We start from the raw sequence: 70,083 nt of genomic DNA, 5'->3' as shown, positions 1-70,083 counted from the left end.
GATTTTGCAATATGTGGTTAAAGTTTGATCAGGGTGTCACTTACCATCAAAGTTCAATACATTTTACAGTCCGTGATCTTTATCCGATTCCTTTCTCAAGCCACACAGGCTTATGATTGGCCACAATGTCAGTGAGGAGGCTTAATGATTACATCATAAAAAGAATTATTGAAGTACTTGGTGAGCCATATACTTATGAAATCAATGTGACTTGTTTTCACCGATGAAGACCCATCATCAGGCGCTTACCTACCACACCAGGACAGGGTGGACCTGGGAGTAGTACTGAGAACTGAAGGGGGTACACATTCCACATTCCCCCAAAACTCCAGAACTGGAGCCTTCCCAGCAGTTGTACTATATAGTCATACCCGGGACACTATGTACAGTCATGACTACACAATCCAACTGCGAAGTACAGAGGAACATTCCAATTTAGCTTAACTGTACGTCATGGCCATTCGTTTAACAGAGCGTCACCATGGCCAATTAACCTAGCATGTTTTTGGAATGTGGGAGGAAACCGGAGTACCCGGAGAAAACCCATGCATGCACAGGGAGAACATGCAAACTCCACACAGAGATGGCCGAGGGTGGAATTGAACCCCAAAAAGTTACCACTTCCACACATAATAGGAGGAGAACTCATTCATTCATTTTCTACCGCTTTTCCTCACGAGGGTCGCGGGGGTGCTGGAGCCTATCCCAGCTGTCTTCAGGCGAGAGGCGAGGTACACCCTGGACTGGTGGCCAGCCAATCACAGGGCACATATAGACAAACAACCATTCACACTCACATTCATACCTATGGACAATTTGGAGTCGCTAATTAACCTAGCATGTTTTTTTGGAATGGGGGAAAACCGGAGTACCCGGAGAAAACCCACGCATGCACGGGGAGAACATGCAAACTCCACACAGAGATGGCCGAGGGTGGAATTGAACCCTGGTCCCCTCCCCTGAGGTCTGCGCGCTAACCACTCATCCACCGTGCCGCCCTTTATCTAAATCAATTAATTTTTTTTTACATTGCATTCATGTATAAAATCAAGTGGTGTTAACAGATACTCTGAATTACTTTTTACACTACACTCACCAACACAACTTACAGTACTTCTGATGAATTACTAGTACTACTACGACAGTACCTGTCATTAACGAGTAGTAGTTGGGGTAGGATAAACTGGGGAAATCCGGCGTCATGTAGTCCACTTTCACGCCCCTGGAAACCAGCTCTTTAAATCCAGGTAGTGAGTCCAGGTGGTCCATGTAGTCATAACGGAAGCCGTCAATGAGAAAGACGAGTAAGGGATGGGGGGCCAGACTCTGCCGCCCCGCTGCGAGTATTAGCAGGGACACCAAGGCTAAAGTGGAGGATGCCATGTCTGCTCCCACGCGGAAGCACAGTGGAATTGTGAGGATAAAAACAGCTGACTGCGGGAATGCCTTCCTCATTGTAGGGGGCGGGTGGACCGATTCAATGGTCCACTGTGTCGATACCAAGGGTAGCAGTGGTATCGAATCAATACCAGTATGACCTGATTGATATTTTTTGTTTTTCCTCATCGTGTTTTGTTTTTGTTGTTGTTATATTTATAAATAAAGTCCTAAATTAGTGGAAATTAAGTCGAAAAAAGGGTGTGATATTATGACAATATCAAGTAGTAAATTTGGGCTGCACAGTGGAAGAGTGGTTAGCGCACAGGCTACCCGAGTTCAATTCTTTATATTGCACTTCATAATATAAAAATGGTAAGATTACAAGAATAAAGTCATTAATTTATGAAAATAAAGGCAAAATATTACAATAATAAAGTCCTAAATTTATGACATTAAAGTCCTACATTTACAATAAAAAATACCCAATACTGTACTATGACAATAAAGTAGTAAATTCACAAGAAAAAATGGTAAGATTATTACAAGAATAAAGTCATACATTTATGAAAATAAAGGCATAATAATACAAAAATGAAGTCCTAAATTTATGACATTAAAGTCCTACATTTACAGTAAAAATACCCAATACTGTACTATGACAATAAAGTAGTAAATTCACAAGAAAAAATGGTAAGATTAAAAGAATAAAGTCATTAATTTATGAAAATAAAGGCAAAATATTACAAGAATAAAGTCTTACATTTATGAGATTAAAGTCCTACATTTACAATAAAAAATACCTAATACTGTACTATGACAATAAAGTAGTAAATTCACTAGAAAAATGGTAAGATTACAAGAATAAAGTCATTAATTTATGAAAATAAAGGCAAAATATTACAAGAATAAAGTCTTACATTTATGAGATTAAAGTTTTACATTTACAATAAAAAATACCTAATACTGTACTATGACAATAAAGTAGTAAATTCACAAGAAAAAGTGGTAAGATTACAAGAATAAAGTCATAAATTTATGAAAATAAAGGCAAAATATTACGAGAATTAAGTCATAAATTTATGACATTAAAGTCCTACATTTACAATAAAAAATACCCAATACTGTACTATGACAATAAAGTAGTAAATTCACAAGAAACAATTGTAAGATTGCAAGAATAAAGTCATTAATTTATGAAAATAAAGGCAAAATATTACAAGAATAAAGTCCTAAATTTATGACATTAAAGTCCTACATTTAAGATAAAAAATACCTAATACTGTACTATGACAATAAAGTAGTAAATTCACAAGAAAAAATGGTAAGATTACAAGAATAAAGTCATTAATTTATGAAAATAAAGGCAAAATATTGCAATAATAAAGTCCTAAATTTATGAGAATAAAGTCCTACATTTACAATAAAAAATACCTAATACTGTACTAGGACAATAAAATAGTAAATTCACAAGAAAAAATGGTAAGATTACAAGAATAAAGTCATAAATTTGTGACAATAAAGGCATAATATTACAAGAATGAAGTCCTAAATTTATGACATTAAAGTCCTACATTTACAATAAAAAATACCTAATACTGTACTATGACAATAAAGTAGTAAAGTCACAAGAAAAAGTGGTAAGATTACAAGAATAAAGTCATAAATTAATGAAAATAAAGGCAAAATATTACAAGAATAAAGTCCTAAATTTATGAGATTAAAGTCCTACATTTACAATAAAAAATACCCAATACTGTACTATGACAATAAAGTAGTAAATTCACAAGAAAAAATGGTAAGATTACAAGAATAAAGTCATTAATTTATGAAAATAAAGGCAAAATATTACAAGACTAAAGTCTTACATTTATGAGATTAAAGTCCTACATTTACAATAAAAAATACCTAATACTGTACTATGACAATAAAGTAGTAAATTCACAAGAAAAAATGGTAAGATTACAATAATAAAGTCATAAATTTATGAAAATAAAGGCAAAATATTACAAGAATAAAGTCTTACATTTATGAGATTAAAGTCCTACATTTACAATAGAAAATACCTAATACTGTACTATGACAATAAAGTAGTAAAGTCACAAGAAAAAATGGTAAGATTACAAGAATAAAGTCATTAATTTATGAAAATAAAGGCAAAATATAGCAATAATAAAGTCCTAAATTTATGAGAATAAAGTCCTACATTTACAATAAAAAATACCTAATACTGTACTAGGACAATAAAATAGTAAATTCACAAGAAAAAATGGTAAGATTACAAGAATAAAGTCATAAATTTGTGACAATAAAGGCATAATATTACGAGAATGAAGTCCTAAATTTATGACATTAAAGTCCTACATTTACAATAAAAAATACCTAATACTGTACTATGACAATAAAGTAGTAAATTCACAAGAAAAAATGGTAAGATTACAAGAATAAAGTCATAAATTAATGAAAATAAAGGCAAAATATTACAAGAATAAAGTCCTAAATTTATGAGATTAGTCCTACATTTACAATAAAAAATACCTAATACTGTACTATGACAATAAAGTAGTAAATTCACAAAAAAAATAGTACGATTACAAGAATTTAATCATAAATTCATGAAAATAAAGGCATAATATTACGATAATAAAACTGTAAAAATATTTTAAAAATACATGACTGACACACACCAGCATAACCAAACATGATTTTATTATCTTAAAAAGTAACACAATCCCCATTAGGGTATCACATACACTACAACAATGGTAACACCAGTACTAACACCAAAAGGGACTTTCAGATATTATAGACATTTTTTTTTCAAAAATCCCTCTTTTTATTGTTGCAATTATTTGACTAGGCATGGCAGATAAACATCATTTACAGTTATGACATATTGTCACCGTTTCAAGCTATGTCATACTTTTCACAACCCAATGCCGATGTTAAGGGAAGACATTTCTTGGACTGTCAGTGTAGAAAAGGTGATGGAAGGTCACATGACTGTGGGTGGCTGACTTGCAGGGGGAGCAAGGTAGATGAAGGGGGGGGGGATCATTAGGGCAGTGCAAATATTAGACATGAGGCCCTCCACTGGACCGTATCTGAAGCGTAGACCCCCTTGGAGTCATGAACTCAGTGGTTAATCCAACAGTGGTGGTATCTTACAGACTAATTGAGAACAAAAGGGTGAGCACCATAAACGGCAGTCGGAGGACCCCTTTGACCACGACTGTGTTCAAACCGATAACGTAAGCTGATACACATCCTGTTTGGAGAGGTAGACTTGGGACTCCAGCCCAATTGTACAGTAATGACATAGGAAGGACTCAATGTCTCGTATTTAGGGCTCGTCTGAACAATGGACATGTCTGATACATTCCAAAGAAGTTTACATACACTCATGGGTGCTGGAAATAGGCCAAAGTGCCCGAAAAACAGGCGTGGCAAGCTGGTGGAATCATATTGAAACATATTTTGAGGCTGTACTGTGCATGAAAAAGTAGGATTATTGAATATTTTCATAGTTATGGCATAGAAAACCTACTTAAAACCTTCTAAATACTTTTTTTACATTATTAGAACTGGCGGCACGGTGGTCTAGTGGTTAGCGCGCAGACCTCGGGCATCTCTGTGCATGAGTGGGTTTTCTCCGGGTACTCCAGTTTCCTCCCACATTCCAAAAAAAACATGCTAGGTTAATTAGCGACTCCAAATTGTCCATAGGTATGAATGTGAGTGTGAATGGTTGTTTGTCTATATGTGCCCTGTGATTGGCTGGCCTGTACCCCGCCTCTCGCCTGAAGACAGCTGGGATAGGCTCCAGCACCCCCCTGCGACAATCGTGAGGAAAAGCGGTAGAAAATGAATGAATGAGTTCTCCTATTATGTGTGGAAGTGGTAACTTTTTGGCTTCTTATTCGTCTTTCCCCACCCTCGGCCATCTCTGTGTGGAGTTTGCATGTTCTCCCCGTGCATGAGTGGGTTTTCTCCAGGTACTCCGGTTTCCTCCCACATTCCAAAAAAAACATGCTAGGTTAATTAGCGACTCCAAATTGTCCATAGGTATGAATGTGAGTGTGAATGGTTGTTTGTCTATATGTGCCCTGTGATTGGCTGGCCACCAGTCCAGGGTGTACCCCGCCTCTTGCCCGAAGACAGCTGGGATAGGCTCCAGCACGCCCCTGCGACAATCGTGAGGAAAAGCGGTAGAAAATGAATGAATGAGTTCTCCTATTATGTGTGGAAGTGGTAACTTTTTGGCTTCTTACTTGTCTTTCCCCACCCTCGGCCATCTCTGTGTGGAGTTTGCATGTTCTCCCCGTGCATGAGTGGGTTTTCTCCGGGTACTCCGGTTTCCTCCCACATTCCAAAAAAAACATGCTAGGTTAATTAGCGACTCCAAATTGTCCATAGGTATGAATGTGAGTGTGAATGGTTGTTTGTCTATATGTGCCCTGTGATTGGCTGGCGACCAGTCCAGGGTGTACCCCGCCTCTTGCCCGAAGACAGCTGGGATAGGCTCCAGCACCCCCGCGACAATTGTGAGGAAAAGCGATAGAAAATGAATGAATGAGTTCTCCTATTATGTGTGGAAGTGGTAACTTTTTGGCTTCTTATTTGTCTTTCCCCACCCTCGGCCATCTCTGTGTGGAGTTTGCATGTTCTCCCCGTGCATGCGTGGGTTTTCTCCGGGTACTCCGGTTTCCTCTCACATTCAAAAAAAAACATGCTAGGTTAATTAGCGACTCCAAATTGTCCATAGGTATGAATGTGAGTGTGAATGGTTGTTTGTCTATATGTGCCCTATGATTGGCTGGCCACCAGTCCAGGGTGTACCCCGCCTCTCGCCTGAAGACAGCTGGGATAGGCTCCAGCACCCCCTGCGACCCTCATGAGGAAAAGCGGTAGAAAATTAATCTTCGAATGTCTTTGGAATGCCTTATAGTTATAGTATTATGAATTTAGGGGTTAAGAAATATGCTTACATATGCATATTTTTGGACTAATAATAGGCTGTATTCAACCACAAAAACAGCAATGATTGTGAAAACCATGATCGAGATAGAGCGTGAAGTGGCGAGAGGTTACTGTAATCCATGTTGGATTGTGCACACCGTATAAACATAAATCATAAATCATTACAGGCCCAAAATGGATCTGAAATTCATTCCCATGATGAGTGTATGTCAACTTCTGAGCAGAACTGTATATATATATATATATATATACATACAGTAAACCTCGGATATATCGGAAATTCGCTCACAACGGACAGATAAAAAAGAACCGATTTTTCTGTAATGCATTTCCAATAAAAATTCATTGCATATATCGGATTTTTTATAACGGATTTCGCCTATTTCGGACAAAATCTCCAGTCCCGTTCCAATGCATTTCCATTAAATTTCCCTCGCATATATCGGATGGCCGCATCGTGGCGCTCCGATTCGCTAAATCGTGACAGGCCGCTATACGACGTCATTTGCAGCGTTGCCTGCGCGATTTATATTCACGTTTATTATCCAGATTTAGGACAAATATAAAAGTGAGTGACGTCAATAATACTAGCACAGCAGTGAATGAGATCTTAACCTCACTATTGGAAATAACGTAGGCCTGACGGGCGTAACAGGGCCTAGCTTAATTAACAATTTGTTATGCTCAGAGTCCAATAAAGTTCAATTCTCATTACCTTACGTCTCTTTTCATTGCCCAGTCCAGGTACATTGGAAACATAGTCAAGGAAGTGCCTTTTTATAACGGATAAAATCCGATATATGCGTAAAACAGACGTTTTCCGGTATACGCATATAACGGATTTCGCTTATATCGGACAAAACCAGTGGGAACAATTGAATCCGATATATCCGAGGTTTACTGTATATATAAAATGGAAATTCATCACAGAATTTCACACTTTCATGTGAGCTGCAAAGGCATAATCAACACACCAGGCCTGAAAAAGACGCTAACGCCAAACATGAGTCAGCAGCATTCAGTGGATGATAACAAACGGGCTCAGATTGGGTATCAAGTAAACAGGTCAAATGAACCGAAAAGCTGCTCATAGAAATAATAATAAAAAAAAAAGAGTCACGGTTAAATTAAGAATCGTCCATATGACGGTAGAACCCGCACATGCAGTGGGTTGACCTTATTCGTACTTGATTTGTAAATACTACTGTACTGTATAATAGCATTAAAGTAATGGCCTTGAGGTGTACTTATACCACCAAGCAGTACTGTTCCGTTTAACAGCAGGGGTGTCCAAACATTTTCCAGCACACTGAAAAAATGAAAGCACGCAAGGGTCATATTTCAAGTCAAGAAACTGCACCTCCACTTTGTGATATATGGTATACACTCAAAAAATAAATGTTTAGCCTAAAAAAAAAAAAAAAATCAACGCAAAAAATTTCCATTAGTCTTTCTTAAGTTATGACAACTTAATTTGAAATTGCTTTGAACCAACAAACAATATTGCATTGCACAAATTAGCTTTTCCTCTTCACTCAAAGCTTATTTTAAGTAATGCTTACTGAATAATTATTTTTAAATAAAAAAAAATAATAAAGTTTTAAGTTCGTAACTCAAAAAAATATGTTAAGTCAACTGACTTAATCATTTTATTCAAAGTAGTTTAATTTGTTGTCTACTTAATTATAATAATGCACACAGCTTTTTAAGTAGCAGTAACTTTATATATATATATATATAAACTTTGCTAAATAAAATAAATAAAATTGGAGTGTATGTAATAGCCAACATTATTATTTGAACATAACTTAAAAAATAAAGTTAGAAACTTAGAAAGTTTATCTAAATCAATTAATTACATTTTTTTACATTGTATTTATGTATTAAATCAAGAATTACTTTTTAGAGTGTAGGTGAAAAAGCGTATTAGTAGTGTCAACTTTGGTCTTTGCTGTTTTTCCCCCCCATTTCTTCATTTTCCATATAGTTTAATCTCTTAATATTTTGACTTTATTTGCATAATATAATATTTTTTTTCCCCTCACAATATTACCGGCTTTGAAAAAATACCATATTCTGTCTTTAAAGACGTATTTATACATATTTTTAAACAGAAGTGCATTTGATAAGAGCTCATGGAGGAGTAGAGCATGCAGAAGGTTACGCATTTTAACTCATGTACACAGTTTAGTTCTAAATGTGAAAACTGTAAATAGTTTATGGTGTTATATTTGTAAACAAACCACTTTTTTGTGTTATGTTGTAGTATAGTATAGTTAAGATATTTGAGCTGTCACAAAAGCACATTAGAATTAGAATGTGACTTTATTTTCTTAAAATTATAGTTGTTTTTTTCTTTGAATTTTACAAATATTTTAACTTTTTTTTTGTAATTTTTAAAAATTTTCTGAATATTCTCTTACTATGACTGTATTTCGATACTGGAACTTCCCCTAAACTAATGGCTCCAAAAATTACAACTTGTTGTTTCTCATATCACAACTTTTAAAATATATATTTTTTTCTGTCAATATTTAAACTTTATTCTGAAAAACTTCATTAATTCATTTTCGCGGGGGCGCTGGAGCCTATCCCAGCTGTCTTCAGGCCAGGTACACCCTGGACTGGTGGCCAGCCAATCACAGGGCACATATAGACAAACAACCATTCACACTCACATTCATACCTATGGACAATTTGGAGTCGCTAATTAACCTAGCATGTTTTTTTTGGAATATGGGAGGAAACCGGAATACCCGGAGAAAACCCACGCATGCACCGGGAGAACATGCAAACTCCACACAGAGATGCCCGAGGGTGGAATTGAACCCTGGTCTCCAAGCTGTGAGGTCAGCGCGCTAACCACTAGACCACTTTCCTTCTTAATATTTTAACTTTTTTCTTGTAAAATTATTGCTGATTTTTTTTTTAACAATTCTATTTTTAGAAGGCGCTCCTTGTTAAGATATGCCTTTATTCGTCCCTCAGTGGGGAAATTTGTATAAAGCAACAAAACAGCCTCAGGCCACAAATGCTCCACCCCACCTCCCCGGGCCACACTTTGGACACCCCTGCTTGATATTGATAGCATACCAGTGACACGGTGTTGTAGTCCTCAAAGAAAATCAACATGGCTGACAGAAAAGCGATGTTGAATGTCACTTACTCGACAATACTGAGCAGAACTGTACCGTTTGGTGGACGCCTTAGTAGCTTACGTATTTGGGAACATCTGAGTACCCCGATACAGATTAGCCGTAGATTATTTTTCATAGAAACTACATTGTTGTGTTGTATCCCAGAAGAGCTTTCTATAGAATTTTCCAGTGTACGGATATATTCCCAAATGAGTCAGGGATTCTTCCATGCGCTTTTTGCACTTAGAAGCAGCAATGCTAGAACCCATGGTGAACAAACGGTAAGGGAGTCCAGCACTTGGATGTGTGTTGTGTTGTGTACTGTGTGAATGTGTTGTGTATGTGCAGACATTCACAGGCCAGAAGCTCACGTCAAGTGTGATCATGGATGGGCGTGTTTTTGCTGTTGTGGAGGTAGTTGAAAAAAGGAGCGTTGAGGACGACTTGGGATGTTTTTTTGACACGGAATTCTTAGGAGACACTATAAGGGCTGGACGCCATTATAAAACCATATGAATATTGCCCAAGTCAGTGTTTTTCAACCTTTTTTTGAGCCACGGCACGTTTTTTTACATTGGAAAAATCTTGTGGCACACCACTAACCAAAAATGTTACAAAATGTCACCACGACCTCACACGTGCATCAATAAGTCTATGGGAGGAACAAGGTAGGTGTTGCCACACGGACCAATATTACATTGCTCTGCCAGTCTTTACACCACAGACACTCCACAGTAGCCACGTTTTTACATCACCACTTTTTCTCTTTCCGAATGACCTTTCGGGAAACAATGGTATCCATAGAAAGGAATATTCCAATCTCTTGTCTACATGCGGCGTGAAAATCCAACAGAATAGTCAATAAGGCATGCCCAGTAAAACGTAAACATCAACATCACGTGATACCGACTTCCCCGAGTTTTTCTTTCACTTGTTGGAATAACTCCGTATTGTCAGTTTTTTGTCTGTCCAGTCTTGAAATTTAGTTTGAATCAAAAACAAACTTTGCTCAGTCCAGTGCCGATTGCTGGCCTCCATTTTTAAAAGTGAAGAACGTCTGGATCTGCGTGTTACGTCATATCTGAGCATGCGCTGAAAGAACGCACCCGGGATAAATTTAAACAGGAAAAGATCAAATTCAATCTTGCTAATATTTTATAATTAAACTCGGGACATGTTTTATATAGATATATATTTTCTTTTTTTAATAAAACTGGACTTGTGAATAAAGTATAGAAGGGTTTAGATTATTTTCCACAGATGGCGCTAATGCACACGAAAGCTGCTTGCCAACCACCAATAAACAACAGAAGAAGAAAAACACCACAAAGAAGAAATTTCCATTTGAGCGGGTACAAGATACCTGAATCGGATTGGTTAAAGGAATATTCCATCCCTGTTCAATTCTTTCCGTTTGAGCAAATAAACCAAATGCAATTGGAATATTTGGGTCCATGTATACTATTGACATAATGGCTATTGACATAATATTTGCAAATGATTAATAAATAAAAAGTGATATTGGATAATTCCTCATGGCACACCTGACTGTTTCTCAAGGTACACTAGTGTGCCGCGGCCACAGTGGTTGAAAATCACTGACCTAAGTCAACATTAGTCAAGTGGATTTTTGGGTTTCTTTATGGACGATGGCCCTGGTTCTAGGCCGTGCCGCTCACATTTTTTTTTTAAGTCAGTCGGCCACGATTGAGTGAAAGTGTAGCGGAAAGTGTGTGAGAGAGCATGTGTGTAGTATCAGTAAGAGTAGCGGAGCTTCTGACCTTTCATTCGGTGTGGAGACACACCGCTGGAGAAAGATGCACGCATACGGAGCAGCTGCAATGAAGAGTGACAATGAAATGAATGAAAAATGACCTGAGATTACAGATTACTATTACACAACCATGTCCTTACACAAATCACACTCTGATGCATTCACACACACACACACACACACACACACACACACACACACACAGAGTAGAACCCACGCAAGTGAAAGAACACAATAGCAGTGTGTAAAGTAGAGGCTATGAAATGACATGGTCAATCAGCCCGGTGGCTTAGTGTTAATGTGTGTGTTTATCAGCAGTCTCATGGTGGTCTTAATCCCTATGTTTGTTTGTGTGTGTGTGTGTGTGTTAACAGCTGTAGTTCCACAGTGGTCTTGTGGCAAGCTCCACTGATTCAGTCAACGTTGACAGTCTGCAGGTATAACAGTCCTTGGGGGTGTGACTTCCACTCGCCCTTCGTTATGCCCCCCCCCCCCTAGACGCTGGTGATTGATGCAAGGCAGGCGTTGGGCTTTTGGAGTTTCTCTGGTTGGCTCCCAGCTGGTTCAGGGATAGTGCGGAATGAGAAAGGGGGAACGTTGCTGTTTGTAATGCCGAGGTGGCCGGGACTGAGAGCCAAATTCTGCCGACGATTACTCTCCACTATGGAGGAGGTGTTTGATGCTAGGCTCTCCCTCGTTCTGTAAAATAAAAAACACTGTAAGAAATGTATACAACATATACAGTACAACACGGTTGTATTATAATAATGCTTCCTCTGGTCTTCTTTGGCCTTTTGTGTTTTGGCGGAAATATGGATCTGGTGACGTCACAATACAGTAAAGTCTCGTTATATCGATATCGGTTAAAACGAATTACTACTTATTACGATACTATTTTCATTTCCCGGCAAATTTCCAGTCTTTTATGATATAATTAGCTCCGTTAGTACGATACACGGTTATTATGATAATCCGGTTACTACGATGCCCTTTTCATCTCCCGCCAGCCAATTTGGTCTGCTTATATCGATACAAAAGCAGCTTAAATCAATCTTTGCTTAAGGATTTCAATACCAAAAAAGAACACGGCGAACGGCTGCTTCCAGTCAACTTTATTTTTCACACTTCCACAACCAGAGTGCAGCACACACAGCGGAAAACACCCATCCCTCGCGCCTACCCCTCCGGGTGGCAACACCTTCCATATCGATAGTTCCGGGGTGAATTATGTCCCGGTAACCGGTAATCACTACAGCGTAAGTTTATTTTTATTTTCTGTAGTACAAAATTTATTGTAGTACAAAAGCATGCTAGATACGCAATCCATGAACTCAAGGAGAAAATTACATGCCATATCAAAGATCCGCCCACTTTTAATGCAGTTCGGCGCAGGATCGGATATATGGATAGTCCGGTTATATCGGTATTTTTTTCCGACTCCCGAGAATATCGATATAACGAGACTTTACTGTATGTACATGATGAGTACATTTACTCCCATCACAAACTTTGGGTCTGCATTGCTACAACGCCTGGGTCTTCTTCCTATTTCCATCCATCCATCCATTTTCCTCCGCTTATCCGGGTCTGGGTCGCGGGGGCAGCAGTCTTAGTAGGGAAGCCCAGAGTTCCCGGTCCCCGGCCACCTCCTCCAGCTCCACCGGGACCGACACCAAGGCGTTCCCAGGCCAGCTGTGAGACATAGTCCCTCTAGCGTGTCCTAGGTCTGCCCCCGGGGCCTTTTCCCAGCTGGGCATGCCCGGAACACCTCACCAGAGAGGCGTCCGGGAGGCATCCAGACTAGATGCCCGAGCCATGTGAAGGAGAAGCGGGTCTACTCTGAGCCCCGCAAGGATGGCTGAGCTCCTCACCCTATCTCTTAGGGTGAGACCAGCTACCCTACGGAGGAATCTCATTTCATCCGCCTGAAATTCTAGTTGAAAAGTAAAACTCCTAGCTAGTAAATCCTATGCTAGTAAAGCCACTGCTATTTTTGATCTACAGGTAGTTTGTCAAATCCAAACAGCAGTCAAAAATCCTTTGTTTGAGTGCTTCTTACTTCTGCAAACTACAGTTAAATGTACATTTAAAACAATACACAATAAGTTATTGTTAAAAAATAACATGCATACATCCCTGATTTCTATCATGAATTCGATTGTTCCGATTGGTCATTTGCATCCTAGAGGAAAATGTGTTATGGGAACATGAACACACTGGAGGTACACCAGCAACCCGCAACTGATTCTGATTATTCTAGGCTAGCCATAGAAAGTAACTGGTAAACATTTAAAAACTTCTGATCCCAGTTGACATTCTGATGGAAAACCCAACACCAACTTGATGATTTTCAGATTCTTGAATAAAATCATATTAAAGGCGTGTAGATATTTCACCTTGGTGAGTTGAATCCGCTGTCAACAGTAACTGAGCTGGAGTCCATACTGTCCAGTCTGGCAGAGTGGGCAGACTGCTGATTCTGACTGGGTTCCGGAAGGTTCTCTTTAGCACCAGGGAAGGTGAGGGTTCTTTCAAACCTTCTCTGTAGATCCCTTTCCTTCTCTCTCTCCAATAGCCACTGCATCGTACCTGCTCCGCCGCCTCCCCTTCCAACAACCCCTCCTCCGGTTTTACCATCCTCGCCCCTGCTTTTCGTGCCTCCCTCCTCAAGTTCATCATCATCTGAAACATTGTAATAGTCAAAGGAGACCTCTGCGGTACTGGTTGTGGGTTCACTCCCCGGTATGGAAGCAGAAGGTGTCGCAACCAGAGGTTTGGGAGCGTCATAGGCCTCCTGGGAATCAAGTGCATCGCAGGATGAAGACAGATTGGAGGAGGTGAGGACAGGGGTTTTCCTCAGGGAGCTATATCCCGGCAAAGGAAGGCCAGGAGGGGGTTTGAAAAGAGTGTCTTTACTAAAGATCTCCTTACATTTTTCCTGACCGCTGTGGGGAGGTCGTCCGTTGGAAACAGGGGGATCTGGCATTGAGAGAGGTATTGGAGGCAGGCTGCCTCCTTTAGGTCCCGCTTTTGACAAGTCCTCCTTATTTTCCGGAGGATGCGGTGTCTGTCTTTCTGTTTGCCAGTCACCGCTGCCCAGTTTCAACCCTTCCTGGCTACTTCTGCCAAGAGTTCCCAGTGGACTCGGGGCTATGAGTACAGCCTCAGAAGAACCGGAGCACTGGAAGTAGCCATCAGCAGGGACAGAGTTGTGCTGTGGTTTAGGAGAATATGCTGGCAGACTGTCCCGACTCTTACATTTCTCTAAACTCCTGCTACCATCCAATCCGAGTGATTCCCCCGGCATCTTCGCCAAGGGGGGAGTGGTGTGAGGGTAGTGGCAGGAGCTCTTGTTGGCTCGTAAGGTTCCGTCGTCGGTATAATAACGACTTCGATCATCGTAGTAACTGGGTGGTCCAATCAAGCCGGCTCCGAGTGGCCCTTTTGAATTTTCCATAGATCTGGAACGTTCCTTGGCTTTATCGCTGCGTTCATTCCGGGATTTCCTCTCCTGCGTGTGAGAGTGTGAGCGGTGGACTTTGGAGTGGTGCGCTGATGGGCCGTGGCTCGGCTCCGGGAAAGGCATTTCTGTCCGTCGTTTGGCCAGCTCTCCAGACACATCCCATTCCGGCGTGACAGGTAAATGGGAGGAGTCAAGGATGTTGGGGTTGCTGTGTGCCAGATGAAGGCGTGTCCGTTGTCGTTCCATGGCAAGGGCATGTTCCCTCGGCGACCGAGCCAGTGACGATGAGTAGGCTCTATAGTCCTTGTCAGTCAGTTCCAAATGGGAACTCTCGCTGTGCTCACCACGAGACACCCTCGTCTTGCTGTGTGAGCGGCTAAGTTTGGTCTGAGATGGCTTCCGATGTCTGCCTCCGCTTCTTCTGCTTCTTGAACTGTGATTGGCTGACGAGGCTTTGCTCCTCTGAGCGCGCTCTTCTTCAAGACGCTTCATGACCGCTGTGTGCCGAGCAAGGTTCTCGACTGTGAGATCGGGGTTGATTCTGCGGATGATCTCCATCTCTATGTGACGTGGGAGCTGGCTGGGCGACTCCTCGTCGCGGAGAGGCCACTCCTCGGGCGGGAACTGTGCAGAGAAGGTGGCCAACTGCTTGGCCTTGTCTTTCTTAAAGCTGAGACGGAACAGCTTCAAACCGAACTTACGACTCGCTGTACCGCTTCCTGGTTGCTTCTCTTGCTCACCGGTCCCGCCTCCACCCCCTCCTCCTCCTCCACGATGCTTTGTGAGCGTGTCCGTCTTGAAAGGGAACCCGAGGGTGTTGCGGCTTTTTTCTGCGGTGCCTCCCGCTAGCTGAGGAGGCGACTGTGGAGAATGTGGAGACGAGTATGCTTCCCGGGGGTCTTTGGAGGATCTGTGTTGCAGAGTGTTGTGATGACTGGGGGGGTCGTCTCCACGATAGGTGTTGCTGTGAAAGGAATCCACGACTCCGCCGCCCCCGCTGTGGTTCTGGTTGGATTTTGGATGCGTTCTATCTCGAACGCCGCCAGAGGTGGACGGCGTGACGGTGCCGGAGAGCGGCGAGGTGCACTGCGTCTGCTGATTCTGCTGCTGATTCTGATGGCGGTCTGCGGATCGCTCATCTAAGTGGTACCACTTGGAACTGGTTCGTATTAGGCTCGGAGTGATGAAGTAAGTTTGAGGAGTTACAAGAAAATATCCGTCAGTTGTCGGGTAGATTTTGCGCTCGCGGACCAACATGTTGAGCGTGTGGTGCAGGACCTCCTCCGTCGGGGTGGGCACACCTGAGAAAAGTTAGAAACATGAACCAGTTAGCTATTTCACACAGTAGCGTAATCATTTGAATCTGGCTGCTCTGCACTTCAACATTTTTGCCGTTCTTCTGAAATATTGCAGATCAAACCAGATCCGTGTAGGACCTGACTCATAATTGTATCTTTTAGAAAACAGAACAGTTGAATCCATCATGAACCATCATGAATCATCAACGTTATTTCATTTTTTAATTTGGGGACTATTTGCTTAGCGAGTGATGACAATGTTAGCTGCCGTTTCACTGATGCTGCACCATTAGCCTAGAACAGTGATTTTCAACCACTGTGCCACGGCACACTAGTGTACCTTGAAAAACCGTCAGGTGTGCCGTGAGGAATTATCCAATATCACTTTTTATAATTAACATTTATTAATCATCATTTATGTCAATATCCATTATGTCAATAGTATACATTGACCCAAATATTCCAATTGCATTTGGTTTATTTGCTCAAACGGAAAGAATTGAACAGGGATGGAATATTCCTTTAACCAATCCGATTCAGGTATCTTGTACCCGCTCAAACGGAAATTTGTCAGGGTGCGTTCTTCTTCGTGGTGTTTTTCTTCTTCTGTTGTTTATTGGCGGTTGGCAAGCAGCTTTCGTGTGCATTACCGCCATCTGTGGAACAGAATCTAAACCCTTCTATACTTTATTCACAAGTGCAGTTTTATTAAAAAAGAAATCTATATAAAACATGTCCCGAGTTTAATATTATATTATATTAAAATATTAGATGGGCGGCACGGCGGTCGAGTGGTTAGCGCGCAGACCTCACAGCTAGGAGACCAGGGTTCAATTCCACCCTCGGCCATCTCTGTGTGGAGTTTGCATGTTCTTCCCGTGCATGCGTGGGTTTTCTCCGGGTACTCCGGTTTCCTCCCACATTCCAAAAACATGCTAGGTTAATTGGTGACTCCAAATTGTCCATAGGTATGAATGTGAGTGTGAATGGTTGTTTGTCTATATGTGCCCTGTGATTGGCTGGCGACCAGTCTGGGGGTCTGGTCGTACCTCGGTACCAGGGTGTACCTCACCTATAGCAATGATGTTATAAAAAAAAGTTATAATGTTATGAGAATAAAGTCAAATTATTTAGGTTATAAAACCGTAATTAAGAGAAACAATTTACAGGAACAAAATAAATAAATAAATAAATAAATAAATAAATGTAAAAAAAAACGCAGCAGAAAAAAAAACACTGTAATTTTAGTAAATAATAATTAGTAACAAAGTCAAATTATGTCATCAAGTCACAATTGTGAGGAAGAAAATGGAAGAAAGAAAAAAAACTGTAAAAAAGTCAGGATTTTACTATACATAAAAAAATATTCCTAATATATAAAATATAATAAATATATAAAATATATAAGTAATCTAATAAAAAATAAAAATATATAACATTAAGAATTAAAAAATAAATATATAACATTCCCCTACTGAGGATAAAAATGAATGGATGGAAAGTCCTAATATGATGAAAAATTTAATTTTAGTAGTACAGAGTTGCAATATAAAATTAGAAAATTAGGGGAAGTTATAATATTATGGAATAATGTAATAATATTACGAGAAGAAAGTGTAAATAGTTGTAATTGGCGACTCCAAATTGTCCATAGGTATGAATGTGAGTGTGAATGGTTGTTTGTCTATATATGCCCTGTGATTGGCTGGCGACCAGTCCAGTGTGTACAGCTGGGATAGGCTCCAGCACCCTCCGCGACCCTCGTGAGGAAAATGAATGAATATTTCACACTGTTATTTATAGGCTGTGTTACAGTAAACATGTTACAGGTCAGGCAGGTCTCTGTCGCCCTCTTGCGCTGTCCCTCTCTCTGTCGGTCTGGGAGTATTACTCTCACTTACATCACAGCAGCCTCTCAGCCCAGGCAGCATGATGCAACACGATGCAGACAGACAAGCTGCTGCTGCTGTAGTGTGTATGCATGCATAACACACACACACACACTTCTCTTAATTACTTACATTTTGCCTTTGGACTGTTGGAAGCACAATTCCACACACTACATTCTAGCACAAATAAACACAAGACACTTGCAGCTTTGTCATGATTTTTGGGCATTTTCGCTAGTTTACACAGAACACAGGCAACGACATTTCGTTGGCAATTTCACTGCTGTGTTATTGTGCCATGACAATAAAGAAAGTCTATGTCTATGTCTAACCCTGCCATTCTCGCTTCAAATTATCTGCGTTCACTTGTGACAAAACTCATGAATAAGCACTAATGTATGCCTCACAAACTTATTATAACACATTTAATGTATACAATTACAGGCATTCACCAATAACATGGGAATTTTTAATGCAGTGGCAGTGTCTGAGAAAGCTAAAACTAACTATGGCACGTTCAAAGACTGCTGAAGTACGTAAGAAATCTCAACACATGATGAAAAAACATCATCAGTGAAGCATAAAGACGCTATACGTTTTACCTGTATTATCATGTATTAATAAATTATTACCAACTTATGGTGAACGAGGCCCATTTTCAGAGAATTTTTTTTTTCTCAAAAATCCACAAAATGTATGGAGTTGTGAATGCTGAATCGTGAATATATACGGGGATACACTGTACTGTATATGTCAGTGTTTTTTCAACCTTTTTTGAGCCACGGCACGTTTTTTTACATTGGAAAAATCTTGTGGCACACCACTAACCAAAAATGTTACAAAATGTCACCACGACCTCACACGTGCATCAATAAGTCTATGGGAGGAACAAGGTAGGTGTTGCCACACGGACCAATATTACATTGCTCTGCCAGTCTTTACACCACAGACACTCCACAGTAGCCACGTTTTTACATGACCACTTTTTCTCTTTCCGAATGACCTTTCGGGAAACAATGGTATCCATAGAAAGGAATATTCCAATCTCTTGTCTACATGCGTCGTGAAAATCAACCAGAATAGTCAATGGGTCATGTGCGGTAAAACGTAAACACCAACATCACGTGATACCGGCTTCCCCGAGTTTTTCTTTCACTTGTTGGAATAACTCTGTATTGCCAGTTTTTCGTCTGTCCAGTCTTGAAATTTAGTTTGAATCAAAAACAAACTTTGCTCAGTCCAGTGCCGATTGCTGGCTTCTATTTTTAAAACCAAAGAACGTCTGGATCTGCGTGTTACGTCATATCTGAGCATGCGCTGAAAGAACGCACCCGGGATAAATTTAAACAGGAAAAGATCACATTCAATCTTGCTGACACAGTAAAGTCTCGTTATATCGATATCGGTTATAACGAATTACTACTTATTACGATACTATTTTCATTTCCCGGCAAATTTCTAGTCTTTTATGATATAATTAGTTCCGTTAGTACGATACCCGGTTATTATGATAATCCGGTTACTACGATGCCCTTTTCATCTCCCGCCAGCCAATTTGGTCTGCTTATATCGATACAAAAGCAGCTTAAATCAATCTTTGCTTAAGGATTTCAATACTAGGAAATGTTTGGAATTGACAAGTATCAACAGTATAAATGATATGACGACCTGAAATAATCAGGATCAAATTATCAGAATTGCTAAAATGACCAATCATTGTGCTGATGCTGATATCAACTCAAGCCCAATAGCAGCAGCTTTGCACACAGCTTTGTGTGTGTGTGTGTGTGTGTGTGTGGTTTAGGGTTTCTGTGTTGCCTTTCATTACATCATACAAACGCCGCTGCTTTGGTGACATGATGCAAGTTCACTAAAGAGGGAAACCCAGAGCTGATTACCAGACTAACACACAGCAACAGACTAAAGCTGTGTAAGTGTGTGCTCTTGTGTGTGTGTGTATGCCTGACTGTGACGATGCTTTGAGAAATACAACCTCCAAAATTGACACCAATAAATGAAATGTAAACATTTTACAATCATTTGGGACTATAAGGCCTAATCACGCCGTGCTAAATGCAGTCTTCTCCTGTCAGTATGAAAACTTTTGACTTTCATGATGAATGGATTTTTTTACATCATGTAGTACTTCACAAAATACACAAACAGGCAGCTGATTTATGATGTTAGTAATGTCAGCTTTTGAAACGAACTTGGGTGTTACCTGGAAAACATGTCTGCAGATGTTCAGTTAGGGCCTCCTGAGTTACAGGCTTATGAGTGGAGTTCATAGCAGAGATAGCCAATAGCAGTACTTCTCCCAGGGGGATGAACTGCGATTGGCTGATAGGGGACATACTGATGGGCGACACATCACCTGTGAAAAGAGACAAGCATGTCACAATCATTAACGGATTGGCTATAACATAACCAGTGAATAGCAATAACAGGCCGTATTCAACTACAAAACAACATGATTTATTAATCAATATATTTTGAAACAAGACAAGAGTGAAATCATGAAATTTAAAGCACTAAGTGGAATGGGATTACTGTATATGCTAGGGACGCCCCGATCCAATCTTCAGGATCAGGTTCGCCTGCTGATACACTGTATTTTGAAGATTAGATATTTATAGGTTATCACATGGTTTGTCTGGTATCAGGCCAGGTATCATGCCCCCAAGTGTCAGTATCATGATACTGATACTGGCACACGGGGGCATAATACTTATTCTTATTATCACATACTACAGTATTAATTGTACCCTGTACCCTAGAAACCGCCCATGAATGATACGGGAAAAGGCCGAAATGATACTGTGTCAAAGCCCAGGGCAGTGATACTGATAAAATATAGAGTTTAACCATGTCCAGTATCAGCCCCCGTAGCTGTCCACTCAGAGCGCGGTGCTCTGGTATCGTGCCCGTGAAACAACCAATCAGAGAATCACACTGTGATAAAATATTATTGTTGAAATATTTTTGCAATTATTGTGTTTACACTGTTTAGATATAATACATGTAATAAACTGAACATTTTCTGGAAACAAAATGGTCTTTTGATTAAATAGTACGTGATAATAAGCTCATTATTAAACAGTATGTGATAATAAGATCATCACATGGTTTGTCTGGTATCAGGCCCGGTATCATGGGGGCTGATACTGGACATGGTTACACTCTATATTTTATCAGTATCACTGCACTGGGCTTTGACACAGTATCATTTCGGCCTTTTCCCGTATCATTCATGGGCGGTTTCTAGGGTACAGGGCCAATTAATACTGTAGTATGTGATAATATCAGCCACAAGATTGGGTTGATCCGGTTGCCATATAAAGTTTGTAACTCTGCATAACACTCCAATACGGCAGGTGCGATAATAAGCCTCAAAGCTGGTTGCCACTCCTGACACAAAAAGAAGAAAACACAACACCCCCCATTCAGACATGACCGGTGAAGTTAGTTTCACTTTGGATATTCGGCTCCGTAGCTACACATGTAGTTGCCCACACTGTGGCCGGACTGCTGTGTCATTGTGCGGGGAGCTCACGCTACGTGGCGGCCACATGGTAGTCACTCTCCAGCCAGATATCACTTATTGTCATGTCATGGTTTCACCTTAGCCACCCCATTGAAAAATGCTGGTTGTTTATGCTAGGGGGCTGCCAATAAATTACTATTGTGCTGAAGAGAGTTTGTAAAAAAATGTCATATATTCTAAAAGGACCAGGGTTTGATTCCACCCTCGGCCATCTCTGTGTGGAGTTTGCATGTTCTCCCTGTGCATGCGTGGGTTTTCTCCGGTTTCCTCCCACATTCCAAAAACATGCTAGGTTAATTAGCGACCCCAAATTGTCCATAGGTATGAATGCGAGTGTGAATGGTTGTTTGTCTATATGTGCCCTGTGATTGGCTGGCCACCAGTCCAGGATGTACCCTGCCTCTCGTCCCAAGACAGCTGGGATAGGCTCCAGCACCCCCTCGTGAGGAAAGAGTGGTTAGCATGCAGGCCACACAGCTAGGAGACCTGAGTTCGATTCCACCCTCAGCCATCTATGTGTGGAGTTTGCATGTTCTCCCCATGTCTCCAGGGACTCCGGGTTCCTCCCACATTCCAAAAACATGGCGACTCCAAATTGTCCATAGGCATGAATGTGAGTGTGAAAGGTTGTTTGTCTATAAGTTGCCCTGTGATTGGCTGGCGAACCAGTCCAGGTTGTACCCCACCTACGACCCTAGTGACGACCCGAGACAGCTGGGATAGGCTCCAGCACCCCTTCGTGAGGAAAAAGTGGTAGAAAATGAATGAATAAATGAATCTTCAGCTGTGGACGAGTGGTTAGCATGCAGGCCACACAGCTAGGAGACCCGAGTTCAATCCCACCCTCGGCCATCTCTGTGTGGAGTTTGCATGTTCTCCGGGTACTCTGGTTTCCTCCCACATTCCAAAAACATGCTAGGTTAATTGGCGACTCCAAATTGTCCATAGGTATGAGTGTGAATGGTTGTTTGTCTATATGTGCCTTGTGATTGGCTGGCCACCAGTCCAGGGTGTACCCCGCCTCTCGCCCGAAGACTGCTGGGATAGGACACCCCCGCGACCCTCGTGAGGAAAAAGCGGTAGAAAATGAATGAATGAATATTCAGTTTCCCAAAATCATGTTTTTTAACAAAAGCTTATTATATAAAAAAAGGCAATACCATAACAAAAATAGGATTGGATGAAGCCAAAAATGTGGATCGAGGCATCGCTAATATATGCTTTTTTATGCTTTAATAAAGTACTGCTTGTTTTGCTGTGACTCTTTCCATTGCTGCATTTCATCGTTACATCTATTTCACTCATTTCTGCTAATTGCCAAAAAAAAAAAGAAAAAAAAACCCAGACAGACAGTTTCATTGCAGATAGTAAGCAGTGGACATACAACACATAAATGCTACAGGAAACATCAACACAGTAACCAAAATAGTTGTTTTAAATGAGTATTTTCCTTGCTTTGTACCAGTATTCCACTCTCTCATTTAAAAAAAAACACAGATGCAGATACGGAAGAGCCATTTTGGTGGAGCAGCTGTTAGCTTGCAGACCCTGCCTTCTCCATTTTTACTAGTGTCCAAAAAAAGCTACGGGGGGGGGGGGCACTCGTGGACAAAATACTAACTGAACGTAAAACACAAGGCTATATAGGTGAGGAGGGGGAAAGCAGAGTGAAAAATGAGGGTAGATTAGTGAGGAAAAAGTGGAGCGAATAAAGAATGAGTAAGCCAGGAAGCCATTGATCGTCCATGTCTCTCTCACTGCAGTGGTAGTAAACAATCAAGCCGGCCTCCTTTGTCCACAGCACTAAACCACACCCCCCTCCTTTTGTCATGAGCTCCCTACCCTCTCTTACCATTCATTTATTTCATTACATAGCTCGTAATTTCTCCTGTTGTGGCTACAATACGTATTCCGCATATCTCCGACTGTATGTTCGCATCTCGTATGTTTCCGCCTCCGTCTTGCTAGCTCTGCACAAGCCGCGATGCTGCTATGCTAACATGCTAACTAATAATGTCAGAGTGAAACACACGAAGCAGATTCATACCTTGGTTAATCGTCTTCCTCTCTTTACGCCAAAAATAGAATTCCCTTTAAAAAAGAGGAGGGGGGTCTGATGATAGCACAGCTCTTTTTCTCACACACACACGCTTGCTAATGCTACTCACTGTCTCTCTGTCTCCCTCTCTCTTTCTCTCTCACACACACACACACACACACACGCTCCGAGCAAACACACACACAGACTTTTTACGTCCTCCACTCTTCTCACACGCACACACTCGCTGGTCCCCTCCCCTCTTTTCCCACACACACAAATGCGCATTCACTGAAGGACTACCCACAATCCTTTGCGCCAAACAAAGAAAAGGGGGTGTGACCAATCACATACTGCCTCACTCTGCATCTGCGCCTTACCCGCTCCCCCCCCTCCCCTTCTTTCACTGTGTAATGCTCACTGGCATACAAGCTTGTAGGCGGACTGCTGAGAAGGTTGTCATGACAACGCATCCCAAGATGCTCTTTCGTGCCATCACTCGTGTGTTCGTACACACACACACACACACACAGTCATACAAGCAGTCGGTCTTTTCTCTTTTTTAGAAGCATGTGGTGTGTGACGGTGTGTAAATGTGCACAAGCTCTGGGGAAGCCGGTGTTGCAGAACTGCAGCTGGATTCTGGTGTGACCCAGTTTGAACACTAAGAGTGTAGAATGTAGGACACACACAAATACACATAATATATAACGGTGCTTTCAAATGCTCCCTGGTAAAAAAAAAATTGTCCATTTATCAATATGATTTGATTGGAGGCGGCGGCACGGTGGTGAAGTGGTTAGCGCGCAGACCTCACAGCTAGAAGACCAGGGTTCAATTCCACCCTCGGCCATCTCTGTGTGGAGTTTGCATGTTCTCCCCGTGCATGAGTGGGTTTTCTCCGGGTATTCCGGTTTCCTCCCACATTCCAAAAACATGCTAGGTTAATTAGCGACTCCAAATTGTCCATAGGTATGAATGTGAGTGTGAATGGTTGTTTGTCTATATGTGCCCTGTGATTGGCTGGCAACCAGTCCACGGTGTACGGTTGCCCGAAGACAGCTGGGATAGGCTCCAGCACGACCCTCGTGAGGATAAGCGGTAGAAAATGAATGAATGAATGAGTTCTCCTATTTTGTGTGGAAGTGGTAACTTTTTGGCTTCTTATTTTGTCTTTCCCCACCCTCGGCCATCTTTGTGTGGAGTTTGCATGTTGTGAATGGTTGTTTGTCTATATGTGCCCTGTGATTGGCTGGCAACCAGTCCAGGGTGTACCACCAGGGTTCAATTCCACCCACATTTTCTCCGGGTACTCCGGTTTCCTCCCACATTCCAAAAACATGCTAGGTTAATTAGTGACTCCAAATTGTCCATAGGTATGAATGTGAGTGTGAATGGTGGTTTGTCTATATGTGCCCTGTGATTGGCTGGCAACCAGTCCAGGGTGGACCCCGCCTCTCGCCCGAAGACAGCTGGGATAGGCTCCAGCACCCCCGCGACCCTCGTGAGGAAAAAGCGGTAGAAAATGAATGAATGAATGAATTTAATTGGAGGCATTCACAGGGGTTATGCAGGTATTCAGCGGTACCTCGGGTTTCACTGAAGATTTCTGCCAAAAATATCTGGTTTTGAACACTGTCTCAGCTGTCGCAAAGCCAAACATTGCTCCGAGCAAATAAGTCAGTTTGCACATGTAGCAATCGATGGTCTCAAGTGCCCGAACAAAGAATCCCACGCACAGATGTCTGTGTTATTAATAGGGGTGCCCCGGATGCAACTTTTGCACTTCAGATCCGATTCCGATATTGCAGCCTTGAATATCAGACGTTATCACATACTACAGTATTAATTGGCCCTGTACCCTAGAAACCGCCCATGAATGATACGGGAAAAGGCCGAAAATGATACTGTGTCAAAGCCCAGGGCAGTGATACTGATAAACTATAGAGTTTAACCATGCCCGTGAAACAACCAATCAGAGAACAGCTCACGAGTGCTTAGTGCCTAGTGCTTCTCCAGTCACCAAAAAACCCAAACTTGATTAATGGAACTTTAATTGTCAGACATTGATAAGACTGTTGATCAAATATTATTGTTGAAATATTTTTGCAATTATTGTGTTTACACTGTTTAGATATAATACATGTAATAAACTGAACATTTTCCGGAAACAAAATGGTCTTTTGATTAAATAGTCTACCAGCAGTTTGAAAGTAATCTCTTGGTGCATAATACAACAATCATTGTTATATTCCAAAAATATAAAAAATATGCATAAAAGCAGCTTTGAATTCATATTGGAAATCAGCTTTTTTTGTCAGAAATCCACATACTAGATCTGTTGAGTCAGACTGAGTGCTCATTGGTCCATGTGATCAAGACTGAACCTAATCCACAGACAGGAGGACTGGTGCTTCTCCCACAACATGTAAGGATAATTTACTGCCAACGAGAGGTTGTTATAGTAGTGTGCATGCATGCATGTGTATGTGTGTGTGTGTGTGTGTGTGTGTGTGTGTGTGTGTGTGGGAGAGAGCATCCAGCTGTGCCCTGAAAGGGCATACAGATTTGAACAGCTGGGTATGGACATAACCTCTGCTCTCTTCGTTGCACTGCAATAAGGACTCCCCTTCACAAACCAAGGCACATGTCCAGTAAGTCACAGAAGTAGGTACACCCTCTCACAAAAATATATCAATAACCTCACAATAAATAATAAACAATTCTCTCTCTACCAAACAAATCATCATGACAAGAAGGAAGTATTTGTGTGGGGAAGTATTTCCCTGCCGGACTGCTCAATCGTAACGTAAACAAAAAACGTCTCTTCTATGCAGCAGGAAACATTCATTCATTCATTTTCGAGAGGCGGGGTACACCTTGGATTGGTCGGCAGCCAATCACAGGGCACATATAGACAAACAACCATTCACACTCACATTCATACCTATGGACAATTTGGAGTCGCTAATTAACCTAGCATGTTTTTGGAATGTGGAAGGAAACCGGAGTACCCGGAGAAAACCCACGCATGCACGGGGAGAACATTCAAACTCCATACAAAGATGGCCGAGGGTGGGGAAAGACAAAATAAGAAGCCAAAAAGTTACCACTTCCACACAAAATAGGAGGAGAACTCATTCATTCATTCATTTTCTACCGCTTATCCTCACGAGGGTCGTGCTGGAGCCTATCCCAGCCGTCTTCGGGCAACCGTACACCGTGGACTGGTCGGCAGCCAATCACAGGGCACATATAGACAAACAACCATTCACACTCACATTCATACCTATGGACAATTTGGAGTTGCTAATTAACCTAGCATGTTTTTGGAATGTGGGAGGAAACCGGAGTACCCGGAGAAAACCCACGCATGCACAGGGAGAACATGCAAACTCCACACAGAGATGGCTGAGGGTGGGATTGAACTCAGGTCTCCTAGCTCTGAGGTCTGCGTGCTCACCACTAGACCTCCGTGCAGCCCAGCAGGAAATATGACCTACAAAAAAAAGTGTCAGTCTTAGCTATATTTTGGTGGTGGATAGCATACATTTGTGTATATTTTTGTTTTAGGTGGCTAGTGGTTAGCATGTTGGCTACATAGGATTGTGTGTCTTGCTTTTACTGTGGATTTACATTGTTTTTAGTTAGAATTTGATCTACTATAACAACCGTTATCCTCTTTGGTAGCTTTTATGTTTTTTTTTTGTATTTTTTTTGTATATAAAAATAAAAATAAAACTTCCCGCCCACTCCGCTGTGATTGGTCCCACTCAGCTTGTACCCAGCACGCCCATATAAGTAAGTCCAGATCACTGTGACGTCACAGAAAAAAAACCAGAGCCATGCCAATCTTCTTTCAGGGCTCACTTCCAAATTCCCAAGCCTCATTATCTAAAACTTTGGCATGGTTTAACCAGCAAATACAACATTTATACGCCAGAAACGTGGACAAAGTATAATAGTTCCCCTTTAATTTGTTCCAAAAGGTCAGACAAAAACCAAAACGTAATTTTCCTAGTATAGGAAATGATGTAAATCCAACTAATTCCTTCCAGGCGCCCATAAAAAAGCAGAGAGGGAAGCGGGGAGAGGAAAGACAGCAGGGGATCCACACAAACAACAGCTCCAAATCTTCCATTGTTTGCGATCTGTTTCGTAAACACCTTTAGCAATATTAGCTTCCGTGAGCTCTTATTTATAACTTATTGTTGATGCGGACTAGCTGGTGTAATATTCTTATTTGACTTATTTGAGCACCCCCGCAACCCTCGTGAGGATAAGCGGTAGAAAATGAATGAATGAATGAGTTCTCCTCCTATTATGTGTGGAAGTGGTAACTTTTTGGCTTCTTATTTTGTCTTTCCCCACCCTCGGCCATCTCTGTGTGGAGTTTGCATGTTCTCCCCGTGCATGCGTGGGTTTTCTCCGGGTACTCCGGTTTCCTCCCACATTCCAAAAACATGCTAGGTTAATTGGCCACTCCAAATTGTCCATAGGTATGAATGTGAGTGTGAATGGTTGTTTGTCTATATGTGCCCTGTGATTGGCTGGCGACCCCGCCTCTCGCCCAAAGACAGCTGGGATAGGCTCCAGCACCCCCCCCCCCCCCCGTGACCCTTGTGAGGAAAAAGCGGTAGAAAATGAATGAATGAATGAAAACTGGCGCAATGGAAAACCAAGGTTCCTGGATGGCACGTTGCTGTGTGAAAGTGCAATATCCTAATTCAATGGTTTCTATGTCAAAAAAAAAAAACATACAGGCAATAATGATGATGTCACAGCCATGCTTGCTGTTGTTGACTCTCCTGAGTATAAAGCGTCACCGACACATACACGTACATGCACGCCATCAACATGAAGCTTCTAGCCAAGCCCTTTCACCGTACTGTAAAATAATGCTCCTCACCTCTAAATCGGGCCCTTCACAGAACCTCAAGGGCATCTTCTATCACTATACAACTCATCCGAGGACCTCCAGCCCACAGAGAGTCAGCATATGTTACAGACACAAAGCCTTCAATGCTACTTCCTGCTTTTAGACTTGATCCCAGGAATGTGCCAAGCATCTGCAAAGCCTGAAATATGAGGTCTTGCATAAACGCGGTCTGAATTAGTTTTTAATATGAAATATTTGTGAAGAGGATAAGAGTTGTATCGGCGTGTGGAAGCAAAGGACAGAGCCCTTCTGACCTGTTTGTCCCTCCACAATACATACATTGTTATACAGTAAACCTCGGATATATCGGATTCAATTGTTCCCACTGGTTTTGTCCGATATAAGCGAAATCTGTTATATGCGTATACCGGAAAACGTCCGTTTTACGCATATATCGGATTTTATCCGTTATAAAAAGGCACTTCCTTGACTATGTTTCCAATGTACCTGGACTGGGCAATGAAAAGAGACGTAAGGTAATGAGAATTGAACTTTATTGGACTCTGAGCATAACAAATTGTTAATTAAGCTAGGCCCTGTTACGCCCGTCAGGCCTACGTTATTTCCAATAGTGAGGTTAAGATCTCATTCACTGCTGTGCTAGTATTATTGACGTCACTCACTTTTATATTTGTCCTAAATCTGGATAATAAACGTGAATATAAATCGCGCAGGCAACGCTGCAAATGACGTCGTATAGCGACCTGTCACGATTCGGCGAATCGGAGCGCCACGATGCAGCCATCCGATATATGCGAGGGAAATTTAATGGAAATGCATTGGAACGGGACTGGAGATTTTGTCCGAAATAGGCGAAATCCGTTATAAAAAATCCGATATATGCAATGAATTTTTATTGGAAATGCATTACAGAAAAATTGGTTCTTTTTTATCTGTCCGTTGTGAACGAATTTCCGATATATCCGAGTCCGATATATCCGAGGTTTACTGTATATATATATAAAGTTACTGCTACTTAAAAGTTGTGTGCATTGTTATTATAATTAAGTAGACAACAAATTAAACTAATTTGAATAAAATGAAGGTGGCACGGTGGTCTAGGGGTTAGCGCGCAGACCTCACAGCTAGGAGACCAAGGTTCAATTCCACCCTCGGGCATCTCTGTGTGGAGTTTGCATGTTCTCCCCGTGCATGCGTGGGTACTCCGGTTTCCTCCCACATTCCAAAAACATGCTAGGTTAATTAGCGACTCCAAATTATCCATAGGTATGAATGTGAGTGTGAATGGTTGTTTGTCTATATGTGCGACCAGTCTAGGGTGTACCCCGCCTTATGCCTGAAGACAGCTGGGATAGGCTCCAGCACCCCCGCGACCCTCGTGAGGAAAAGCGGTAGAAAATGAATGAATGAATAAAATGATGAAGTCAGTTGACTTAACATATTTCTTTGAGTTACCAACTTAAAAACTTGTCCCTTTTAATGATTACAATTATTCAGTAAGCATTACTTAAAATAAGCTTTGAGTGAAGAGAAGCTAATTTGTGCAATGCAATATTGTTTGTTGGTTCAAAGCAATTTCAAATTAAGTTGTCATAACTAAGAAAGACTAATGGAAATTGTTGCGTTGATTTTTTTTTTTTGAGGCTAAAACATTTATTTTTTTGAGTGTGTGTCCATAACACTTAAGAAGCCAAATACAATCCCCCTTGGTGATGTGTGGATAGTACCTGTGTGAATATAAGCAGGCGGACTCTGACACAGATAGGGTGCGGGATAGTGGTTCTTCTTTCTGTGTTTGTGGATTCGGTAGTCCTTCTCACTGTGAGAACGTCGGTTCCTGTGAGGATCTGCACAGGCCGCCAGTGGCAACAGCCGTTCCGACAGGTCAGAGCTGGGCCATGCCCGCCTCAGCGTGCTGCTGTGGGTCTTCTTCATCCTTTTACCACGCCGGAATGGCAGATAACAAAACAGGTGGGAATTGTTTCTACAATGCCGAGTCAAAACAAGCGAGTGGAATATCTCAGCCAAAGAACAAACCAAAGGCTTGATGTCTGCAACACATCACGTGAATTCCATTCTGCAGGGCTTGCGGATTAAATTAATAAATGAAAATCAGACCAGCATTGTGTTGTGGGAAAAAAAAATACACTCCAGGTTTTGGCAGCCAGCATCATGTCACGGTTAACACGAGCAAAAGATTCATAAAGGCACGTTGATGCAGGGAATATATCCAGTATTGACTGCACAGCCCACCATTGCACAGTCAATGCCTCCAGTGTCACAAATATAAGAAACAAAATCCTGGTGCGATTAAAAAAGGAAGATTTGTATCTTCCTTTTCCCAAGCCGGAATGCAAAGTCAGTGTATGACGCTGTTGGGTCCCTGGGAAGGGAAAACCGATGAATCCCAGAAAAGCCTGTGCAGCCAAGCGAGGGAAGAAGGGAAGGTGGGAGGGCGTGCTAATACAAAAGAAAGCCAGCCAAGAGAGAGCGACAACAACAAAACATCCATGGGAAACCCACATAAAGCTCCTCGCTTCAACATGTACCCATCCACTTTGCTCCAGGATCGTGTTTAAAAAAAAATAAAATAAAAAAAAAACACTTTCAACCTTCAGGGAAGAAAATGTGTTGCTATGTGACAACGGCTACAGTTGAACAGAGAGGAATGATGGAAGTCGAAACCGAGAAAAATCTGCAAAATAAAAATAAACAGCGTGGAGCGAAAGCTGTCTCCACTTCCCCTTTGTCTTCTCTTTCCTCCCTTCACCCTCCGCTGTGCTCAGTGTTGTGAGAGAGGAGCATGGCGAGGAGGGGCAGAGACATTCTTGTCAGCCCACCCCCTTGTTCCCCCTGATGCAAAAGCTGGGAGCTGCTGCCCATTCATAGAAAACACGCCTATCCTAAAGCCGAGCCAATGCACCCATGCACTAATATATTGTATGTGTCTTTATGCTATGCCTTCAATATTGCTGTGTTAGTGCAATTTCCAGTCTTATTTCACATTGGTCTGATTCTTTATATTGTGGAAGGCTGCCATTAATTACTTGCAAGAGGCATGACTGCGTGAAGTACAGTAAATCTCGGATATATCGGAAATTCGCTCACAATGGACAGATAAAAAAAGAACCAATTTTTCTGTAATGCATTTCCAATAAAAAATTCATTGCATATATCGGATTTTTTATAACGGATTTCGCCTATTTCGGACAAAATCTCCAGTCCCGTTCCAATGCATTTCCATTAAATTTCCCTCGCATAGGACAAGCGAGGAAAGGAATGAAACAGACAGGAATCCTAATTCTATGTTACTGACAGATGTAACAAAAAAGGAAATCATCGACATTGTCAAAAATTGTAAAGCAAAAACATCAACTGATTGTAATGTCATCGAAATGGACACTATAAAAACGGTAGTTAACAACATCGTACAACCGCTGATGTACATCAGCAATTTATCTTTTCAGACCGGAAGATTTCCCCCAAGAAATGAAAACAGCAAAGGTTGTTCCAATTTTTAAAAATGGTGATAAACACCAATTTACAAACTATCGGCCAGTCTCCTTACTACCACAATTCTCCAAAATTATTGAGAAGCTATTCAACAACAGGTTGGATAAATTTATTAATGCGAACAAATTACTATCAGAAACTCAGTATGGATACAGAGCTAATATTTCTACCTCCATGCCACTGATTAAAATTATGGAGGAAATCACCAACGCTATACAGTAAAGTCTCGTTATATCGATATCGGTTATATCGAAGTACTGCTTATTACGATACTATTTTTATTTCCTGGCAAATTTCTAGTCTTTCATGATATAATTAGTTCCGTTAGTACGATACCCGGTTATTATGATAATCCGGTTACTACGATGCCCTTTTCATCTCCCGCCAGCCAATTTGGTCTGCTTATATCGATACAAAAGCAGCTTAAATCAATCTTTGCTTAAGGATTTCAATACCCAAAAAGAACACGGCGAACGGCTGCTTCCAGTCAACTTTATTTTTCACACTTCCACCACCAGAGCACAGCACACACACCGATTCCCGCACTTCCTGGTTCACAGGTCATGCTCAACCCGCCCCACATAGCTGGCCAAACACATGCCTGCAACAGAAGCATTATTGCCCACTTTTAATGCAGTTCGGCGCAGGATCGGATATATAGACAGTCCGGTTATATCGATATTTTTTCCGACTCCCGACAATATCGATATAACGAGACTTTACTGTATATCAGAGGAAGTGTGCAGCCGCAGTATTCATGGATCTGACAAAAGCCTTTGATACAATCAATCATGACATCCTAATAACTAAATTAAAAAGGTACGTAATAAGAGGATTAGTTCTGAACTGGGTCAAAAGCTACTTAGCTGACAGGAAGCAATAAGTACAGCGAGGAGAATACACATCTGCAAGTTCATATATTACGTGCGGAGTTCCCCAGGGGTCAACACTGGGGCCAAAATTGTTCAACTTGTACATCAATGATATCTCCAAAGTAACGAAAGACTTAAAGCTGGTATTGTTTGTGGATGATACCACTGCTTTTTGTTCTGGAGGGAGTACAGACGAAATCATTAGAAAGGTCAGAGAAGAAATGGTCACTAAAAAGATGCTTTGATGATAATAGATTGTCCTTGAACCTAAGTAAAACTAAAATCATGCTGTTTGGTAACAGCAGAAAGGACACATACCAGCAAATACAAATAGACTGTGAGGACATTGAAAAGGTGAACGAAAATAAATTTCTGGGGATCACAATAGATCAAAATATGAGCTGGAAACCTCATATTACAAATATACAACATAAGGTGGCAAGAAATATTTCAGTATTGAACAAAGCAAAATTTGTTCTCAATCAGAAATCACTCCACACTCTTTATTGCTCTCTGGTTCTACCATATCTTACTTATTGTGTGGAAATATGGGCTAATAACTATAAAAGCAATCTTCACTCGCTAAATGTACTGCAAAAAAGGCCAGTAAGGATAATTCATAATGCCGCTTACAGAGAACATACTAACTCCTTATTTCTAAAATCACAAATACTTCAACTTGCTGATATAGTTCATCTTCAAACAGCTAAAATAAAGCATAAGGCTAAAAATAACCAATTACCTAAAAATGTCATCCAATACAATAAGAGAGGAGAAATATGATCTCAGGGAAGAACTACATTTGAAACACTACGTTAAAAAGCCATAGCATTTCAGTATGTGGAATCAAACTATGGAATGGATTGAGTAAGGACCTCAAACAATGCACAACAATGAGCCAATTCAAGAAACAATACAAGCAGTTGATGTTTGCTAAATACAAGGATGAAGAGTCTTGAACCAGTCATGATGTGCTATATATATCACTATATTGACACTTACTATGGTACCCATTATGTCATTGGATGCTCAGATCACCTTGTACTTCAGTACAAGGTGCATTATTTAAAAAAAAATTAAACTGTATTATGGAAAGCAGGAAGTGAACAAATGTAACAGTTACTGATTGTAAAAGTAACAGATGGAGGGGTAGGATTTAATAAGCTTTGCTTCTTCCTACTCCTTTTGGACATGTGAAACTGTGAACTGATTATGGGATGCACTAAATTGTAATCTGATGCATGTTCAAATGAAATAAAAACCATTACCATTCATCTAAAATGGCAGGTACTGAAGGGGTTGTCTTGAAAAAGTTTTTCTAAGTAATTTTCTAATATTCACTGGTTTTCCACAGAGTCAATCAAAGAAACCAAGTCAAATTCCGATCCATACATCCAGCATAGGGATGATGAAGTATGGTACTTGCATCCCATCATGATGTGTTGAACTGCCATCTGTTCAGCCATTTATAAGCATGCAAGTACATGCCCACGGTAGTGGGAAGAATAGGACCTTTAGTAATGTCACTGCTGCCTTTCTCTGCTTTAATTGGTAACTGGAGCAGAAAACGCTTCACACATACACACACCTGCATCCACACAAGCTAAATAAGTTTTTTTTTCATCATATAGTCACCAACCTAATCTTTGGGTAATGGCAAAACACATGACATCTTTCCATACACTATATGCATTTCGTTCCCATGGAAACAATATTATACAAGTATTCCCTTTCTGACTCTAACTTTATAAGAATTGTGACTTTATTTTCACACCTGTTTGAGATACAATGGGATCAAAAAGTGGTCAATGGTTAACCACTTCTGTGGCCACCACCAGGGGGCGCATTAACCCGTACAGAAAATGACTAAAATGGCTTTTGACATCTGTATACGGGTTTAATTGCGATACTTGCGCAATTCCTGACATATTTATAGTCCCACTTAAAATGAGTTACCGGAAACAGCGGAAACAGTAACGAGTACCCTTGAGTCCAGATTCATTGAAAAAAAAAAACCCGAGAGTTTTGAACGACTCGTTCATGAATCGCACATTTCATATAAGGCAGGTGTAAGCAAACCTTACCCAGATATTTGATATTGAATCCTCTGGGGGGGTTGAGGGATCTCCGCATCCATCCCTCCCTCAGGACCTCCAGGTGGTCCTCCTTGCCCTGTATGAGAAGCACATGCTCGTCTATCCATCCCAGGAAGAAAGTCTCGGACACAGCCTCAGTAATCCGTTGATTCCATACGTGATGCTGAGTATTTTCCGCTTTGAAATCGGCAAATATCTCATAGCCAGTATGGTGTCTCGGCAGCTCGTCGCTTTCCGACACGCCGGCCCCCAGCGCCTCCCCAGCCCCGACCCTGGACAACACTATGGCCAGTGAGTGGGGAGCTATCTGAAGGAAAGACTCCATGGTCTTAGCTGGCTTCCGGGTTCAGTGTTGTCATTGTATTTATTAGCTGCGTCCTACAGCATCGAGCAACAATAAGTCCATGTTTGCTAGCGGGGTGTGTGGCTAAGAGCTAACATGTTAGCCGCATAGCCTTCAAGTCATCAGCATCAAGCTAGCAGGCTAGCTGCCCTTATCTTCCTCAAGCCAAATGCATCCTCCTCCTCTTCAGACGTGACGTTTCGACCGCTGCGTGGCGTGAGTATTTACTCAAGACCGACGTGCGACGTAATCCACCTGAACCACGGGATGACATTCGTGGTTTTCGGTAGAAAAAAACACGTCGTTACAACAGCAGCCTTGGAACAAAGCTAGCAGGATGCTAACGCCCCCCTCCTTTCCCGCGTTGCCAGGCAGCATCAGATCTTGTGGGACGCCGGTGCCCCCTTTTTTCCCCCCGCCCTTTGCGATGCCGAAGGTGAGGGTGTTCTCCGGGTGAAATATAAACCCTGCTTGGTGCCTGGTATGAGGACACGGCTTGAGGTGTGGATCCTCATCCAGGTAAGGATACTATATGGTGGGTGGATCGATGCAAATATCGACACCGATGGTAAGTATCAGTTTCGGACCGATACAGGCTTGTTGATATCGACATTTTTCTGTTCTTGTCTGTTTATAGCAAATATGTTTGTTCAGATCGTTTTATTCTTGGCATTATATTTTTTATATTATATATTTATTGTTGAAACTTTGTAAAAAAAAATAAGGAATTGTATTATAGTTGACATTACATTGTCTTAGGCTATTTTATGTTTACATTTTTCACATATACGTTGTGGTTAAAAAAAATATTTGCCTAAATTTTTTGTCCTGTGTTGTACCCTGAATATAATTCATTCATTCATTTTGGAGCCTATCCCAGCTATCTTCGGGCGAGAGGCGGGGTACACCCTGGACTGGTCGCCGGCCAATCACAGGGCACATATAGACAAACAACCATTCACACTCACATTCATACCTATGGACAATTTGGAGTCGCTAATTAACCTAGCATGTTTTTGGAATGTGGGAGGAAACCGGAGTACCCGGAGAAAACCCACGCATGCACGGGGAGAACATGCAAACTCCACACAGAGATGGCCAAGGGTGGGGAAAGACAAAATAAGAAGCCAAAAAGTTACCACTTCCACACAGAATAGGAGGAGAACTCATTCATTCATTTTCTACCGCTTATCCTCACGAGGGTCGTGCTGGGGCCTATCCCAGCTGTCTTCGGGCGACAGGCGGGGTACACCCTGGACTGGTCGCCAGCCAATCATGGGGCACTTTTAGACAAACAACCATTCACACTAACATTCATACCTATGGACAATTTGGAGTCGCTAATTAACCTAGCATGTTTTTGGAATGTGGGAGGAAACCGGAGTACCCGGAGAAAACCCACGCATGCACGGGGAGAACATGCAAACTCCACACAGAGATGGCCAAGGGTGGGGAAAGACAAAATAAGAAGCCAAAAAGTTACCACTTCCACACAGAATAGGAGGAGAACTCATTCATTCATTCATTTTCTACCGCTTATCCTCACGAGGGTCGTGCTGGAGCCTATCCCAGCTATCTTCGGACGAGAGGCGGGGTACACCCTGGACTGGTCGCCGGCCAATCACAGGGCACATATAGACAAACAACCATTCACACTCACATTCATACCTATGGACAATTTGGAGTCGCTAATTAACCTAGCATGTTTTTGGAATGTGGGAGGAAACCGGAGTACCCGGAGAAAACCCACGCATGCACGGGGAGAACATGCAAACTCCACAGAGATGGCCGAGGGTGGGGAAAGACAAAATAAGAAGCCAAAAAAATACCACTTCCACACAAAATAGGAGGATAACTCATTCATTCATTTTCTACCGCTTATCCTCACAAGGGTCGTGCTGGAGCCTATCCCAGCTGTCTTCGGGAAACCTTACACCGTGGACTGGTCGCCAGCCAATCACGGGGCACTTTTAGACAAACAACCATTCACACTCACATTCATACCTATGGACAATTTGGAGTCGCTAATTAACCTAGCATGTTTTTGGAATGTGGGAGGAAACCGGAGTACCCGGAGAAAACCCACGCATGCACGGGGAGAACATGCAAAAAAAAACACAGTATTGGCTACACTGCAACTGTTTTTATTTTGTATCGAATCGATACCAAAAAGCACAGTATCTCCCACCTCGAAAAGGATACAGGCATTGACAGCAGTGATGGAAACTTCATTCATTTTCGTGACTGGAGTTCTTAGAAGTCACTTACAGAACTGAATCTGGATTTCCTCGAGTCATATCGAATTCAGTTCTCAAGTCACTCCAACAAGTCAAGGTTAAAAAAAAACAAAATGGTTGATGTATTTTTAGTTCATCAAAAGGCAGTAATACACTCTAAAAAGTAATTCAGAGTATCTGTTGACACTTGATTTTATACATGAATGCAATGTAAAAAATGTAATTATTTGATTTAGATACACTTTCTAAGCTAACTTTATTTTTTAAGTTATGTTCAAATAATAATAATGTTGGCTATTACATGGACTTAATTTTTTGTTGAGGCTAAACGTTTATTTTTTGAGTGTAAGTTCAATTCTATAAAAATTTGAATCAGTCTTTTCCACAGCAAAAAAAAAGTCATTGTGTGGACCTCACCATCCTACATAATTTTTTTTTATTTATTGGAATTATTTTCTCTATTTGCTCCATAAAAAAAACATGCAAGTTAATGGTTGGGTTATTTAAAAGAAAACAAAAATGCAAAAGATTGAATGAAGCCATTTAATTCATAGTTTGAACGTTTTTGCTCAAAAGACAATGTGTCAGTGTGTGTGCACGTTAGGGATTGCACTTTCCTTCCTTCACCAACTTGACACTTCTGTCGCGTCTGTATAGGTGAAAAGGCAGCCATGAGGCATTGAGTATCTGTGTATGACATAAAATGCAAAATGAGGACCTACCGGTTTGTCTGACAGAAGTCACACTCATTGCCATAGCTTTGTCCATCACTGCCGCACACAGGATTATAAATCTTGCTGCATGCGAGTCCATACTTCTTACAGACAGGCTTGACAAAAACAGATTTACATCATTAATTACCAGTCAAAAATCTTTTATTTGGGGAAAGAACTCCCAAATAGTGGCCATGTTGCCAACATTTAAATTAAAAAAATAAAAGATCTCACCTCTATGTCATCGTTTCCTGAAGACTGAGTGACGACTACACACATAAATTACAATTAAAAATCAGACATGATATAAACCTTTATGAAATGACTATATATAGTACAGAACACATGGAAAAGCATCATGTACTCTAAAAAGTAATTCAGAGTATCTGTTGACACTTGATTTAATACATAAATGCAATTTAAAAATGTAATTTAGATATACTTTTTAAGTTGCTAACTTTATTTTTTAAGTTATGTTCAAATCATAATGTTGGCTATTACATGAACTTAATTTAGAATGTCATATACACTCAAATTTTATTGTTGGGAAGCTTAAAACAAAATTCAAGTTGCCATGATTTAATAAAATTAGCTTGGTAACATAATATATTATATAAGTTGTGTGCATTGTTATTATAATTAAGTAGACAACAAATTAAACTACTTTGAATAAAATGATGAAGTCAGTTGACTTAACATATTTCTTTGAGTTACAAACTTAAAAACTTGTCCCTTTTAATTATTACAATTATTCAGTAAGCATTACTTAAAATAAGCTTTGAGTGAAGAGGAAAAGCTAATTTGTGCAATGCAATATTGTTTGTTGGTTCAAAGCAATTTCAAATTAAGTTGTCATAACTAAGAAAGACTAATGGAAATTGTTGCGTTGATTTTTTTTTGTTGAGGCTAAACCAGGGGTGGGCAAACTTTTACTATCTGTAAAATTGTCATGCAATCTGCTATTATTATTTATTATTTTATATTTATATTTAAATATTTAAAAAATAATAAAATATTATAATAATTACAATAAAATTAAAATAATAATAATTATATTATTATTATGTAAAATATGCAAATATAACAATAATATTATAATAATATAATAATTAGCATTAATATAATAATTATAATAATCATAGTAGTTCTGATAATAATTATAATAATCTAATACTACTACTAATAATAATAATTATTATTATGTGCTTGTGTCCCTTTTTTCAGGAGCACTTTGTAAACAACAGACCATGTCAAAAAACGAAATTGATAAAACCATCAAAAGGTTGGCTCAGGCCATGATGCCAGGTTGTATGTTGAGTTTAAATGAAATACTTTGGAAAGATTGGGCGGGCCGTATTCAAACACTTGGCGGGCCGGATGTGGCCCCCGGGCCGTAGTTTGCCCACCCCTGGGCTAAACATTTATTTTTTGCCATTGTAACAAATGTCACATCAGGTTTCACCATAGCAATTTTGAAGCAAGCTTTATAGAGATATTTTCCTAGCCTGTTCCTTATTAATTCATTGAAGAATTAACATTTCAATTTGTGATAGAATTGCTGAATGGGTTTAAAATGTGCTTTAATGGCGTTTGGAAATGACACTGCCATTTTGGGGAAGGCCCATCATCGCTGCAAAGTCACATGACTGTTACATGACAGCTGTTCCCAATAACTTAGGGACTTTTATTTAGAGTTCAATAAAGGCGTTTCTTCTTGGGACAATGATTTTTTGTGGCATTTTGATAAAAAAAAAAAAGTAAAAATCTTGTCTTACAATTGCTTATAAGATTAAATATTCGAATACTTCAGGTTTAAAAGACACTCAAAAAATAAACGTTTAGCCTCAACAAAAAAAATCAACGCAACAATTTCCATTAGTCTTTCTTAAGTTATGACAACTTAATTTGAAATTGCTTTGAACCAACAAACAATATTGCATAAATTAGCTTTTCCTCTTCACTCAAAGCTTATTTTAAGTAATGCTTACTGAATAATTGTTGTCATAAGGACAAGTTTTTAAGTTTGTAACTCAAAGAAATATGTTAAGTCAACTGACTTCATCATTTTATTCAAAGTAGTTTAATTTGTTGTCTACTTAATTATAATAACAATGCACACAGCTTTTTAAGTAGCAGTAACTATATATATATATATATATATATATATATATATATATATATATATATATATATATATATATATATATATATATATATATATATATATATGTGTGTGTGTGTGTGTATATTATGTTACCAAGCTAATTTTATTAATTTGTTTTAAGCTGAATTTTGTTTTAAGCTTACCAACAATAAAATTTGAGTGTATATGACATTCTAAATTAAGTTCATGTAATAGCCAACATTATTATTTGAACATAACTTAAAAAAATAAAGTTAGCAACTTAGAAAGTGTATCTAAATCAATTAATTACATTTTTTTTAATTGCATTCATGTATAAAATCAAGTGGTGTCAACAGATACTCTGAATTACTTTTTAGAGCAGGGGTGGGCAAACTACGGCCCGGGGGCCACATCCGGCCCGCCAAGTGTTTGAATACGGCCCGCCCAATCTTTCCAAAGTATTTCATTTAAACTCAACATACAACCTGGCATCATGGCCTGAGCCAACCTTTTGATGGTTTTATCAATTTCCTTTTTTGACATGGTCTGTTGTTTACAAAGTGCTCCTGAAAAAAGGGACACAAGCACATAATAATAATTATTATTATTAGATTATTATAATAATTATTAGAACTATTATGATTATTATAATTTTTATATTAATGCTAATTATTATATTAATTATATATAATATTATTGTTATATTTGCATATTTTACATAATAATAATATAATAATTATTATTTTAATTTTATTGTAATTATTATAATATTTTATTATTTTAAAAATATTTAAATATAAATATAAAATAATAAATAATAATAGCAGATTGCATGACAATTTTACAGATACAATAATACCAGGTGGACTGTTACGTGTAAAATATATAGTCTGCCCCCCCCCCCCCCCCCCCCCCGTAAATTTTGTCATATCAATGCGGCCCGCGAGTCAAAAAGTTTGCCCACCCCTGGTTTAGAGTGTAATAAGTAAATTCTAACTACCTACTACAATACTTATACTATACAAGTCCTCTTCCTCTGGTACTGGCGCTGTAACCTGTCTATCTTATTTACCCAGCATGTCACGAGAAACAAAAAAAAGTCCAGTAAAAGGTCACCAACTTACCAGCAAGCAGCAAAATAGAAGCAAAAAGTAGAAGCAGCTTCATTTTTTTCTCAGTCGTGTACGATGGCTGTATGCTCTCCACAACAGGCCAATGTTTTCTCATCCACCAGACAGACCGTCGACAGGTGGGATTTTTCAAGGCCAGGTGGGCGGGGCTTGTTAATCAGGCCAATCAACCATCTGGGTAAAAAAACAAACATGTCACTCATTGAATTTTTTCCATCTCTTTTTACACACACTAAACTAAGTATATGGATAATAATAATAACATACTCATTGATGGCATAATAGTTTGTGTGTTTATTTTTATGACCTGTTTGTGTTTCCTATAGGAGATCCCCGTGACTTCCATGACAGCAGAATATTCTGATTCTCATTCCGGCTGTATAAAAACCAGTTTTTCCAGTCAGTATTTCATACTTCCAGTTCCTTGTGACTGGAAGTGACTAACCCTAACCCGCTCACTAACCCCAACCCATTATTAGTATTAAAAAAATTACATTTAAGCAAATTGTACATCTATCTTGCCTAAATTCAGCATTTTTTTCAGCATTTCAAAAAAATCATAAAAAATTAAAAATTAACAAAAATACAAATATAAGGAATTAAAAGAGATTGAAAGACATCCAGTATGTGAAATATAGCATTCTACACTGGTCACTTGCTATCAGTAATCTTACATTCATGAGACAACAGACACCAGAAGACAAACAGGAAGTACAAAGTAAAGGAATTCCTCTAATGCTAACATTTTAAATGTCTTCCCCCGTTTATTTTCTACGGCTCTTATCCTCGCTAGGGTCGCGGTTATGCTGGAGCCCAGCTGTCTTTGGGCGAGACTGGTCTACTATATTGGGTAATATGAGTATAAGGGTGACTATAGGGGTGTTATTTAATGTATAGAGGGCTCTAGTAGTGTTAAAAAATGTATTCAGAAGGTTGTAGACAGGTTTTGTATGCTCAATGAAAGTATAAAAAATATTCAATTTGTAAAAAAAATTTTAGAAATTTTGTAGAAATTTTTAGAATAGGAATTCTGGACAACGTTATTACTATTATAGTTCATCATAATGAGAAACAAGCTCAATAAAAATATGAATAGGGTTTATCTGCCCCTGTGACACTATTACAGTCTTAAATGTCTTATTTTTTGTTATTAATTCTACTATTTTGCGTAATATTAGTATAAGGGTGACTATAGGGGTGTTATTTAATGTATAGAGGGCTCTAGTAATGTTAAAAAATGTATTCAGAAGGTTGTAGACAGGTTTTGTATGCTCAATGAAACTATAAAAAATATTCAATTTGTAAAAAAAAAATTAGAAATTTTGTAGAAATTGTTAGAATAGGAATTCTGGACAACGTTATTACTATTATAGTTCATCATAATGGGAAACAAGCTCAATAAATGTATTAAAAAATGCCTTAAAACTAAAGAAAATATAAATTGGGTTTATCTGCCCCTGTGACACTATTACAGTCTTAAATGTCTTATTTTTTGTTATTAATTCTACTATATTGGGTAATATGAGTATAAGGGTGACTATAGGGGTGTTATTTAATGTATAGAGGGCTCTAGTAATGTTAAAAAAAGTATTCAGAAGGTTGTAGACAGGTTTTGTATGCTCAATGAAACTATAAAAAATATTCAATTTGTAAAAAAAAAATTAGAAATTTTGTAGAAATTGTTAGAATAGGAATTCTGGACAACATTATTACTATTATAGTTCATCATAATGGGAAACAAGCTCAATAAATGTATTTAAAAATGCCTTAAAACTAAAGAAAATATAAATGGGGTTTATCTGCCCCTGTGACACTATTACAGTTTTAAATGTCTTATTTTTTGTTATTAATTCTACTATATTGGGTAATATGAGTATAAGGGTGACTATAGGGGTGTTATTTAATGTATAGAGGGCTCTAGTAATGTTAAAAAATGTATTCAGAAGGTTGTAGACAGGTTTTGTATGCTCAATGAAACTATAAAAAATATTCAATTTGTAAAACATTTGTAGAAATTTTTAGAATAGGAATTCTGGACAAAGTTATTACTATTATAGTTCATCATAATGGGAAACAAGCTCAATAAATGTATTAAAAAACGCCTTAAAACTAAAGAAAATAAAAACAAACACTAAAGAAAACAATACAATTGTTTGAGTGAAATCAAGTAATTTTCCAAGAGAACTGAAAAATGTAGATGTCCTCACTCTCATATGGACCTGATATTTATACAATGAATACAAGGATCGGTATTTGGATCGACCCGCCCAACCCGGAAGTCATGACTTTGCTGACTCTTCCTTGTTGTTGTTCCAGTATATGAACACTAGGTGGTGCTATGTGAATGCTTAATGCTATTAAATCATGACGCTCGTCCTCTGTCCGTCATACTAAATTGCTGTAATACTAATTACATAGCTTTATTTCTCAATTTAATGGTGCCTGGGGAAACACAGCATCAAAGCTTTGATATAACGTGATTAAACATACAATACCCATATATTTCATATTATAACGTCATCAGCCCAGGGTGTACCCCTCCTCTGATCCAAAGTCAGGTGGGATAAGATCCAGCTTACCCGTGTGACCCGACTGAGGACGAGCAGTATTGAAAATGGACTGATGGATTATAAACGTTTCTAACAGTGTCTAAACGTGGCAAAATAGAGCAGACTATTTGTCGGGTTGTCTAAAAACTATGTAAAGTTTTATATTTTATTCGTGTTTATTAATAAATATAATTGGCTGTCGTGTCTAACAATGCTTAAATATCATAGTAATTATATAGCTTAAGAACTACTTGCGCTATATATGATCATTGTCATGAACATCCGCCATGAGACCGAAGTCCATATTTCCCATAGTTCCTGAAGGGCCCATGCGCTATCAAACCTGAGCAGCGGAAAACAGCTGAGAGAAAGGGTAGAGAAGACAAAATGGCCGAGTGAACGGGTTGCGCTGTGGACCAACGGTTGCGACCCTTGAAGATAGTCCAGTAGATGTTTGGGACCGAAATGTTTGGATAGAAAAACATTCTCGCCGGGAACGTTATTATATTGTGGCGTTTCAGCCATAAGCTTTTGAGGTCGTTTTTTTTCAACGACGATCCTCGCGATAGCGTTAGCATTTAGCTAACGTTAGCTATTACTGGCTGGTCGTACAAGGCCGCAAGATCTTTCGATATAGATCCACTTGTATGTCGTTACTACCGCGTCATACAGTGTTTCTTCAAGGATTTCGTATTTCAACGAAGATCTTTTGCGGATGGTAGCATTAAAAAAGGCCAACAGACTGACATTTGTTTTCCAATTGGCGCATTACGTTAGCATAGTTTTGAAGTAGCTAACGCCAAGTGACTCAGGGCTACATTTATGTTTCACCAGTTTAGTTTACCCACAAAACTGAATTTCCTGAAGTGAATCGTGTGGCTGTTGTCATTTGGTGGATATTATGGCGAGCAGCAGCGGCTCGAAAGCCGAATTCATTGTCGGTGGGAAGTACAAGCTTGTCCGGAAAATTGGATCGGGGTCTTTCGGCGACATCTATCTGGCCATCAACGTCACAAATGGAGAGGTAATACGCTTTTCTAAATGTGTATACTAATTTGTCTACGTAAAATAGAACGTCAGTTCATTACACGTATTTAATTACACTATTAAACATACAATATTGTCAGGTTCCTTCCCCAATCCACAGTGGCTTTCCTTTGTATTACACATGATTATCCATAGTCCCATGTGTTCAACTAACGAATTAACTTGTTTTAGTTAATCTGTAATATTGTAGACAATGACATCGAATTTATTTCACACATGCTAAGAACAAATCTGACTGTCACCTGTTCCGTGTGTTATGTTTAGGAGGTAGCAGTCAAATTGGAGTCGCAGAAAGCCAGGCATCCACAGTTGTTATACGAAAGTAAACTGTATAAAATACTACAAGGTGGCGTTGGCATTCCACATATACGGTAAGGGCATTCTTGGTTCCATGTTTTGTTTCTGTAAACTAATGTTTTATTGTTGTGTAATCGCTCTTCTCCTAGCCAACTCCGTTAACAACGTTCTGCCTGTTATCGCTTGTAATTACTATACATTTATTCCACAACATCAAGTCGCAGTTGTATTAGTGATCATGTCAGTAAGATTATTTTGTTGTTTTTTTGTATAAATAGCAGCTGTTGCAGGCGAGGAAAGCTTTGCTATGTGTTGGAAATGGCCGCTCCTCTTTTGTTGTTCTCAACATGTCTTCCTCTGCTCGGAATAGAAAATGGCGGCGGAGCCCAGCAGGGAAAACAAGAACTTGAGCCTGTCGTTAAGTGTCGAACTGCGTCAGAAAGATCAGAATTACATTCAACTGCGCTGCTTTTTGATGTTATTAGACGGACCGTGTGGTGCAAACATTGGGTTTTCACACTGGTGCTCCAGGTGTTCGTTTTAGGATCATTTCATGTGGATAGAACATGTTGCTTGCGTGTGTTGGATAATAATTAATGGTACTCTGAGTAAAGTACACTGTACTGTGCAGAAACTTCTCAAACACATTTCTGTAATATATTAACATTTTCCTTAATAAATGTCTTAAACGTTTGAATTGATAATTGTGCCCCAGTTATGCAAAATAGCTGAAGGAATTTCTGATGTAGAGACTAATGCATAGTTTAGCAAATAATATTTATTTATTTCGCCTAAGTTGAACCAAAAGATATGAGGCACTCTGACAACCCTCAAAGATGTCGTGATAATCGGTCACTAGATGTCAGTAATGTTAAGACTCCACGGGGCGCTTCCTTTTTATCCATGTTGCAAGACAAAATTCCCCACTTCTTACATCTTTGTGCGTTGCCTGTATGGCTAATGTCTTTCATAAATTTTGCTTCTGTCAGGTTTGGGCAAAATAAAATAAAAAATTGTGTGACGTGCACCCAATGTGTAATTAGTGTGGCCAACGCATGTCCAGATATTTCGTACATCCTACATACATGTCGAGATATTACTCATTAATGATCACCACAACTATGTTCTCTGCGAACAAAAAAAATGCAGCAATTTGGCAAATGCCAAATATTGCACAGCCAAAAAAAAAAATCATACATCCGGTTGTGACCTAGGCTTTACTGTAATGTTCAGTGACACACAAGCACCAGACTTTGCCAGAACAATAGACTTTTATTGCAGGTTTGAATGATCTCACAACAAGACGCAGTAATAACTAACATAAGCTACTGTTGCAGCCGTAAGCCAAATTAAAGCCGAAATCTGGACCCCACAGGCACTTCCTGTCTCCTAGCACCAGAATACCTTTACAGTTGTCCCTCGTTTATCGTCGTTAATTGGTTTAGGACCCAACCATAAACAGAATGTTGTTGCAGTTGGAGCATAGAAAACCCATTCAACTTCCTAATAGAGTTTTTACCATTATTAGAGCCCTGGAGACATGGCGCATTTTCCGTGTGTTACTATTACTATACAACAGGTATCAACTTACTCAGTAAAAGGCACAAATCCCACAAAAAAGTAAGTTGGTTTGTACTGCCAACAAGGTGTCCCTTATTTATTTCTTTGAAATTTGGCATCCCTACCATTTTATTATTGAATATTTGTCAATGCTGACTCCTCTTCCACACTTCAGCTCAGTAGTTGACAGTAATGTGCAAATTAGGTAATTTGCCAAGTGACATTAACTCCTAAAGAGGAACAAAGGGGACAAACGTTAAAGAGGGGGGGGGGGGGCAATGTGTGTGTGAACAGAGGGCGGTATTGGAGGTAATAGTATTCATCACTAATACAGTGGGGAAACAAAGGAAATGTGAGTATTTACTTTGCAAGTTGATTTTGGTGTGCTCCTCTAAATTGTCTGCTTGCGCCACTAAAATTGGAAGTTAGGGGCCACTGTGCTTCTATAAAGTCAGTCTGTAGCCCTGAGAACACCCATATAATCACATTTACTGTACAATATAGTTTATTATAATCACAGCAAATAAGACATACATTAACCTGGCGTTACACTAGGGCTAGGAGATGGATTGATTTTAAAATATTGATATTTTGATTAAAAAAAACAAGCATATCGTTCATATCTATATAGACTGGATGGCGTCGCCCGAGTGCAAGCTAGTTACAGCAGCTCTGTATCCTCTTCTGTGATTTTAGTGTTTAATAGTGCTTTATTTATTACTTTTGTATTGTTGGTGCCATGCTGACCCCTTAAGCAAGTGTGTAGTGATAGATGGTCATCTTGTTACGTTCATAGCTTGACTCATGGTACATTGTTTACACTCGGGAGCAGCTGTTAGCTTTAAGCACCCCTTCGCTACATGGAGATGCGGGAGAGTATTGAATACAGTAAAGTCTTGTTATATCGATATCGGTTAAAACGAATTACTACTTATTACGATACTATTTTCATTTCCCGGCAAATTTCTAGTCTTTTATGATATAATTAGCTCCGTTAGTACGATACACGGTTATTATGATAATCCGGTTACTAGGATGCCCTTTTCATCGCCCGCCAGCCAATTTGGTCTGCTTATATCGATACAAAAGCAGCTTAAATCAATCTTTGCTTAAGGATTTCAATACCAAAAAAGAACACGGCGAACGGCTGCTTCCAGTCAACTTTATTTTTCACACTTCCACAACCAGAGTGCAGCACACACAGCGGAAAACACCCGTCCCTCGCGCCTACCCCTCCGGGTGGCAACACCTTCCCTATCGATAGTTCCGGGGTGAATTATGTCCCGGTAACCGGTAATCACTACAGCGTAAGTTTATTTTTATTTACTGTAGTACAAAATTTATTGCAGTACAAAAGCATGCTAGATACGCAATCCATGAACTCAAGGAGAAAATTACATGCCATATCAAAGATCCGCCCACTTTTAATGCAGTTCGGCGCAGGATCGGATATATGGATAGTCCGGTTATATCGGTGTTTTTTCCGACTCCCGAGAATATCGATATAACGAGACTTTACTGTAATAGGAGTAAATAAGTAGGCATGTCACGAGACAAGACGATGCACAAGATGAGATTTTAACATACATTTTTTAAATTTAATTTGAATAAAATTACAATGACAAAATTAGTGGTTTTGCTTTTATTGCTGAATCACAATGCAGGCATGTTATTTTTTTTAAATCAAACAAACCACTGTTTTTTTATACATAATACAGTTCACTGTTTTTCTCTTTGTCTATTTACGTCAGGGCTGTCCTTTGAGTTTCCTAATTTAAAATTGCATTAAAAACATTATACATATGCTTATAGACAAATCTTTGTTTTTTCTAGCTTCTAGCTTTCTAGTTGCATTATACCCTCTTGCTCTATTTTTCCCATTTTGCTGGGTTTTAAATATATCCGCCATGTCACTAAACTGTCAACACAGATCTCTTCCATGTATGAAGTGTGCTATGAAACAGAACTGGTGATCGCGGGCGCTTGAAAGTTGGTGCGGCTCGGTGAACAGCTGCTTGGGCTGTTGGAAAGTTGATCAAATGTAGCATTACTACAGCTTCAGCGCTGACATCAACAAGTAGCAAGCAGTTGTTCAACACCAATGTAAAAAAAAAAATATATATATATATATATATATATATATATATATTGTTCGTATTACTTTTTTGGTGTTGAAGCTAAGTCTAGCCTGAGCCTGTCCAACCTGCTGGTCTTGCTGCCCCTCCTCCACTCGTACCACCTCCCTCACATTTAAAACATCCTCCAGTTTAGCTTTTGTCACCTCACATTTTTGTGACTTTTTTCAACTCTCTTCTTGCAGCTACACTAACAGATACTATCATAGCTGTGCCAAAGTAGGTATATTCGTAAAATGTTGCAAAAGGATTCGTAAATCGCTCGAAATGTATTCTTTCCTCAAAGCTACTGTTTTAAAAGTTATTTTATACGGGATGCAATAAAATTCTACTATTAGATCTTAATAGCGCCACTATTAGAAAGTGGGGTTCATTTGTAGTTAGGAAGCACTTTGGATGTATGACCAATCACAGTGGAATGAGCGTGCCCAGAGGCGGCCAGTGGGTGGGACACATTAAAACAGACCATTTTGGCAGGAAGGTTGTGGAGGTACTATTCAAACATGACACCTGTATTTAATGACAAATGAACACACTGAGTGAGATGTACTTTGTAAATAAAGTGCAATTTAAATGTTGGCAGTGCTAACGTTGCCATTAAATAGACAGATTTGATATGTTCTCAGTTCATCTTCTGCTAATTGTTGCAAAAGGTAAAATAAGTTAATGAATAACTGAAGACTCTGCTTTTGTTTGCCAATTCTACGATTCCGGATGCAATTCTGTTAACACGTAAATTAAGGGCTAGAATATAACACTTTGAAACCTTGATACTTTTCATGCCTACACCAATCACAGTTTCTCCAGAGGTTAAAGAAAATTAGGACGACTTAAGAGCTGTTTTTGAATTTGTATGTTACTAGACCTGCAACGATAATCAATAAAGCAATTAACCGTCTGATAAATAACAAACTTGCAGACTCACTATATCGACATGTGCATGCTTGTTGGTTTTCCATCTCTCTCTCTCTCTCTACCAAACAGGCTGGATGACAACAGGGTATACTCTGCACATTAGTCAACACCTGGACGCGTCGTTTCTATAGTAGAATGAACAGGGCGAGTGAACCTCCTGTCAGTCATTCAGTCTCTTTGTGCCAGTGTGGAGAGGCTAGGCGCGAGAGAATGCACTACTAGTTGTGTGTGTGTGCTGTGTGTCACGCTACCTCTCTGGTGGCAGCTAGCTAGTTTTCTGCCTAGCCTCTGGTCTTCATACTCCAAATGCGACTATTCTTCCACAGTGACATTTTGTATTTAAAGTTCAGAGCTGGCTATCGTGTTCATGGAGTATGTTCTAACTTATGTCACTGAACAACCTTGCTGTTATCATTAAGAATTATCTTGTCTTCAAAGGCTAGTTGTGTGCCTAAATAGTTTAACATAAACACGTTGTGTTAATGTCGCTGATGTTGAGCAGTTCCCCAAAGAATATTTGTTTCAACGCTTCATATTTTTGTAACTGTTCAATGCAGACATGTCTGCATTTAATGACAAATGGAGATCTGCTTCAATCTAAATGTTGCCAGTCACATAAAACACAAATAGCTCACCTCTCCTTTTTCTTCAAAGTTGCTTTAATCGTGCTGCAAGTTGGATACACTGCTCATAAACCTCCATGAGCCCTGCCCATGTAGTACTTTGCTGTGGCCTGGTGGTTGGGTACCCCTGTTTTAAATCGGTTTGAACTCGCCATATGATCATGATTCAGATTTTACGTGTGATGACAGGCGGGTGGTTTGTGGTCTACAGTAAATATTGAAGAAGTAATAAATAATTGTGCACAACGGTCATTACATGATACAGTGTGATTTAATTTCAAGGTTACTATGATGCCATCAAATAGGCGTTCCACAATCTATGGACAAAAACAGGCTGGTGAGAGGAGACAGTTGCCATTGTGGGGCCACTGTGCTTATAGTAAAAAAAAAAATGTAATTAACGGACTAAAGAGTCTTTGTCCCACTAGCTTTAGCTTCCAAATGATGCCTATTTTACAGTGTGGTGGTTTCTTAAATAGTGAATGAGGTTTGTTGTGTTGAATGTTTTGTTTGCCGCCCCACCGTGACTTTATTTTAGCCTTACATAAACTACAAACTGATGCTTTGCATTTCTTTTTTACTACTATGCAATACTGCCAGACAGTGCAGCAGATGCACCATTGCAGAGGTAGCTTATTAGGTGAGTGGATAATTTAGATTTCATACATAAGAACTGTGTAAGAACTATTTACTTAACCAGGTAAAATAATTCTTGGTAATCTGTAATGGTGGACTTTCCTGAAAATGTTGTCGAGAGTAATGACTGAGTGGTATATTTTTACACTGATGCCTAATGAACAGCTGAACAGTACATCAGACCTTCTATGGTTAAGTAGGCAAAATACAAAACAAGACTATTAAAACAAGAGATGGTGTTGTGGGGTTTACTAAAGTCAGTGAAGTGGCTTTGGTGTGTCTTGGTCAGCGAGAAAGCCATCCTCACGGAGAAGGGTGATATTTTGAGGGTCATATTGGTTCAATTTAACAGATCAGAAATGATGCAAATCTGTTTCAACCGAACAAAGGGAATCTTAAAGATGAGTTTGGGGTAGTTGGAAACACTCAGAAGTCTTTCAAAGCCCCAAATGAGAGGTTTGTGGAAAAGTGGAAAAGTCACAACCATTATGATGTTGCCTAATGTAAACTGGTGTGAAATGAGCAACTGGGTGTTAAACATGAATTTTGCTAATTGGCAAAATGTTGACCTTGTTTGCTAAAAAGCAAAAACTCACTCGCATTACTTCTCTTTTTAGGTGGTATGGCCAAGAGAAAGATTACAACGTCCTAGTCATGGACCTGCTTGGCCCCAGCCTTGAGGACCTGTTCAACTTCTGCTCACGTCGTTTCACCATGAAGACAGTCCTTATGTTGGCAGACCAGGTAGCCCACACACATCCCATTTCTATGCAGTCTTCTGAGGTGATGATTTTGCTAGAGGTAGGGATGGAAGATATAGCCTAAAATCCGTATTGTGACATATCTGATATATTCTTTATAATAGAATTTCCAAACGTTATCCAGGTGAGGACAAGCCTTTGGCTGCTGACATAGGCAATAACGTATTGCATCGTTTATTTGGACATGTTGTAGTATTCTCTATTTAGACTCATTAAAAATGTACTTGCTAATTTCTTGTTCAAAGCTGTTTGGATCTTCTTTGCTGTAACGCAATTCCAGCCAGTCTTGTTAATGTGTATTAAGGACTTTTGTTTTTGCTACTTTACATTCAAAAAAAGCTTGGCTATTCCTCGTCCTCTCAGTATGGGTGTAACAATGCGCTTTAGTACCAAATCGATTCATGGTTGCTGATACGTTTCAAGAACATAATTGGTTCATGATATGATCCAAAACGATTCAGTAACCTTTTTGTTAAAAATTCAATCCGAGTGACTGAAATCAATACCTGCATATTGGACAGTGCATAGTGAAATTTCAAAGATTCCTGTAGTTTTTGTGAGTCGGGTATAAATTAATTTTGGAGATAAACAAGCATACACAATCATTAATGGCACATGCATTCAGCTTTTATTTGAATGAAGTGTGACCAACACTTCAGGATGAATTAACAGGTTAACCTCATTTTCAATATTCAATTCATTCTCAATATGTATGATGAATAGTTATTTTTCCTAAAGCTCTTTTCCTGACCTTGCATTTCAGATGATCAGCAGAATTGAGTATGTACACACAAAGAACTTCATCCACAGAGATATCAAACCAGACAACTTTCTCATGGGCATCGGCCGTCACTGTAACAAGGTAAGACGCGCAAAAACGTGTTTCAAAGAGTTGATTGTGTTTCAACTGTAGTCATTTTAAACTTCCAGTCCAAATGTAAATATTTTTTTAAATTGCGGCTTGTGACTCGAGCCACCAAAATGGATAAGTACACATTAGCCCCTTTTCCACCAACCTTGACGAGTCGCCCGTCCACTTCTCATAGCTTCTCTTCTTTTGCTCTGTTTTCCAAATGATCAATTTGTAAAAAAAAAAAAAGAAAAAAGAAAAATAGGTTTGCAACTGCATGCTAGGTGGTTGGCTGAAGTAAACAGTACGAACGTATTCCGACAATCGCCATTCTTGTGCACACAACCCGGCGTGAAGTTTCCTGGCTTCTGAAAAGACCCCTCTGGTAATAGGTACTTTTTCAGGGACAGTTTGGTGTCCTGGGAAAGTGATAATTTTCCCCATAATATTTGTCTGAGTAAAGTTGGTGGAAAAGTGCTGTTTTTTTTTTTTTTTTTTTTTTCAAAATCCCAGGTAAGTTTCTGAATAGTTTCTATGGTGAAAAAGGGGCTTATGTTTTCAATGGGTTGGCTGGTCATATCAAGGCCAAAAGTGTGAAGAGTGAGGTCAGGCTTTCTATACTGTATTTTGTCGTTACCTGCTTGGCCCTTGTGGTTCAACCAGTAGAAATGTGTGTGTCTAAAATGTCATTCTCCTCGATATTCAAATTGCATTGTTTTTATTGACACAATAACAGCCCCAACCTGCCAGTGGGGGGAAATAAACAACTAACAATGCGTTTTTACATAGTCACATGACTCATATTGTGTACATTCACAGCTGTTCCCGGTGGCCATCAAGACTCTTGTGAAATTAGACGTTTCTTTTCCCGACCTGTTTATTCCAGTTAGCGTCCCTAAATTTTGTCACAAGTTTTACATGAAGTTTGGAAGGAGTACATATATCTGCACATCGACAAACGCTATTGCTGTAAGGCAAAGGAAGAGTGACATTTTGCTGCAGCAGTGGTTTCTTTGATGGGGCTTTGCAGGCCACCAATTGTTGCTTTTGATTGAGTTCTTATTGAATGCTATTGCATTTGTCAAGATTTTTGTATACTGATATTGCAGTCTTGAATATCAGCTGATACTGATATTAATCAGATATCTGCATGAATCGTACATTTTATGACTAATTTTGAAATATTTGAAAACAGCAGGTTACTTTTTAAGCATCTGAGGTATGCTTTTATCCATAATGTAGTGGCAGCAAGGCATAATATAGAGAGTTTCGAGGTTCTCAATTAAGCGTTTATACTTGACTTTACCCACCACAAGCAAGGGCTGATCATCTTTTCAGTTATAGTTAATGACTTCTTGTCATCTCATGGGAATTTTTCCATGTAATGCTGTTTCAAGTGTGCTATGAGTTGGATCGCATTAAAGTTTCCCGGTTATGTGCAACCAACTTGTTCATAAGTTTTGTACTCGGTTGTAACTGCATTTTTTGACTAGCACGTTGGCGCACACTGTTCTTGTGAACACGTGGGCTCTATTCGGCTGCTGCTTTTTAGTCTTTTTTTTATTGTAAATTTTATTATAAATATGAAATGGGCTCAGTATATGACCGTTGATGGGAAAAGTGTCATGACAGACTATGCAAATTAGACTATGACGCCACACCCTCTGAATATTTTTTTTTTTGCACTTATATAATCTTACATTTCATTGTTTTAGAAAAGGTTTTATATTTATATTTGTACTTGAAATTTGTGCAGATACCCTGATTGATCGATTATGGCAGTTGGCTTTTACGCATGCATGTCTCTATGGAGGACTAATGATGCCACTCTAACATTAAATTTGCAGACAAGGAGTGTGTTAACAGACAAGGAGACAAAATTCATTTTACAGAAGCTGAATTAAGTCAAATATTTGAATGACCTATTCAAATCTAATTTGCAGAACAATCTAGGAGAAGCCCGTTTTAATACATGACGTGACTGATGTGTCCATATAAGTGTAGACTGTCAAAGGAACATTGAGACATGTGTGCATTTACTCATACATGTTACAATGCTCACCTTTTTAAAATAATATATCCTAAGTGTTGTTATAATCCAGAGCCCTTTGTGCTTTCTTATCATGGGTCCTGGAGGAGGGTCCCAACACCCCCAAAGTGTGTTAAGTGAAACATGATAATGAGATTAATGCAAGAGATAAACATTCGCAATTAAACTTGGAATCCCATTATCCCTGACACTTGTCACTCAGCTTGATACATGAATGGCAGGCCATGGAGCCACTCACTGTTGCCTGTGTGCCACTCATGATAAAGAGTTAATACCACTCCAGTGAAGTGTACATTCACTGTGACTGCTCAGATCAGGCTGCACTCCCCTAGGCTTTTCGTACTATGCTGGATTTGGGCACGATTCCACGTTGTCGTCCTGCCTTGAGCAGGCCATCCCTCACACTGAGCAGTCGAGCTTTGACCCATTTACTTGCCCCATCTAGGCCTGTTACAATAAAAAAAATATATATATATTGCACATGAATTAGTAATCTAAAGGGATTTTGAACAAACAATAAAGAATATATGATCCCAATGAAAATCAAATGGGACTCTTAGTTAAACTTTATTTTTTTTGTCCTTGTCACTAATATTTTATGTCGAAATGACAATGCATAAACAGGCTGAAATTGACATTGTTTTGTATGCAGCAGGCACGAAAAAAGTATTCAATCTTGTTTCCTCTGTTTATTCAATATGTTTGGAGTATATTTTCACATGGCTATGGCATCAAATCCCTGTAGTTTGTGTGTCATGACCCTCAAAATAACTGGACGGTCGCTGGTACACTTGTGAATACTCTGATTCACTGGTACTCCTTTCAGGAAAATCACCATTTTGCATTCCCCACTCAGTTGCAGCACTCTGTGTGGACACTCTCTAGCGCCAACAAACACACATGCATCACCCTCTTCACCACACAGGCTTAGATGACAAGTGTGTTCACTCTGCATCTGTCTGTGTGCGTTGGTGCTACAGTGGAGAGAGTACCCTCCACTCACATTCTGCCTCATTGTCCCAGTACTACTAGTGAGTGGATACATAGAGTGCTAGCAGCAAGTTAGCCCAGTGAAAAAGCATACGCTAACATGAATAAAGGCACAAAAGGGATGGTTTCACAGGGGAAGGCCACAGCCCCAGTGTGAATATTTTGCTTTTAAACAGAATTAACGTGAGCGCATGAACACAGATGAACCAATCTGTCGCATTTGTTTGAAAGTAGTGACGAGGACGAACTTGTATGCACACCACAACCGTCCTGTCCAATTTTCCCAACTGGGAAAAAAATACAGAGTACGTCTAAACATGAATTGAGGACCACCTACATTAGAGTACTGTGGAGAAATCTGTGCCCTGTTAAAGAATCTCCAGATAATTGCATTATGGCTTTGTGACATACAGTCACCTCCTTTTTTAAAAAAAAATGTCAAAAATGATGTTTCCTACACTTGTAGAAAGAAAAATTGCTCAGAACATTTCAACCTGTTTCAGTCGGGAGGTCCGCTGAGTAAATACTTCCCCACACGAACGTTCCTTCTCATGATGACAGCGTTGGATTCATCTTATGTATCCACCGCAGCGTGCAGCCATCAACTTGGCTTTATAATTTGTACCAGTATAAGTCATTTTCATATCATTTGTAGAATTATACCGGTGTATTTAAAAAAATAAATGAATAAAATACCGCCAAACCCTACTTGTTAGAGATTTCCTACTGGATTGTCGGGATTTATAAGTTTCACACATGGATTGAATTGTTCCCTGGTGGATGTTGGTCTGCCTCTATCAGGTAGGGGTACTAAAATCCACCTGGAACTCACTGTGGTGTCATTGTGCTTTCCCAAACTGCACCCTGTTTGGCAGAACCTATTTAGCAACCTCTTTAATGTGGTCAAATCAACATAGTATGAAAACAGCACCACATGCTGGCATCCATCCTTTTGTAGTTTTATACCGGGAAATCTCATTCATAATGATTTTTTTGTAATATCGCACCAAAGGTGAAATTTTTCACACTAAGTAGTTAACAATTTATAAATAAGTGGCAAAGCAAAATGATACATCATACATGATTTTCGTAAAGTGGTGTCTGTATGATGACAGCAACCTGTGTGGCTGTAGAAAAATTTTTGCCAGATAACTTTGTTACATTCAGGCCTTGGGTGAAAAGGTGAACACAAGTTAATATCTAATCATAAATCCATACTGGATTTGCTCTGGCTATTTTAACTGCTGGTAGACAGGATTTGGACGTTTCATTTTGTTTCTGGGGATTTTTCTCTTTTCATGCAATATTGATCTTTTCATGGTCGTTTTGTCAGAAGATCACTCATTAATTCTTCTTGACTGATGGCCGTATTTATCATACAACGCAAAAATGCCCAAATAAGGAATTTGTGATTGTAGGTCCAATCTTAAATGTACAAAAGGCGCTTGTTGTACAAAAGTAATTAGTATTAAACTACGTGGGTGCAACACGAAGTGCCTGTTGTACTCATGTTAACTGTGACTAAAGGTGGATAGAGGCTGTGATTTTTGACCCCTGCCCCTCTACTGTCTGCCCCTAGTGTTTAGACTCATCAGTGGGGAAGAGGAAAAGAAGCTTGGCGGTTAGCTCTTCTCAGGACCCATCTTTCTCAGGATTAAACCAGGTGTGACCTTTACCGCAACACCAGCTGCCTCACAACAGCAGTTGTCGCTTTGCAATTATAATTAACTATACAGGCTTGTGAATCAGACCATTAGCGCTCATCTTGCACTTACTATACCAAACCACCCAGTGTGCACTTCATTCCATTGGAGAGGACGGTATAAATGTTCATTACGAGCTCTCAACTTGTAAAAATCTGAAGGCTGCACTCTTACCTACCCTAAAGGAAGTCCCTTGTACGATTTTTGGCGTGCGAGTAAATTAATTCCACCTACTCTATTTTTTATAAAACAATGTCAAACCTGGTGCCATAGTTTAAGCCCATAAGACAACAGTTTTCACTGCAATGTAAGGAAACAACCTTTTTGGAATGATTAATGTTAAAGTTTGGTCAATGTATTATCTTGTGACAATATTACTATTGGATGATAGCTGATGTAATGAGAAAGCAAATAAATGACTAAAATTGAGTGACTCATTATACGCAATTATCTTGAGGTTCACAGTGACCAAATGAAATACAGGTTGAAACATTGTACGTTTAACATTGTAAGTTGTCAAAAGGTCGGGGCTGGCTGATAACCACAATTTACTAATAATTGTGCCCTTTGACAGAGGATTATCCACCTTTTTAGATTTGTATTCCACCCAAACTTAAAATGATTTCATTGTGATCACAAATCTCCCACTGTAGTGTTGTGGTGAATAATTGACTACTGACGGACAACTGTCCAGTGACTGCATTAGCAGTGCAATTACAGAAGAAAGGTAACGACCCAATGCAAATAATGTTGTCTGCAGATGTGGTTGAGATCTCATGTGCCTTCCACTTACTAACGCAAACAGTTTGCAACATTCTCTATACATTATATTTATCTTCTCATCTGATATTTAAATCCACACCATCATGTGGGATGTGGGGATGTACAGTGAGGAGAGGAAAGTGGCAAACACACACACACACCACACAGCTTTACAGGACAACTTTGACTGAAACAGTATTGTATCATCCTGTATGTCAGTAAGATCATCAGAGGTGTCTTAGCACCATTGTAAATCAGATGTCATTATAGTCAGTACAAAGGGTTTTGCACTGCATGTGGCTGCTTCTGCTTCTACTACCATAACACGTATTGTTTCATTTCACTTCTAGATTTGTCATGTTTTTTTTTGCATTGTTTACGGATGGTGGCACTGTGGCTTGCAAAGCACTAAATTCTGCTCAGCATATGAAACGGCACAGTGGTAAAAAAAAAAAAAAGCACAGAAATATGCAGATGTGCAGATACGCTTGGGGAAGGTGCAGTTTGTACTATTTGACTCAAACCTGAATAGTAGTACTAAGACCTTAGCAATTAATTATTCAATTTTTTTTTTTGTTAAAAATAGCACAGTTAACGGAGTACAATACTTTTAATATCTTATACAAATCTGTCCTTAAAGAGGACTTTATTTACAAAGTACACCTCCATTTACAAAGTACATTTCCACTCAATGTGCCCATTTGTCATTAAATACAGGCATCATGTCTGAATTGAAGAGTTATAAAAATACGAGGATTTGAAGCAAATATTTTTTCGGACAACTTCTCAAAATCAGTGGAGAAAGCAAGAGCATAGAGCAATGTTCTTAAGTGACATTTTAAAGTCACTTGTTTAAAGTCACTTCCTTGTGGGGCGAAAACAATCTGCGAATGACCCGCATTGTTTGTTTTAAAGACAAAATGTCACCACGGTTTAAAAAAAGCTAGCTAGCTCGCTGATGCCAGAGCAACAAAATAAATGAGAGCCATCATGAATATACCTGTTACTGCACAGTCACAGCATGTATATAAAACATTGTTGTTTTTTTTTTAGAGTGCTATATAGTCAAAATAGGCATATTCTAAGACGCTAAGAATACATGTATTCCTAGCTCCCTCATGCTAACTTTTTCTGCTGTCTATTCATACTCGTTCATATGTTTGTTTGTTTCCCAGGTGCTGCATCATTATGCCTCATCACTACGCCAGAAAATTAGTTTGTGTTAGCTGCTACAATCTAATGTTTGGTTTATATAAAGGTCGGTTATGTAAATAGAACATTGCTGGTGTTTTTTTTTAGGGCTTTATGGTTGAAATTGGTGTGTCTTGTTATGTGCATTGTTCGCTCCCACGTGGTAGCTGCTTTTTTCTCTTTAGAACGCACAGAAAAGGGAAAGATGTGTGTTCATGTTTCACATAAGGGTGATTTTCCTTTAATATACACTATCGTTTGTGTGGTAGTCCTATTTCAGTTCAAATGTGACTTTGTTAGTACGACATTTAAAATTGTGTTTCATTGTTCAGCTTATTTTTAAGTGTTTGAAAGCTGAGGTGACTGTTGGGAATTGAAATGATGTACTCTCAGAATGCAGTCGTTGGGACATTCGCCACGGTATTCTATCATTTAAATTGTATTTATATTGTTCCATGTCACACATGGGTAGATAATGATATGGGTAGTTGAAGATACTGTACCAGTTTTGCTTTGACACAATCAGAATTGTGAAGATGTCATTTTACATGAGTGGTCGATGTGGTCATTTTGCTTAAGGTTGTTGCTGACTAAGTTTGAAAATAACAATCTTTTGCATTTTGTGCTGCAAAAGCTATAGTACAGTTTAATAAAGCTGTGTGTTAGCAGCTTGTAGTTGGGATAAGAACAGACATGACAGTTTTTATCCACTTATTTGTCTTGCGATGTTATCAGCATTACTTCCAAATATGCAGCATGGCTGAACCACATGCATATGCTATAACCTCTCAGATACTAGTAAGTGATTAATAGTGATATACTGTTGCAGTGCAACATACTGTGAGTGCCTAGTGGACAGAATTGCACCCGAGTCCTTTGGTCAGAGGCCCCAATCTATCTGCATAGGAGAGTACACTCCTTATTGGAATTTTAATAGAAAAAACTTCATCATATTGTGGACACATTTTTGCATGCTTATTTCTAATCCCTCTGGTGGAAGTACAAACAATAACAAAATATTTTCTCTCTCTCTTTCTCTCTCTCTGTACAGTTGTTCCTTATTGACTTTGGATTGGCGAAGAAGTACAGAGATAACCGAACACGACAGCACATCCCCTACAGAGAAGACAAGAACTTGACTGGCACAGCACGTTATGCCTCCATCAATGCACACCTCGGCATTGAACAGAGGTCTGTTGATATGCCAACACAAGTTTTTCACTTGGAATTTTTTATTGTCCATTTAGGTGAACTATGAAATGTTTGTCTTAAGCGTTGTCTTAGCGTTCTATGCATTAGTCATTTTATGACTATATGCTGAGTTATGTTGTTTGTAAGCTAAATTTCAATTATTTGTTGTTTCCAGTCGCCGTGATGACATGGAGTCATTAGGCTATGTGCTGATGTACTTCAACAGAACCAGTCTACCATGGCAAGGACTGAAGGTATGAGTAGTAACTGATGTTTGATGTTCTCTTGGTATAGTTTTAAGGACCTGGATTCATTGCTTAACTGTTCACAAGTTTTGGGTGCTGACTTCTTACTTCTGCCATATTGGCGCTCACATGCTGTTTATGGGACAAGACATGCTGTTGTGACACTGAATATTGTGTTTGCCAGGCTGCAACAAAGAAACAGAAGTATGAGAAAATCTCAGAGAAGAAGATGTCCACACCTGTGGAGATCCTCTGTAAGGTAAGATCACGCATCACACATCATGCGTCTTGAGTGATGTGCAGTCAGGGGAAGCTCATAACATCAAAATATTAATTGATGTTTATTATTAGTTTTTTTCTGTGTGATTGCAATTGTTAATGTTAAGTCATGGCTGAATTTGCAATTTTAAATTAAATGAAAATTAAATGCAATATATTTTAATACACTGCTGAATGAATGAACTTGACTGCTAAGAAAGAAGATTATAATGCCAATAATAACAAAAAGATTAGAGATTTACAACAAAGTAACAAAGCTTTTCATGAAGAAAGATAGGGTAAGAAGAACTCCACATCCTAAAAATAGTAAGGCCGCATATTTTTTTTCATCTTATTAAAAAAACAACTCCTGACTAAGAAGGTACCTCCACCAGCCATGAACCTCAGTGCACATCACTGAATGTCTGAACATTATTTCCCTCCACATCAGGACAGCTCACTGTATTATTACATTCCTCCAGGGTTTTCCAGCAGAATTTTCCATGTATTTGAACTATTGCCGTGGCCTGCGCTTTGAGGAGGCTCCAGATTACATGTATCTGCGCCAACTCTTCCGCATCCTCTTCAGGTAAGTGCCACTTGGAAAATAATACTTTTTCAGTATGACTCAAAAGGTAACCCCGCCAAAGAATATCAGCAAATGTAGCTGTTATAATCCTATTGTGGTAACAAATTTGCTATTGCCGATAAACTATATTATTTGCATTTTTAGACAATTTTTTTCATTAATGCAATGATAATATATGGCATAATGTTAGTAAATCATATCAAAAGCAATAAACTTTATTTTTTTAAGACTATTTAACACTGTAATTGGCATGTCAAGAGCTCTTAAATCAAATAAATTACAGATCATAAAATAAACCAAAAAGACAAAACCACCTGTATGCTATCATAGTAAAGGCATTGGTTCTCTTTTGTTTTTTTTTTACCCTACCTTCCTTAAAATTTCAAAATGCTGTGTTTTAGGACTCTGAACCACCAATATGACTATACATTCGACTGGACCATGCTGAAACAGAAAGCAGCACAGCAGGGGGCCTCCTCCGGGGGCCAGGGCCAACAGGCACAAACCCCCACAGGCAAGCAAACTGACAAACCCAAGCCTAACATGAAAGGTTAGTAGCAAACAGCCAAGCGACGTTTTTTATAGACACCAATTGCTCCGTCTCAGCATTGTAAATAGACATACAGCTATTGCTATGATATAACCCCCACCCCATCTCCCCTTTTAAACTCTAAAAGAACCAAATGAAAACCAAAAATGACAGAAAAATTAGAGCAGAATCACCATCACAAAAGAGCGAAAAGTCAAAGGAATGAGATAGTGACACAATTGGTCAGTCTTGCTATAGCAAAGACGTCCTTGGGGAATTTGTCTACTAACTTTGTTGCACTGAGATCATGTTCCTTTGTTGGGGCTGGACAATGGGCTCTCTTTCTCTGCTCCTGTTGACTAACTCATTCTGATGACTTAACTCTTGACTGTTTGCCATTATCTGTATTCTTTTTCAACTTTTGTTTTCCCATTGAACTTTGTCAACATTATGAACCCTTCCAACATGATGGTGTCTCATTAGCAATCACAGAGGGATACTGGTCGACGTAAGTTGCTTTGTGAGTTAGAAATAAGTACATATAAGTTGTCCGAAGGGCCATCAGGTGTCTTTCGTGCATTTTGCCCTAAATGTCAAGTTTGTCAATTTCGCACTCGCCGACTCCTACGGATGTTCTGCAGCACACATACACCCCACTAGAAAAACAATGTACTGCAGTGACTGTGGCACGCTGTTCCTACACGTGTCACATCCATTATGCAATATGACGTATAAATGTCAGATATGTTTGTCTAAAATGGATAGTGAAAAAATGTGTGTCCATTTGAGGCCATTGGTAATTTTGCTTCCTCTAATGTGCACCGTTATCAGTTTAAACACATGATCACCAGACCTGTCAACAGGTATGCTCTTTTCATACATTGCACCCATTTGGACCCTTTTATATGCTTGTACATTAGACTTCATAAGATGTCTTCAGGGTGGGCAGGTCTGTATCACAAACAGAAACATATATCATTGAGGCCTTGAGTCTCCAAAGCAACAAGCTACGATGGGCACATTTCACCCATTGTTTTACCAGTTGTTTATGTGGTCAGGGGAAAAAAAGCCCACAGCCAAGTGGGTTGCACTTGCACACTGTGTATTATGCTACAAGCACAGGAAATACATACAGGAAAATGACTAATGGGTTCATTAATGGTGCAGTGTTGGTGTGACATGGCATATATTGGCAGAAGAAGCAGGAGCTCACAGAAATCAAAGCGGTTAATGATGACCTAATACAGACTTGCAACAAATGGCGATGAGTGGACGCCATGGGTGCGGGATGGAGTCACGTCAGCTGTAAGTTATGCTAAGCATCTAGCAACACAACAATCTACTGCTTGCTGTGTGAGGGTAATGTCAATTCAATATGCTTTATTTTTTTGCACCTGCTCGCTACATGCATCTTTATCCGGGAATCGACCCATTTATGTGCCAATATCTTCCCATAAACGTCAGTCACATCGGTGTATTGTTCCATGCAAAAAGAAGAAATGAGAATGTTTTGATAAAGCAGCCAATCGTTAAACTGAAATATGCAGCTAATCATAAGGTTAAGGTTAACTGCAAAGTTTTCCTAATGGGCATAAGGTCATTATCACACATGAGGGATGCCCCCCCTGCAGCATCTCCACACAGCCAGCTGCCATTTGACACCCCTAAACAACCTGAAGCCCCATTGTTCCTTTGAAGGAAAAAGCATCCCCATATCATGATGGCGACCCCCTGCCCTGTGCTGCGTGGAAAGCATCTCAGGTGGGATTTGCTTATCATTGGGAGCCGTCAGGACCGTAAATTTTCCCCATCAGAGCATAAAACGTTCCTCCACCTTTCAATGTCCCATTTGGTGCTGCAATTTTTTGGGTTACAGGAGAGCAGACCTTTGAAGACTTTTGTTGTTCAAACCCACAAGTACCAACCTCCTATTTCGAAGGATCATCCCGTTTCTTGGTGGACAGCCGACAATATGATCCTCCAGCTCAGGGTGGTGACCTTTTTTTTTTGGGTCTACCACTTTTTTTGGTTTGGTAGCCCTAGGATCTTTGAAGTTTCAAATGACAGACCTGTCCAGGCATCCTTTCGTCTTATGTAGTTTTGGTGTGTAACATGGCCCTGTTTAAAGCCGCAGCGATACAATATTGTAGTAATCGGGTATTCTGCTGAAATGTTCAAATTAATTTTTGATTTAATTTGCTTGGGTACAGAATAATTATAAAAACTAGAAAATTCCTGCAGAAATTTTGATGGGCTTGCCACCTGTACTGTGAACCTCGGGCCCGGTGCGCCAACAGCTACCGTGCTAGCACCTAGCAAGACAGCCTCAAGTACCGAAAAGGTTGATGCAGTCCCATAGTGTCCCCACATCATGCCATGTGTCTATTTGCCTTTAGAAATGAGTAAATTAGCTAAAATGCTAACAGTCATCATGCTAGCACCTAGCAAGAGGGCCTCAAGTTTAGAAAGTGCCAAGGTTGTCCTATAACCTTCCTACATCATGCCATGTGTGTATTTGCCTTTAGACATGAGTAAATTAGCTTAAATGCTAACATGCTAGCAATTAGCATTTAGCCACAATGAGAGTTGAGAAGTTTATCTCAAAAATGAGCCGTTAATCACGTTTCTACGTGGCCGTATGGCTGAGCTACAAGGGCTGTGAAAAGTCTATAAATTCTCGTTTTCCCTGGAAATGTGGCTGTTCTAAAAATAGAACAGGTGTATCTAATCTAGTGGCCCATTTTTGGTGAATAGCGTCGCCATGGTTACACAAAACGTTCCAAAAAATAAATACCACTGTAGTCCTGAGCGTCAACGTAACATGTGTGGGGGTCCTTCTTGCGGTTTTGGCCGCATTACGCGCACAAAAATGGGAAGATTAAGATATAATAATAGCTAAACATCACAAGGAATAACAATATGGGCTTGCTCAGTAATGCAAGCCCATAATAAGCTCAGCTGATTGCGACATAATGGCGCCTTGTAGATGCATATATCCATCCAATTTGAGACTGGTTTACTTTTACTGGCAAAGGATAGAATTATAGTTAATTGATTAAAGTGATTAAATATTTTCCAGCCCACCAAAATAAAAATCCACGTGGACGGTGCCTCGGCTTACATTTTTCCCTTCCAAGGTTGATGTCCGCCTCTGCCCTTTAACGGCCTACTCTCAGGCCTTTTGGACAGAAAACGATTCTGAAAAGTAGCATACATTATTCCATATTCGATATCCTCCTGCTACTTTGGAATTGTGTGAATCGAGTGATGTCACTCGGTGTGCGTCATGCCGCCACCTTCATCCTCGGCGTTGTGAGAATTGTGCTAATGTTCCTTGTCTGTGTGTGTGCTCGTAGGTTTCTGAGTAGTCTCTTCAGAGCAGAGCTGCAGAAGTGTTGGCGACCAGGAACAACAAGGCTCTTTCCTAGACATGCAACAAAGAGAAAGTTTGTGTCCCCCTTCTATCTTATCTGTGTAATGGAAATATATAGATAACACAGCAGACACGTGTGTAAATCTATATATTTGTAAGTGTATATAATAAAACTCTCCACTCTGAAAGAAAGGAAGAATGGAATAGAAGGACCTTTGACTGTGGAGGCTGTAACCCTGACCTGACATACCTTCTCATCTATCCCTCTGTCTGTCCTCCTTTTCATTGTTGGCTTTTTTGTAAGGTTTTGTTCAAAACTGAATTTAAAAAAAAATAGTCAGCCTTGACCCTTTCTTTTTCTCTGTGTGAATATCTCCAAGAATCTCTTCCCTCCACTTATTTCACTCCGCTTTACCGAGCAAATGTTTCAACATGTAAAACCTAAAAACTCCCTTTTTTTTGTTTCTGAAGAGCTGATTGAGAAACCCCTGGTTATTTACGGAACGGTGAACTTATTGAATCATGTTTTGTTTTGTTTTTTTTTTCCCTATGGTGGTTAGGAGTTTGCCTGCTGACATTATACACAGCTGATGGCAACAGTCTGTAGTAGATTGATACTCTGGCTCTCTCCCTTTCTTTAGAGCTTTGACTTATTATTAAATCTGTTGTAAAACCCATGGTCTTCTTCAGAAATACAAATAAAAACATTACACAACTGAATTGTTTGAACATGCCCTACAATGTCGCGGTTTTTGCCAAAGGCATTTCAGAACTACACAGAAGAATTATTTTGGTTGATTTCCTGTTTTTTTTTATAAATCACATCAACTTTATTTGTAGAGCACTTTTCCTGCAAAGAAATGCAACACAGTGCTTTACAGAATTAAAACAATTTCCACAATTAAAAGGAAAAAACAGAAACAAAAGAAAGCCCCTCCTTCCCACCCTCCATACTAGACCCCCCACACACACACAGTAGGGAGACATGGCATGGCACTGAGGAACAAGGAGATGCCACCTTTGGGGCCGTCCACACTGGGAGGAGCTGCAGGTCGTGCCATCAGAGGCCCAGCACCCGGGCCCCCCGACTCCGAGAGAACCCCGGTCGAAGGGACCCAAGGATGGCAGACCCGACACAGCCCCCAGTGTGGAGGACCCCCCCTGAGGAAACACTGGAGTTAAAAGCTGAAGACTAAGCATAAAATAGGACTAAAAAGATAAAAACCAAACACTGGAGTTAAAAGCTGAAGACTAAGAGCATACAATAGGACTAAAAAGTTAAAAACCAAACACTGGAGTTAAAAGCTCAAGACTAAGCATAAAATAGGACTAAAAAAATAAAAACATAACACTGGAGTTAAAAGCTGAAGATTAAGAGCAAAAAAATAGGACTAAAAAGATAAAAACAAAACACGAGTTAAAAGCTGAAGACTAAGCATAAAATAGGACTAAAAAGATAAAAACAAAACACTGGAGTTAAAAACTGAAGACTAAGAGCATAAAATAGGACTAAAGAGATAGAAACAACACTAGAGTTAAAAGCTGAAGACCAAGAGCAAAAAAATAGGACTAAAAAGATAAAAACCAAACACTGGAGTTAAAAGCTGAAGACTAAGAGCATAAAATAGGACTAAAAACATAAAAACAACACTAGAGTTAAAAGCTGAAGACCAAGAGCAAAAAAAAATAGGACTAAAAAGATAAAAACAAAACACTGGAGTTAAAAGCTGAAGACTAAGAGTATACAATAGGACTAAAAAGATAAAAACAAAACACGAGTTAAAAGCTGAAGACTAAGCATAAAATAGGACTAAAAAGATAAAAACAAAACACGAGTTAAAAGCTGAAGACTAAGCATAAAATAGGACTAAAAAGATAAAAACATAACACTAGAGTTAAAAGCTGAAGACCAAGAGCAAAAAAAATAGGACTAAAAAGATAAAAACCAAACACTGGAGTTAAAAGCTGAAGACTAAGCATAAAATAGGACTAAAAAGATAAAAACATAACACTAGAGTTAAAAGCTGAAGACTAAGCATAAAATAGGACTAAAAAGATAAAAACAAAAGAAAAGTTAAAAAAATATGAGTTAAAAGCCTGATTAAAAAGGTGCGTCTTTAATCTTTTTTTAAAAATATCAACAGTCTCCACAGTCCTGAGTCTCTCCGGCAGGCTGTTCCACAGGTGGGGGCCATAGTGGCTAAATGCTGCCTCACCGTGGGTTTTGGTTCTGGGTTTTGGTATTGTTAAAAGGAAGGTGCCGGAGGACCGCAGGGTTGATATGGTAAAAGCAGATCAGATAAATAAGAAGGGGTTAAGCCGTTATATGTGTGTGCGTGTGATACAGGCCGAATTTTTGGACATCCGTGTCCTAAGGACACATTGCCGTAGACCAACTTTAAGATACCAAGGGTGGAAGGAGACCCCGCCCAATGCCGGTAGTGGTAGAGCCAGTAGTCGCATACCTGGATGATGTAGAAGAACAGGTTGGGATGGGAACCAGCTTGTTTGCACCATTTCAGTCACAAAAGAATTTGCATGCACACATTAATAAAGATCCAGTAGTCGTGTATAAGACCATATTGCTGACTTTAGTTTGGTTTTATGAATGGAGATTTGCCGAATTAAACCTAATAGAACGGTCAATATTCAAGACTATAATTATAACTTGAAGCACTATTCCATACAACCATGTTATATTAATACAAGCAAATAGTCTTCAGTAGCACAATTAACCATGATTCATTTATTTTTATTTAAAAATCTTATAACGGGTATAACTACTGCATAGTTCAGCTAAACTTCAGTGGGTTAAAGTGGAACTAATGTGTGAATCCTCCCAAGGAACTTGTCATAACGTGTTGAAATCCAGTACAACCTGTGAAGCCAGTCTTCAAAGTTGAAAAGAAACTGCATGCTTATGTATGCTTACTGTACTTGGTGAACAGAATGTGATAGAAGACGACTGGGTTTTTAAGGCATTAGTGACTGTACATAAGATAATATCCTATATCGGGGGTCTCAAACTCAATTTACCTGGGGGCCACTGGAGCTAGGGTCTGGGCAAGGCTGGGCCGCATCAGGTTTTCCAAAAAAAAAACAAAAAAACGCATTTATTAAAAACAGAAAAATATACAAACTTTCAGTGATTTGGTTCTGATTTTCTACAATAAAAGCTTTGATAAAATATTCTGTTCTCAAATATCTTAATTTTTATTTTCTGCACAAAATAAGATGAAAAATAAATCAAGAATAAAGAAAATCAATCAGTAATAAATAATAATAAAACGGCAAATAATAAAAACTTAAGAAACCACATATAGTTGGTGGGTAGACAAATTATTTTTTTCAGATTAAAATTACCAAAGCATTATTAGAGCCCTGTAGACATGACAAAACACGACTATAGTCACATTTATACTCTTTTTATTTACAACATATTGCGCAACTGCAGGGTCTTGAGACACATGCTAACTAGCAAACTAGAGAGCTAGCGACCTAAACGGTAGCCTTCAAGTTATTTCCTTTCAACTTAAATAGCCAAAAACTTACCACTTCCACGCGGATAGGGAGGATAACTATTAACAGTTATTTAGCCTTTAACATGAACATTAATCAAACGTAATCATTTTTTCTGGGTACATGATACCATACAGCATCCATATCAAACTTGCACGGGCCGCACTAACATTAAACTTTCATATCAAGGCGGGGGCCTCAAACTAGTGTCTTGTGGGCCACATTTGGCCCGTGGGCCGCATGTTTGAGACCCCTGATTTACAACATATTGCGCAACTGCAGGGTCTTGAGACACATGCTAACTCGCAAACTAGAGAGCTAGCGACCTAAACGGTAGCCTTCAAGTTATTTCCTTTAAACTTAAATAGCCAAAAACTTACCACTTCCACACGGATAGGGAGGATAACTATTAACAGTTATTTAACCTTTAACATGAACATTAATCAAACGTAATAATTTTTTCTGGGTATATGATACCATACAGCATCCATATCAAACTTGCGCGGGCCGCACTAACATTAAACTTTCATATCAAGGCGGGGGCCTCAAACTAGTGTCCTGCGGGCCACATTTGGCCCGTGGGCCGCGTGTTTTGAGACCCCTGTCCTGTATCTTTTTTTTTTTTTTTTGTCCTATATCAAATATTTTCGCAAAGCCCAACCTTTTGACCCCGTTGTCGGGTGTATGTGCCAGGAAAAGCCATCATCAGAGGAGCGAATGAGTCAATTGTTTGTGTCCAAACTTGTAAGTGAATCATTCAATTTTCAAACAAAATTGGAAATTTCAGTGTCAACAAGAGAAATGTGAAAATGTTCATATAAAGTGTATAGTCAGCGGTTTCATTGATTACAGCATTAGAATGACACATTCTTATCTGCAAG

The 70,083-nt window shown here is 39.4% G+C and overlaps 4 protein-coding genes across 9 annotated transcripts in view; 1 reads left to right on the top strand and 3 right to left on the bottom strand.

The window, feature by feature from the left end:
- enpp6 (ectonucleotide pyrophosphatase/phosphodiesterase 6) overlaps nt 1-1,397 on the bottom strand; it is a 13,089-nt gene extending 11,692 nt beyond the window's left edge. Inside the window, exon 1 of the mRNA XM_058063519.2 lies at nt 1,149-1,397. Within this exon, the coding sequence (XP_057919502.2) occupies nt 1,149-1,383 (235 nt within the window). The 5' untranslated portion in view covers nt 1,384-1,397. The remainder of the gene's footprint in view (nt 1-1,148) is intronic.
- A 7,968-nt stretch (nt 1,398-9,365) lies between these two features.
- On the bottom strand, nt 9,366-35,772 carry LOC131110636 (storkhead-box protein 2-like). 3 transcript variants are annotated; one of them, XM_058063912.2, is made up of 4 exons: nt 34,870-35,772; nt 20,140-20,292; nt 13,665-16,032; nt 9,366-11,967 (listed from the first exon to the last, which is right to left on the bottom strand). In XM_058063912.2, exons 1-4 carry the CDS (start codon nt 35,204-35,206, stop codon nt 11,763-11,765), a joined length of 3,063 nt encoding a protein of 1,020 aa, XP_057919895.2. In that variant the 5' UTR covers nt 35,207-35,772; the 3' UTR covers nt 9,366-11,762. The 3 variants fall into 3 exon arrangements, with proteins under 3 accessions (XP_057919895.2, XP_057919896.2, XP_057919897.2); XM_058063913.2 differs by lacking the exon at nt 34,870-35,772 and adding an exon at nt 30,128-30,979; XM_058063914.2 differs by lacking the exon at nt 34,870-35,772 and adding an exon at nt 23,510-23,836.
- A 2,218-nt stretch (nt 35,773-37,990) lies between these two features.
- Nucleotides 37,991-41,578, bottom strand: LOC131110639 (serine protease inhibitor Kazal-type 1-like). Its single transcript, XM_058063919.2, has 4 exons — nt 41,424-41,578; nt 38,409-38,443; nt 38,184-38,290; nt 37,991-38,110 (listed from the first exon to the last, which is right to left on the bottom strand). Exons 1-4 carry the CDS (start codon nt 41,524-41,526, stop codon nt 38,062-38,064), a joined length of 294 nt encoding a protein of 97 aa, XP_057919902.2. The 5' UTR covers nt 41,527-41,578; the 3' UTR covers nt 37,991-38,061.
- A 2,720-nt stretch (nt 41,579-44,298) lies between these two features.
- Nucleotides 44,299-66,403, top strand: csnk1a1 (casein kinase 1, alpha 1). Of its 4 annotated transcripts, none has more exons than XM_058063917.2 (11): nt 44,300-45,002; nt 45,290-45,396; nt 51,809-51,935; nt 52,716-52,814; nt 57,422-57,505; nt 60,550-60,689; nt 60,865-60,943; nt 61,119-61,193; nt 61,675-61,781; nt 62,183-62,295; nt 65,667-66,403. In XM_058063917.2, the coding sequence occupies exons 1-11, from the start codon at nt 44,880-44,882 to the stop codon at nt 65,672-65,674; spliced, it is 1,062 nt and encodes a 353-aa protein (XP_057919900.1). In that variant the 5' UTR covers nt 44,300-44,879; the 3' UTR covers nt 65,675-66,403. The 4 variants fall into 4 exon arrangements, with proteins under 4 accessions (XP_057919899.1, XP_057919900.1, XP_057919898.1 ...); XM_058063915.2 differs by having other exon boundaries at nt 44,301-45,002; nt 62,183-62,331; XM_058063916.2 differs by lacking the exon at nt 65,667-66,403 and having other exon boundaries at nt 44,299-45,002; nt 62,183-62,336.
- The last annotated feature ends 3,680 nt before the right edge of the window (nt 66,404-70,083 follow it).

This window comes from Doryrhamphus excisus, linkage group LG22 (assembly GCF_037039965.1).
Source record: "Doryrhamphus excisus strain RoL-2023G ecotype Guam linkage group LG22, RoL_Dexc_Guam_v1.1, whole genome shotgun sequence".
Lineage (NCBI taxonomy): Eukaryota > Metazoa > Chordata > Actinopteri > Syngnathiformes > Syngnathidae > Doryrhamphus > Doryrhamphus excisus.
The sequence above is the reverse complement of the archived record's forward strand: the minus strand, read 5'-3'. Positions and strand labels throughout refer to the sequence as shown.

Bases quoted from the DNA above. Each gene is read 5' to 3' on its own strand.
- LOC131110636 (XM_058063912.2), bottom strand. From the start codon at position 35,206: ATGGAGTCTTTCCTTCAGATAGCTCCCCACTCACTGGCCATAGTGTTG. The intron at 16,033-20,139 runs GTAACACCCAAG...AACTTTTCTCAG, and splicing joins TCTGCAGACATGTTTTCCAG to GTGTGCCCACCCCGACGGAG. The intron at 11,968-13,664 runs GTGAAATATCTA...TTTATTTTACAG, and splicing joins AGCGGATTCAACTCACCAAG to AACGAGGGAGAGCCTAGCAT.
- LOC131110639 (XM_058063919.2), bottom strand. From the start codon at position 41,526: ATGAGAAAACATTGGCCTGTTGTGGAGAGCATACAGCCATCGTACACG. The intron at 38,444-41,423 runs GTAAGTTGGTGA...TTATGTGTGTAG, and splicing joins TTCTATTTTGCTGCTTGCTG to TCGTCACTCAGTCTTCAGGA. The intron at 38,111-38,183 runs GTAGGTCCTCAT...TCACCTATACAG, and splicing joins GACTTCTGTCAGACAAACCG to ACGCGACAGAAGTGTCAAGT.
- csnk1a1 (XM_058063915.2), top strand. From the start codon at position 44,880: ATGGCGAGCAGCAGCGGCTCGAAAGCCGAATTCATTGTCGGTGGGAAG. The intron at 45,003-45,289 runs GTAATACGCTTT...TGTTATGTTTAG, and splicing joins TCAACGTCACAAATGGAGAG to GAGGTAGCAGTCAAATTGGA. The intron at 60,690-60,864 runs GTCTGTTGATAT...TGTTGTTTCCAG, and splicing joins CACCTCGGCATTGAACAGAG to TCGCCGTGATGACATGGAGT.